This window comes from Macaca mulatta, chromosome 3, assembly GCF_049350105.2.
Source record: "Macaca mulatta isolate MMU2019108-1 chromosome 3, T2T-MMU8v2.0, whole genome shotgun sequence".
NCBI lineage: Eukaryota > Metazoa > Chordata > Mammalia > Primates > Cercopithecidae > Macaca > Macaca mulatta.
The window spans coordinates 189,180,641-189,232,335 of NC_133408.1; the positions used below are offsets into that span (position 1 = coordinate 189,180,641).

At 43.6% G+C, this 51,695-nt stretch overlaps 2 non-coding genes across 2 annotated transcripts; both read right to left on the reverse strand.

Annotated features, from left to right (window-relative positions):
* Nucleotides 1–15,803: 15,803 nt before the first annotated feature.
* On the reverse strand, nt 15,804–15,875 carry TRNAC-GCA (transfer RNA cysteine (anticodon GCA)). The gene has a single exon. It is a non-coding gene; the product is annotated as a tRNA-Cys (tRNA).
* A 1,661-nt stretch (nt 15,876–17,536) lies between these two features.
* Nucleotides 17,537–17,608, reverse strand: TRNAC-GCA (transfer RNA cysteine (anticodon GCA)). Its single transcript has one exon. It is a non-coding gene; the product is annotated as a tRNA-Cys (tRNA).
* Between the last annotated feature and the right edge of the window lie 34,087 nt (nt 17,609–51,695).

The window sequence follows — 51,695 nt, forward strand, 5'->3', positions numbered from 1 at the left end:
CTAATATAATTGGTGCAGTTTTTGTCTCAGAACTGGACCCTGAATGATACAGAAATAGCTACCTGTGGGGCACCAGGAAATATACCTTCAAGGAGGGTATTGGGATGCACTTGGTTTTGTCCTTGGTCTTTAAGGCAGTGCTGAGCACCTGGTTGGATCCTGAATTGTAGGGGATGGCCGTAGGAAGAGGGTCATAAAGCCACTGTTTCATAAGTTCATCAGCTTCCTTCTGTGAGGGGACTAGACTATGGTCTCTACTCAAGTAAAACTCTATTTTGTCAGTTCGGCTCAAGGAGGAAAATGAATTCTTTAAAGGGGACACCTGGAGTTGATCCAGGGACCTCTTGATCTGCAGTCAAATGCCCTACCACTGAGCTATAATTGAGAAGAAGTATGTAATTTGTACTTTCTTATAGTTCCACACATATGTACAGGTGCTCATTCTGACTCAACAGAGAGTGGCTGGTCCTGTTCAACTGTCAGTGGATCTCCTTATGCCATAACTATTTTCCTTTTCCAAAAAGAAACCATCATGTCTTGCCATCAGCTTGGAGGCCTGCTGGAGGGTCTGTGTGAGACCACAAAGTCTGTGCCTGGCTTGGTATACAGGCAGACGGTGAAGCCCAGAGGGAAGGCGCTGCTTACTGAGCAAGGATTCGAACTTTCTTTGCCAGCTTTTCAGTTGAGATTCACTTTCTAATAACCCCCAGTGTGGGACCAAGACGACCTCCCTGAATTCTCCTTCAAATTCCACATTTGTTTAAGGCAGCTGAACTTTAAAACAATATTTTAGTTTTTTTGCCTCATATATCGTGCCCCTTACAAAGCAGGTTCACTGTGCACTGGTTACCACTTCAGCCCACTGCGTCGCAGGCTGCACTGTTACAGAATCCTTGGGGTGTCGTTTTGCCAGCCAGAAACCTCTGTGGCCAGTGGTGCCTTTGCCTGAGTTTTGCTCTAGCCTTCTGGGCTTGTTCTACCCACTCAGCCTGTTAAGCTGCACCCAGCTCACACTACTGGCCTGGCTCCCATACTTGCCAAGGGCAAGCCAGGCACGAAGTGGCAAGGGGTCTGTGAGTGAGAGTGGGGTCTGGCCACTGTCCACAGCTAGACACACAGGCTGTGGTGGGGCGGACAGTTCACAGCACTGGCATGGATGCCAGCTCCCTGCAAGGCTGCAGCTGGACCAGGCATACCATAAGCAGCTTCCACAGCTCACACCAGAAAATGCAGTGGTGCCTGGAAGCTTGGAGATGCCAGGAACCACAGAGCCCTAAAGAGGGTGTCACAGCCCTGGCTCAGGGAGCTCCTAGGTCTGAGGCTACAGCTCTTCTCTCCTTCTCTCTTCTCTTCTTCTTGTCACCCACAACGTGGTGAGCAAGGGGCATGTTTCAGCCCTGCTTGTGTTACAGCTCTTTCAGCACCCCCATTTGGTGGGTAGTGAGCTCTTGTCCTGCGTCCAGGAAGAATGAGATACACAGACAAGTGGAGGGTGAGCAAGACGAAGAGGAGCTTTATTGAACAATAGAATGGCTCAGAGGAGACCTAGAATTGGTAGCTCCTCTCCATAGCCACGGTGTCCGGATGAGTGTTCAGCTTTCAGCAGAGACGTTAGCTCCTCTCTGCCGGCAGGTTGTCCCATCATCTCTTGAGCTCTCAGCGGAGAGGGTAGCTCCTTTCTGGTTGTCCCAGGGTAGTCCAGCTGGTTGTCCCATCATCTCTTCTGGTCTGGCTGAGTCCAGGGCTTTTTATGGGCCTTAGAGGGGAGAAAGTACATGCTGATGGGTCCATGGGTGGCCATGGGCAGGCCCAGAAAAAGCACCAGAAGTACCCACTGTGGTCCATGGGACTGGCAGCTTGGTCCCAGGCTTCAGGCCCTCCCCAGCTTGAAGGTGGGACTTCACTGGGGACCTGCCCCTTTCTGCCCAGGAGCCTGTCTGCCTCTTGCCACTGTTTGTGGTGCCCAGGCTGTTTATGCTGAAGGGCACCTGCAGGCCAGCTCCGAGCTGCCCTCAGCTCCCCCTCAACCTCCTTCCAGTGCTTGTTGGTGCCCAAAGTCCAGAGGGGGCCAAGTGGGCAGGGGGCTGGTGTGTCACCACTGTCCTGAGTGTGCACATACCCAGCCAGGTTATGACAGTGCTTGGGCTGGACCTCAACTTTGCTGTGTGATTGGAGTGGCTGTTGACAGTGGAGAGAAGCCAGACCATGGGATCAGACACTTCCAAGCCCACAGGAGACGGGGGGTCCTTCCTGGGTCTCTGAGAGTGCAGAGATGCCTTGGTCTGCAGCTGCAGCTTGGGCGGCTGCAGCTGTGCCCAGGAGGGTGGGACTGTTGCCTGCTTCTGGCCCCCAAGAGCTTAGGGATGCCCAGTTCTGCAGCCATGGCTTGGGTGGCTGCATTTGCCCCTGGGGAGCTCCTGCCAGCTCTGTGAAGTGCAGCACCACCCCAGGCCCCACTCCACCTCAGGGACCGTCTCTGCCCACCCCTCTGTTCCTGGTTGCACTACTCTCCCGCTGACGGGTGACTCAGCCTGGCCCCATTGTGGCAGCTCCCAGGGCAGCAGGCTGTGGGGGGCTCCCAGGGGTGGGCTTTGGGGACTGCTCACCTCCTCTCTGCGTTTTCCCCTCTCTGCGTTTTCCCTGCAGTGATGATAGATGAGGTGCCGGTGACACGGCAGCCACGGCCAACCTCACATGAATAAACTCCATGCTTTTGGGGCTGGTCCCACGAGTCCTGGCTGCACCTTTGGCTGGGTGTTTGCAGGCTCCCAAGATGCAGCAGAGAGTGAGGTTGAGGCTACAGTGGAGGCTCTGGGCCTGGGAGCAGGTCTTTCCCGGCCATATGGGGACGGGGGTGGTACAGTCGGCTGCCTCAGGAACACAGGGTACAGGGGTCCCACCGCCACCACTGCTGCTCCCGCAGCCTCCTGCCACCACTGCCTACACCTCCCCACTGCAGCCAGCATGATGCAAGTGGCCACTCTGCATGGCTTGCCGCTGCCATCACTCTACTTGCCCAACTCCAATGACACAGAACACTCCCACACACATGAGCTCCATAAAATGGGTTTATTACTTACACATAGGCAGCAAGGAATAGCAGAAGCTAGGCCTCTTGCACCAGTTAGCGAAGCTGTGAATGCAAAGGAAAAGTTCTTGAAGGAAATTAAAAGTGATACTTGAGTGAACACACAAATGTTAAGAAAGCAAAACAGCCATATTGCTGATATGGAGAAAGTTTGAGTGGTCTGGATAGAAGATCAAACCAGCCATAAGATCCTCTTAAGCCAAAGTTTAATCCAGAGCAACGCCCTAACTCTCTTCAATTCTATGAAGGCTGAGAGCAGTGAGGAAGCTTCAGAAGAAAAGCTTGAGGCTAGTGCAAGTTTGTTCATGAGGTTTAAGGAACATAGGAAGACAAAGTGAAGCAGCAAGTGCTGATGGAGAAGCTGCAGCAAGTTATCCAGAAGATCTAACTGAGATCACTGATGAAGATGGCTATATAAACAACAGATTTTCAATGTAGATGAAACATTCTTTTATTAGAAGAAGATGCTATCTAGGACTTTCATAGCTAGAGAGGAGAAGTCAATGCCTGGCTTAAAAGCTTCAAATGACAACCTGACTCTCTTGTTAGGGGCTGATGCAGTTGGTGATTTAAGTTGAAGCCAATGCTCATTTACCATTCTGAAAATCCTAGAGCTCTTAAGAATTATGCTAAATATACTCTGCCTGTGCTCTAGAAATTGAATAACAAAGCCTAGATAAGAGTACATCTGTTTACAGTATGGCTTATTGAATATTTAAAGCCCACTGTGAGACCTACTGCTCAGATAGATTCTTTTTAAAATATTACTGCTTATTGACAATGTGTCTGGTTACCCATGAGCTCTGATGGAGATGAACAAGAAGATGAATGTTATTTTCATGTATGCAAAGACAACATCCATTCTGCAGCCCACGGATCAAGAAATAATTTTGACTTTGAAGTCTTATTATTTAAGAAACACATTTTATAAGACTATAGCTGTGATAAATAATGTGGTCCCTCTGATAGATCTGGACTAACTAAATTGGAAACCTTCTGGAAAGGATTCATTTTAGGTGCCATTAAGACCATTCATGATTCTTGGGAGGAGGTAAAAATGGCAACAATAACAGTAGTTTGGAATTTGATTCCAACCCTCATGGATGACTTTTAGGGGCTCAAGACTTCAGTAAAGGGAGTCACTACAGATGTGGTAGAAATAGCAGAAGAACTAGAATTAGGAGGGGACCCTGAAGATGTGACTGAATTGCTACAATCTCATGATCAAACTTGAATAGATGAAAAGTTGCTTCTTACGGATGAGCAAAGAAAGTGATTGCTTGAGATGGAATCTGCTCCTGGTGACAATGCTGTGAACACTGTTGAAATGACAACAACAGATATAGAATATTTCTCAAACTTAGTTGATAAAGCAGCAGCAAGGCTTGAGAGAATTGATTCCAATTTTGAAAGAAGTTCTACCATTGGTCAAACTCTATCAAACAGTATCACATGTTACAGAGGAGTCTTTCACAAAAGGAAGAGGAAATTGATGTGGCAAACTTCATTGTTTTATTTTAAGAAATTGTCATGGCCACTCCAAACTTCAGCAACCATCATGTTGATCAGTCAGCAGCCATCAATATCAAGGCAAGACCCTCCACCAGTAAAAAAGATTACAACTGAAAGCTCAGATGATCATTAGCATTTTTAACAATAAAGTACTTTTAAATTAAGGTATGTACATTGCTTTTTTAGACATATTGTTATTGCATACTTAATAGACTACAGTATAAACATAACTTTTGTATGCACTAGGTAATAAGAAATTCCATGTGACTCACTCTATTGCAATATTCACTTTATTGTGGTAGTCTGGAACTGAACCTGCAGTATCTCTGAGGTACGCCTATACTTATATATTGCTGCATAACAAAATAACCCCAAACTTAGCAGCTTAAAACAAAAAAACATTTATTGTTTTATACAATGCAGTCTTGAAGGTTCAGAAATCTGGGAACGACTGAGCTGTGTGGCTCTGATTCAGGGTCTCCTATTAGATTGCAGTTAAGATGTCAGCTGGGGCTGCAGTCATCCGAAAGTTTGACTGGGGCTAGAGGAACCACTCTAAGCTGACTCACTCACATGGCTATTAGAAAGAGGACTCAGTTCCATGCCGGGCGCGGTGGCTCAAGCCTGTAATCCCAGCACTTTGGGAGGCCGAGACGGGCAGATCACGAGGTCAGGAGATCGAGACCATCCTGGCTAACACAGTGAAACCCCATCTCTACTAAAAAATACAAAAAATAGCCGGGTGAAGTGGCAGGCGCCTGTAGTCCCAGCTACTCGGGAGGCTGAGGCAGGAGAATGGCGCAAACCCAGGAGGTGGAGCTTGCAGTGAGCTGAGATCCGGCCACTGCACTCTAGCCTGGGCGACAGTGCGAGACTCCGTCTCAAAAAAAAAAAAAAAAAAAAAGAGGACTCAGTTCCTTAACGGATATTGGCAGGAGGCCTCAATTCCTTGCCATGTGAGCCTCTTACAGGGCTGTTTGATGTGTCCTTGTGACATGACAACTGGCTTCCCCGAGTTTGTTATCCAAGAGAGAGAAAGATAGAGCCACAGTGTATTTTATGACTTTATTTCAGAAGTGATACATTGTCATTTCCACCACATTCTATTCATTACAAGTGTGTTACTAAACTCAGTAACACTAAACTTAGTGTCTTACTAAGCACATGGAAGATAATTGAGCTTCACATCTCCAAGGGAGAAATGTCAACATACTTTAAAACTACCAAAGTCAGCTCAAAGTAGAAGGAATATAAAGTTGTATCAGGCTGAATATATTTAAATAGGCCCACTGAGCTGAGATTTCCCAGATTTAGTGTGTTAGCTCCAGGGACTGGGAATGACTCTGAAAGGATACCTTCAAAGGGGACATCTGGATTTGAACCAGAGACCTCTTTAATTTGCAGTCAAATGCAGACTATATCCACATTGTGCTAGTGTGGCTGAATGAAAAACAGGTCCAAAGGTAGCCTACACCAAATGAACTTGAAATGCCAGAGCTTCCTTGGTATGTTGTAGTGGAAGATGTGGTAGCTAGAACTGTAAGACGGCCCCCATGATTCCTGTACCCTAATATCCATACGTTTGTGTAGTTGCTTCCCCATGAGTGTGGATTGGATGTGTAACTTTTTTCTAATCAACAACATATAGCAGGCTGGGCACGGTGTCTCATGCCTGTAATCCCAGCTCTTTGGGAGGCCGAGGCGGGTAGATTATCTGAGGTCAGGAGTTGGAGACCAGCCTGACCAACATGGAGAAACCCCGTCTCTACTAAAAATACAAAACTAGCCGGGCATGGTAGCACTTGCCTGCAATCCCAGCTACTCAGGAAGGCTGAGGCAGGAGAATAGCTTGAATCTGGGAGGCGGAGGTTTCAGTGAGCCGAGATTGCGCCATCGCACTTCAGCCTGGGCAACAGGAGCGAAACTCCATCTCAAAAAAAATAAAAAATAAACAAACAAATAAAATAAAATAAATAAATATAGCAAAGGTGATGAGATGTTGTTTCAGCAATTATGTTACTTATCTGGCAAAGATGAAGGGATTTTGCAAATGGAATAAACCTAATCAGCCAACTATAAATTAATCTAAAGGGAGATTATCCTGGATGTGCCTGACTCAATTGTAAGAGGATTTAAGCCTTCCTTGAGAGAGAGAGACCTCAAACAGCCACTAGGTCTGAAATTCCTCTATTCTGTTTACATCCTCCTGCCTTTTGCCTGTGAACAACAAGCTTAAGCTTATGTCTATAGGGTTCCAAAGATCCAAGCTTGTCATTTTCCTCCTGAAAGAGGTCAAGTGAACTCAGAAGAATCAATCCCATATTATAGGTCTTACAGCCATCATTGAAACAGTAGCCAGTTGGGCTCCCAAGACATCTGCTTCATTTAACACTTAGCACCATCAACCACAGTGATAGCTTGATTGGTTGTGATGCCAATGTATGCCATGGACTACTAGCATCCCATTATTTCTCATTGGCAAGGGGCTCCACATTGCACTCAAGCCAAGAATACAAACAAACCAATTTCCCAAACCCATGGTGTGAAACTATCTACTGATTGTTACCACCTCACTTCTGGTATCAATTCTGTACCAATCAGGATCCAATAGGAAGACAGAAACCACATGGTAACTTAAATAGGAAAAAGTATACAGAAATAGTAATTCTAGTGGAGGATTGGAATAATGAGGGACATTGATTAGTAAGGGGCAAAGAGAACTCTAAAGAATATAGGAAGAGCAGATATAGGGAGTAAACCCTACCTCAGGGCTGAGAAAGGGCACCCAAACAAGGAACGGATCTGGAAAAACCCCACCTCCACTGCAGGCTAAGATTTAAGCTCTATTGAAAAGGCTGTGGTTGTGGCTTACTGTGTGGAGAAATTCACTCAGATGACACAGCAGAGTTCAAGGGGAATCCACCCCTTAGGGTGCTGGGGGCAACGATCCACGGGGAAATGTGCACCTGCAGCAGTCACTGGGAAACTGCTTTCTGGAGTTCTTGGGGAAACCAACCATGAGAAAGTTCTGCCCTCAGAACTCGCTGCAAAGCTGCCTGAAAGGTGCTGAGGAAGTCATTCACAAGGAGGTGCCATGCAGCAATGCTCCAGAGAAAGCAGTCAGATGCTGCTGGCTCAGTGTACTGTGGGAGCCCAGAGCTGCAGACAGTGCACACACTGTAGGAGCCGCCAGGCAGAGTGCACCACAACCAGGAATACAAACCCTTTCCTTCCCCAGCATCCCTCTTGAGCCTTCTATTGACAAAGCATAACATTGTGCCATTGACTAGGGAGAAATAGTTACAGGGTACCACTCCATTGTCACAGAGCAGGCAATGAGGGATGCATTTGGAGTCAAGAGACATTACTTTGATAACTGGCACAGGAGACATACTAACAGAGATTTTCAGTCCTCATCCTAGGGCAGGGCAACAGTTCTACCTGTCCCAGGGCCCCAACTGAGGAGGTTAGCCCAGCTGGAGTTGCTGGGGCTGGACACTAAGTCTAGGTTCCCCAGAAACAAAGCTTGAACCAACAAGGGCCTCTGTGTTGGGACCAGAGACCCCTCCTCTGCAGGTCAATCCCAGGCCCTGAATGGGCAACTTTCCCTGAGGCAGGCCCACCTGCAGAGTGTCTGCTCCACCTGCAGTGTATCTGCTCGCTGGCCCTTCTGTGTGTCTGTGCTTCCCACCTGGATATCCATCAGGCTACCAAAGCTACTCCCTCACCTTTCAAAAATATTTTTTATTTTATGGAAAACTACATAGAATAATTTAAGAATCACCAATATACTTAACACCCAGAAGTGGTAACTGCTATCATGTTAGAATTGGCTCATGATTTTAAGGTAGTGAAACATCACCAACACAGCCACGTCCTCTGCAACATCCTCCTTCCCCAGTCCACTCCCATTTCTCCCCTCCCTAAAGACAACTATTATCATGAATTTAGGCTGCATCCTTCCACTTTCCACTCTTTTTTTTTTTTTTAACTTTTTGAGATAACTGAAGATTCCCATGTAGTTGTAAGAAATAGAGGGATCCTGTGTGCTTTTCAGCTAATTTTCTCCAATAATATAATTTTGAATAACTAGTGTACAATAGCACCACCAGGAAACTGACATTGATACAAGCCCCACCAATCTTATTCACATGTCATTAGGTTTACATGCACCTGTGTGTGTGTGTTTAGTTCTTTGCAATGTTATAACCAGTGTAGACTTGTGTGGCCACCACCACAGTCAACCTATAGAACAGTTTTCTCACAAGGGTCCGTCATGGCATACAATATGTAACCTTCTGAGATTGGCTTTTTTTCTACTCAGCATAAATCCCTAGAGATCAATCCAAGTTGTTGTGTGTATCAATGGTCTACTCCTTTTTATGGCTGAGTAGTGTTTCATCATATAGATAAACAATAGTTTGCTAAACTTCATTCATCTATTGAAGGATGTTTGGGTTGTTTCCAGCTTTTGGCCATGATGAATAAAACTTCTGTGAATACTTGGGTACAGATTTTTCTGAGAAAAAAAATTTGTGCTTCTTTGGCATAATGCCCAAGACTGCAATTATTGGGTCCTACAGTAAGCATATGTTTGGCTTGGTCAGAACCTGCCAAACTGTTTTGTAGAGCGGCAGTACCATTTTACATTCCTACTAGTAATGTATGAGTAATTCAGTTTTTCTGCGTCCTCAACAGCATTTGATAATATCACTTTTCTATTTTAGTTATGCTAATAGGTGAGTAGTGATATCCCACTGTAGCTTTATTAGCATTTTCCTAATGGCCAGTGATGTTGACATCTTTTCATGTGCTTATTTGCCAACTGAACATCCTCTTCAGCGAAATGTCTTTGAAATATTTTGCCCATTTTTGAAATGGACTTTTTTGTTAAATTTTGACAACTTTATATATTCTCGATACAAGTCCCATTTAAAAAATATTTTTACATTTATATATGGGTATACAGAAACAATATTCCACATTTTCTGTGTATGTTTAAACAACCCAGATGGGATAATGCTAAACATATAGTTCTGTATCTTAAATTATTTGCACATGACACCGTCTTTTTGAGAGCTATCTGGTCACTTTTGCAGCTGTTGAACGTGGAGCACTCATGAGGTGATAATAAAAGCAACTTCATTTTTGCTCCTCACTGCTGCTTTTAAACTTTCTCAGTGAAATGGCGTTTTCTTGTCAAAGACACTTTAATGATCACTCCTATGTAGCAAAAAGTCCCATGGCTGCAGTCTTAACTCAGTCATTAAAATGTTCAGTCCTGTGGAATAACTGATACTCTGAAATCGATTGGAGCGTCTATCTTCCACTAGAAGTGGAAGAGTTGAGTCATGGTCCTTCCTCTCCCTGTTCCCATCTAGCATTCATCCCTAGCATCTAGGGTGGGGAGAGGGGGAAGTGGGGAGGAGAGGAAAAGGAGAACGAGAAAGTTCTTACTTGATTGGCACTGTAATAAGATAGCTTTGTTTTTGCTGGGCTTGGCAAGTGTTTCAAATGACTCCCTGGTCATTTCCATGGGATTCTTCAGAGGGCTCCATTGGGAACATCTGACTGCTTTTATGACCTGGCAGCACATCTCTCTTGGACTGACATTTCTACCTGCACCTCTGGCTTTCTGGGTTCCATGTCACACAGATTCTCTCTGTTGGGGTCCATAACTCATCCTTTTGGGCAGAGTTTAAATAGCTCCTGAGTAGCTCCCTCTCTTGTGTGGCCTACAGGAAACACTCCTGTGCCTTCGGTCCCCAGCCCATGCTGGTGATGCAGGCCCATTTCCAAGAGACGCATCACTCTCCACCTGCAGGGCAGCCACCTCTGCTCAGTTTTGTGTCCTCCTTTGTGCTGGACTCTGCTCCATCGCAAACCCTGACTCCAGGGCACGTGGACCAAGTTCTGTGAGCTGAGACTCCTTGAAGCTCCTTCACTAGGCTTGAGTTAGGGGAAAACACTCCCCCCCAACTCTTTCCCCTTGAGAAGAGCAGGAAAATGTATTCCTCACCAACACTCTAATCTCTAACAAACTGACCCTCTTCTACGTCCTGGTAGGAAGCCATTTGGTTATCAGACATGATTGAAATTTCCACATGGTGCTGTCTCATGCCTGCTTTTGGTATCTGATACCTATTTTATCTTGGACCCTCAGCTTAAATTTTCTTTTAACTGCATAATTTAAAAAATTACATTTTAAGAGTCCAGAAAGTGTTATTCATCTATTCCACTATAAATGGACATACTCAGGACATTTCTTTTTTGTTTGTTTGTTTTCAAATTAACAATAGTACTGCAAAGAACATTTGTGCACATCTCCTGATAAACTTATGCTAGAGTTTCTTAGATGTACCAAGAAGTGAAATTCCTGAATTTTATGCATACTTTTAAGTATACTCTTATAGGTCTATATGATTTATATATTTATTTTGCTGTTTTATTGCCAAAATTTTCTCCATAGTGAGTGTACCAATTTACCAATTTTACACTATCAGATATATAAATCTTAAACACAAACCCCAAATCTGTGCCCATCTGTACACTTCCTTATAAAGTCCAGTTTTAGCCAAGAGTTCTGCTAAGCCAGTTTAGCAAGAACCCCCCACACTCTTGATATCTGAGCACTCTCAATAGCTGGTCAAGTTCCTCCTCCTCCATCATCTTCCAGGTGATGATGTCTGATTTCCCTGGCCTGTCTTCAGCAAGAATCCTGTTAGGCCAGTTTGTCCAGAATTCCCCTTACTCCTGATGTTACTTCTTAGTAATTTTCCATCCACTGACCCCTCACCCTGCTCCTTGGCTATAAATACCTACTTACCCATGCTGTATTCAAAGTTGAGCCCAGTCTGTCTCCCCCACTGCAAGACTTGGTTGCAGTGGTCTCTATACGTATTGCAATGGCTTCCTCACTGTGCTTGAACAAGATCACTGAATAGCTTTTTCTTTAACAGTATGTATGTATACGTGTGTGTGTGTGTGTGTGTGTGTGTGTATTCTGTATATTCTATCAGAAGTTTGAGTTCATATTTAGGTCTTTAATTCATCTGTTTTTTTTTTTTTTTTTTTTTTTGAGACGCAGTTTCACTCTTGTTGACCAGGCTGGAGTGCAGTGGTGCAATCCTGGCTCACTGCAACCTCCTCCTCCTGGGTTCAATCAATTCTCCTGCCTCAGTCTCTGAGTAGCTGGGATTACAGGCATCTGCCACCACACCTGGCTAATTTTTTTGCATTTTTAGTAGAGATGGGGTTTCATCATGTTGGCCAGGCTGGTCTAGAGCTCCTGACCTCAGGTGATCCATTTACCTCAGTCTCCCAAAGTGCTTGGATTACAGGCGTGAGCCACCGTACCTGACCTCATCTGTATTTTTTTTAATGGAGTGAGGTAGGGATCACATTGTGATTTTGTTTAGAAGACAATTATTCCAGCACCATTTATTGTATAGTCCACCCTTTCCCCACTGATTGGTGACACAATCCTGGTCTTATATTCTGAGGCCACACTTCATCTAGAGCAACACTGTCCAATAGAAATATAATGCAAGCTGCAAATGTGAGCCATATATGTAATTTCATAGTTTCTAGTAAACACATTAATAAATAAAAACAAATTATTGAAATCTATTTTAATGCAATATTCCATTTAACCCACATATCTAAAGTATTATTATTGCAACATGTAATTAATAAAAAAGTTAATAAGATATTTTACATTCTTTTTGTATTGTATTCAAAAATCTGATATGGTTGTGAGGGACATTTTCATGTTTTCTGACTGTGCAGAATCTTTGAGTGCACTCGCTGTATATGGGGAATGTCTTCTTTACAAGAACAGCATCCTCAAAATAGAAGCCAGAAAACTTGTTCTCCAGGCCCCTTTGAGTTTATGGAATGGGACTGGGCTCCAGTGATGGGATGTACCCTTTAAGGCCTGAAGAGGGAAGAGGGAGGGGCAGGGTCCATTTGGCTTGCAAGGGTGGTGGTGGTGTCTTCCAGTTTTGAGGGCTTGAGTTTCTGGTAGAGAAGTGGTAGGAGTTGTGGTGTCTGGAATGTAGACTCTGTCATCTGGTGCAAGGTGGCACCTGCATTATTGTTTCTTCAGCAGGCCAGTTCTGCAGTGGTTTGGGGCATTTTTTCTGAAAGGTTAGACTGAAGACTAATTTTCCACAACTCTACCTTGTGAGAGAGAGGCTTTTAATAAACGTTTACTGCTCAGTCTAGGTTCTGTTGCTGGTCCTTAAGGGCCCTGATGAACACAGTGAGTGAAATCTTGAAGTGCCAGCTGCTCCACACTAAAGAGTTCTGAGAAATGAATCTCCAGGAGGGGTGAATTAAAGCCATGCTTTTCAGTCTATCTGTGGTGAAAATCCAGCTTTATTTTTATTTTCTTAAAATCTGTCATGAATCAACACTGGTCCATCAGACTTGCAGACATTGAGACCTGCCGCACCACCAGAGCTGGCCAATGGCAGATCGTTATAGACTTTTTCAGCATTTACTCTCGATTTCTGAATTTCTCCCATCACAGACCCGTAACAAAGAGTTCATGGACTGGCCTCAGTTCATGGACCACACTGAGTAGCACTGAGCTGAAAGACATGCTAACCATGAATTCCTCTGGCATCCAGGGATGACTTTACCACTCAGTTAAGTTAGTTGTGCAAGCCCTTTGTAGAACTGCCTTTTCCAAACCAGTGGAAGAATCATGCACCAGCAGTTAGGAGCTGCATTCAGCTGCTAGTAACCAACTGGAAATGAGAGTAACTACTGTGCTAAGGGGTACAGGCTCACTCATGACAGCATACCTTGCATTTCTAACACAGACAAGAAGTTCCTGGGGGACTTGTAGGCAGAGGAGCAGCAAAAGTGTATGGTTCCCTGAGCTCTCCTTATCCTGTAGAGATGTGGACTCAGGCCAGGCAGAGCTGGGTGCACCATGGGATGCGGAACAGTAGAAGGACTTTCCTCCTACATTACTCTGTATCATTAGAGGGAAGCTGAGAAAGCTGTGGGAACACTTAGTTGACTCTGTAACGATGAAAGTTTCCTGGTCAACTGTCAACAATGAGAGTTTCTTCCTGGTCAACTGTCAACAATGAGAGTTTCTACCAAGGAAATGGCCTTGGTAGAAAAACCTTTTTCATGACTAACTCAGACCTATGAAGGTAGGTGCTTGGTAGGCTGTTGATGGAGAAAGGGGATGAACTTTCTGAATCATCTGGATTTTTCTGTCCCTGGAGGTTTGAACAAGATAGCAATTTATGTATTTTTCATAAAGGATGTATGGAGGTGTATTAGTCTGTTCTCACACTGCTATAAAGACATACTCTGAGGCCAGGTAATTTATGAAGAAAAGAGGTTTAATTGCCTCACAGTTCCACAGGTTGTATAGAAATTATGGCTGAGGAGGCCTCAGGAAACTTACAATCACGGCAGAAGGTGAAGAGGAAGCAGGCACATCTTCACATGACCAGAGCACAAGGAAGAGGGTGAAGAGGGAAGTGCTACATATTTGTAAACAACCATTCAACAAGTCTCTAGGAAGTTCCAAACTTTCCCTCTTCTTCCTATCTTCTTCTGAGCCCTCAAACTGTTCCAACCTCTGCCCATTATACAATTCTGAAGTCGCCTCCACATTTTCAGGTATCTTTACAGCAATGCCCTACTTCTCTGGTACCAATTTACTGTAATGGTCTGTTTTCACACTGCTATAAAGACATACCTGAGACTGGGTAATTTATGAAGAAAAGAGGTTTAGTTGACTCACAGTTCCACAGACTGTACAGGAAACGTGGCTGGGGAGGCCTCAGAAAACTTACAATCATGGCAGAAGTTGAAGGGGGAAGCAGGCACGTCTTCACACTGCCAGAAGAGGAGGAAGAGAGAGGGAAGAAGTGCTACACACTTTTAAACAACCAGATCTCATGAGATCTCACTCACTATCACGAGAACAACAGGGGGAAGTCTGCCCCCATGATCCAATCACTTCCCAGCAGGCCCCTTCTCCAACATTGGGGATTACAATTTGACATGAGATTTGGGTGGTGGCATAGAGCCAAACCATATCAGGAGGTGAGCAGACCAGGGCTGGCATGGTAACCCGAGGATGTCTTTAGAGACACAGGCTCCTTTTGTCTCCCTGGTCAGCCTTCCTTAAAATGTGGATCCCATCCTCAAAGTTGACTCATGGTCCAAGTTGATAGCTTGTGCTCCAACCATCACATCTATGTTATAAGTAGGAAGCAGAAGTAAAGGCAAAGGGAGCACATGACATGTTTGTCCTTCTCTTATATTTTCCCAGAAGTCTTCACTGTTTCTTATCCCTCGTGTGTATGCTACCCCTAGCCAAAGACGGCCCAGGAATGTGGTCTCTTAGCTGAGAACATACTGCTCAGTATGAAATCTGGGTTCTATTACTACAGAAGAGAAGAGAATGAATATTGGGTACTTAACTAGTAGCCTCCTTTGAGACACACACACACATATACACACACACACGTAGCACTGTTTCTGCAATTTTTAAAAAATGGATAAAACACAGCAAATATTCAGGGTCCCTGTGTTGCATCATTCCAGGGTACCGTGTAATTGGTAAAGTTATATAATGTGCAACCTGTGTGTCTGCACATGGTTGCCCTGGCAGTCACCATCATCTGTCCACTGTTCCATCTATTAAGACCTATCATATTAATGCTTGCTGTTCTTCAGAGCTAATAAAATATTTTTATCCACTGGTGAATTGGTCTGTTTTCCCTCTGCATGATTACCGGGAGCTATGAGATGTTTTGAATTCCACAGTAAGAGCTTCTCCTAACCTAGGCTCTTGGGAATAATTATTTACCACCTCTCCTAGACGTTTGGCGCCAGTCTTTTAATACTTGTTTTACCAGTTAGAGTTTTATTGTGTCTTTCATTGTAAGTTGCCTTGGATCCTTTTTTTAAAGCAAGCTTGGTGTAAGCAAATAAAATCTCAATGATAATAATTAGGTACAAGGGAAACAGAAAAAACCTAGGGCAGCCTTCCTCTGCCCCTCTAGGAAATAATTACGGCTGAGGAGGTAAAAATGAAATATGTGAAAATGTCACAAGAGAAACACTTCAGTCTTTGCCATTGGTGGGAAAGGTGGTTCCTTGAGGTTGGCCTACCAGATAACAAGGAGCTATACTATAATTGCCCAATGTAAAATGGTAGTGACAAAGGGGGCACCTGGATTTGAACCAGGGACCTCTTGATCTGCAGTCAAATGCTCTACCCCTGAGCTATACCCCCGAGGTACTCATCTCCTTTAAATAAAGATATATTAATAATCACAGTCATTCACAAGCTACACTCTGGCCACCCTGTCTCCTGTAGCTCCCCAGTAGCTACAGGTGTGGAGTTATGTAATGCACAACAGAGCAGCTCTTCTGTACAACCCCCTCCATACCTGCCCGCACCTGGCCAATTAAGCTGCAGCCTTAGCTTTTAGGGAAAAGGAGAGTGGTGGGGTTAAATCCAGATGTAGACATAGCTTGAGGGCCTGGGTTTGGGCCCTGGGCCTGATTGTTCTGGAATGCAAAGAGCCCCTACTTGATAGTAATAGATGTTCCAATATTGAGCCATCAGTGCATTTCTGTTTTAAGTCCTTCTTGGTTATGTGGGATTGTACTATCGGATAAGATTTTCTACTATTTTGTCTAGATTATTCTGAAATGAGATTGGACTATGGCTTTCTTTGTGGTATATGCTCTTGTAATTTATGTTTTATATCAGGATTATATGAATTTCCTAGAATGATTTGGAGAGATGTAAAGCGTTCTATATGCTGGAACATTCTATATAACATAGAATTACATATTTTTAACTAAAGATTAGCAGGAACTTGCCTGTAAGCCTCTGGGTGGGGTGCCTTTTGTGAGGAAGAGCTCCTTAATTATCTTTTAGTGAATTCTGTCATTATTGGTCTATTTAAGTGCTCTGCTTCATCTTAGGTCATTTTTAGAATTCATTTTCACTTAGAAAATGTAATAAAGTTGTACAAAGTATTCGCTCTTTCTTTCTCTCTCTTTCTTTCTTTAGACGGAGTTTTGCTCTTGTTGCCCAGGCTGGAGTGCAATCTTGCCTCACTGCAACCTCCACTTCCCGGGTTCAAGCGATTCTTCTGCCTCAGCCCCCTGAGTAGCTGGGATTACAGGCACCATGCCCGGCTAATTTTTGAATTTTTAGTAGAGATAGCGTTTTGCCATGTTGGTCAGGCTGGTCTTGAACTCCTGACGTCAGGTGATCCGCCCGCCTTGGCCTCCCAAACTGCTGAGATTACAGGTGTGAGCCACTGCGCCTGGCCCATAGTATTCTCTTATAATCTGAAATTTTATTTAGGTATGTTCTATTTTTTTTCATTATGTTGTTCATTTGTCTTTTTTTGGCTTAGACAACATGAAGATCCATTTATTTTTTGAGGTAAAAATTCAGATCCAACTTCAGTTACCCAAAGTTGATCAGTTGATCTCAGTAGTTGTTGCCTCTTGTATTTTGAAACTCTGTTAATAGATGCATACACATTTAAGACTGTTATGTTCTCTTGATGAATTGATCTTTTTATCATTATGAAATATTCTTCTTCAATGCATTAATTTTCCTTGTTCTGGTCTATTTAGTCTGTTATAAAATAGACTTTTCATCTTTCTTTTGGTTAGTGTTTGTTTGGCATATACTTTTTCACTTTCTTAAACTATTCATCTTGTTATATTTAAAGTGGCATTCTTATGGATAGCTTATAGATTTCTTTGTTTAAGTGATTCTGCTGTGTCAGCCTCCCAAGTAGCTAGGACTACAGGTGTGAGTCACCATGTCCAGCTAATTTTTTAAAAAATTATTTTTCGTGGAGACAGAGCCCACCAGGTAACAAGGAGTTATTCTATAATTGCCCACTGTAAAACTGGTAATAACAAAGGGGGCACCTGGATTTGAACCAGGGACCTCTTGATCTGCAGTCAAATGCTCTACCCCTGAGCTATACCCCCGAGGTACTCATCTTTTTAAAATAAATATATCTTAATAATCACAGTCATTCACAAGCTATGCTCTGGCCACCCTGTCTCCTGTAGCTCCCCAGGAGCAACAGGTGTGAAGTTATGTAATGCACAACAGAGCAGCTCTTCTGTACAACCCCCTCCACACCTGCCCGCACCCAGCCAATTAAGCTGCAGGGTTAGCTTTTTGGGAAAAGGAGAGTGGTGGGGTTAAATCCAGATGTAGACGTAGCTTGAGGGCCTGGGTTTGGGCCCTGGGCCTGATTGTTCTGGAATGCAAGGAGCCCCTACTAGCCTCGAACTCCTGGCTTCAGTTGTTCCTGTGGCCTCAGCCTCCCAAAGTGCTGAGCAACACTCCCAAAGTGCTGAGCCAGTATGCCCAGCCACATTTGGTTTTATTTGTTCCAAATAGTAGATTTTGTTCTTGTTTTCCTGACTTCATTGGGACTGCATTTTTTTTTTTGTACGATCTCATTTTGTCTCCACCATGAGCTTATTAGCTATTCCTCTTTGTTTTATATTGTTTAGGGTTCCTCTAGAGATAGCAGTATCATCTTTAACTTATCACATTTTACCTTCAGATAATGTTTTACTACTTCTCTGATAGTGTAAGAATCTTACAACAGATTTCCATTTCCCTCGTTTTGTCCGTTGTGTTATTATTGTCATAGATTTTACTTCAATGTATATTATAAACCCAATACATTTATATTATTTTTGCATTACTTATTTTTATTTTTTCTTTTTGTTTTTAATTTTTTAATTTTAAAACGAGACAGGATCTCATTATGTTGCCCAGGCTGGTCTTGAACTCCTGGCCTCAAGTGATAGTCCTGCCTTGACCTCCCAAAATCCTGGGATTACAGGTGTGAGCCACTGTGCCCAGCTACATTAATTATCCTTTAAAGAGTTTTTAAAATGAGACAAAATTATATTATTCTACATATGTACCATTTCTGACACTTTTTATTACTTTGTGCAAATCCGGATTTTCATCTGGTATCATTTTTCTCTTTCCCTGAAGAAGCCTAGTCTACTTCCTATAAAGTAAGTCTATGGGTAACAAATTCTTTCAGCTTTTTGTTGGCCTGAAAAAATGTTTACCTTCATTGATGAAAGATATTTTCACTGGGTGTAGAACTCATTGAATATAGAATTAGTAGTATTTTTAAAAAGATGTTCCTTTTTCCCTTTCTAGACTGCATAATTTCTGATAAGAAGTCTGCTTTCATTCCTTTGTGTTGGCTGTCTTTAATATTTATCATTAGCTTTCAGCAACTTTATCATGATGTGCTTTGGTTTTGTTTTCTTTTTTTTTTTTTTTTGAGACGGAGTCTCGCTCTGTAGCCCAGGCTGGAGTGCAGTGGCCGGATCTCAGCTCACTGCAAGCTCCGCCTCCCGGGTTCACGCCATTCTCCTGCCTCAGCCTCCCGAGTAGCTGGGACTACAGGCGCTGCCACCTCGCCCGGCTATTTTTTGTATTTCTTAGTAGAGACGAGGTTTCACCGTGTTAGCCAGGATGGTCTCGATCTCCTGACCTCGTGATCCGCCCATCTCGGCCTCCCAAAGTGCTGGGATTACAGGCTTGAGCCACCGCGCCCGGCTGGTTTTGTTTTCTTTATGATACTCACGCTTGGGATTTGTTGAGGTGATCTGTGGATTTCTAATTTTCATCAAATTTGAAAACTTTTGGACCATTTATTAAATTTTTTTTTCTGTATTTCTCTCTGTTCTTTTCTTCAGAGACCAGACACACACACACACACCCGCACACCACACCACACCACATTTTTTGTTTTTTTTAAAGACAGGTCTTGCTCTATCACTCATGCTGGAATGCAGTGGCATGATCATAGCTCACTGTTGCCTCAAACTCCTGGGCTCAAGCAATCCTCTCACCTCAACCTCCTGAGTAGCTGGGACTATAGGCACACACCACCACACCTGGCTAATTAAAAATTTTTTTTGTAGACACAGGGTTTTGCTTATTACATAGGCTGGTCTTGAAATTCTGGCTTCAAACAATCCTCCCACCTTGGCCCCCCAAAGTGTTGGAATTACAGGCATGAGCCACCATGCCTGACCAAATATATATGTATTAAACTGCTTGATATTGTCTCACAGCTTACTAAATCTATGCTTATTTTTTTGTGTCTTCTTCCTCCGTGTACTTCATTTTGGTAGCTTATATTGCTATGTCTTTAAGTTTAAAAATCGTTCCTTCTAAAAGATCTAATCCAGTTACTTTTCAGATATTATATTTTTATCTATAGAAGTTATATTTGGGCCTTTTTAATATTTTTTATTTCTTTTCTCATTATGTCCTTGTCTTCCTTTGCATATTTGAGCACATTTACAGGATTTATAATAGCTGTTTTAAAGTGATTTTCTGCTAACTTCATCATCTCGCTCCTTTCTGCGTTTGTTTTTCCTCTGATTATGGCTCATATTTTTCTTTGTATTTTTGTTTGTATGTGGGACGTTGTGAATTTTGTGTTGTGAATGTAAAATTGGATGCTACATTTGGTTATATTCCTTTACAGAGTGCTGAATACTAGATTTAGTTGTATTCCTTTAAAGAGTATTGAATTTTGTTTTGGGATGAAATTAAGTAACTTGGCTGTCAACCTACTCCATTTGAGGCTTGCTTTTACATTTTGTTAGAGTGAGTCCAGAGTAGCCTTTATTCTGTAAATTAGTCCCCCTTTATCTATAGTTTCACTTTTCAAGGTTTCAGTTACCTGTGGTCAACCTTGGTCTGAAAATAGGTGATATAGCACTGAAGGGGTGGCCTGCCCCTCCACACCTGTGGGTGTTTCTCGTTAGGTGGAGCAAGGGACTTGAGAAAAGAAATGAGACATAGAGACAAAGTATAGAGAAAGAGAAAGTGGGCCCAGGGGACCGGTGCTCAGCTTACAGAGGACCCACGCCGGCACCGGTCTCTGAGTTCCCTTAGTATTTATTGATAATTATCTTTACCATCTTAAAGATAAGGGAGTGGCAGGACAATAGGATCATTGTAGGGAGGAAATCGGCAGTAAGACATATGAACAAAAAACCTCTGTGACATGAATAAGTGTAAAGGAAAATGCTGTGCCTTGAGATGCATATGTAAACATCTCCATAAACCTTTTAGCATTGTTTCAGCCTATCACATGGGGAGAAACCTTGGACAATACCTAGCTTTCCTAGGCAGAGGTCCCTGCGACCTTTGGCCATGTACGTGTCCCTGGGTAGTTGAAATTAAGAGAATGGTGATGACTTTTAACCAGCAAGCTGCCTTCAGGCACTTGTTTAACAAAGACACATCCTGCACAGCCCAAAATCCATTAAACCTTGAGTCACCGCAGCATATGTCTCTTGCAAGGACAAGGTTGGGGGTAGGGTCACAGATTAACAGCATCTCAAATACAGAACAAAATGGAGTCTCTTATGTCTACTTCTTTCTATACAGACACAGTAACAGGCTGATCTTTCTTTCTTTTCCCCACATAGCACAATAAAATATTTTGAGAGACAGTGATAGAGAGGGAGACCACATTCATATAACTTTTGTTAAAGTATACAGTTATTATTTTTCTATTTTATTATTGATTATCGTTGTTAATCTCTTATTGTGCCACACTTATAAATTAAATTATTATTATTATTATAGGCATGTATGTATAAGAAAAAAAAGTATAATTAAGATTTGATATTATCTGTGGTTTCAGGCATCTACTAGGGATTTTGGGATATACCCCAGCTAAGAGAAACTACAATATAATTTACCTTCACTTCTATGGCAAGAACCTTCTGATAACTTTGCTCAATGACTTAGGTATTATGAGATCTCTCCACTCTCTTTGATTGGAACATGAATTCTTTCTGGTCTTGTGTGAACTCTAGGAGTTGTTTGCTTTGCTGCCTACTGGTGTATTTTTGGTGTTTTTTTTTTTTTTTTTTTTTTTTTGTTTCCTTTTGGACTTAAGGATTTTCCTGTTGTCTAGACAGAATTTTAAGGTACCTCCCAGCTCCCACCAAAATTCCTACCCCCTGGGATATATGCACCATATAACCCTCTTCCTTTCCTTGTGCGTAAAACTTATGAACATGATGGGATTTCACTCTCATGATTAGGTTACACTGTATCATAAAGGTAAAGTCTCTAATAAGTTGACTTTGATTAATCAAAAGGGAAGTTATCCTAGGTAGGTATGATCTAATCAGAGGAGCCCTTTAAAAGAAGGTCCTGGTCTTTCTTGAAGAAAGAGATCCTCCTTCTAGCTTTGAAACGGTGGGTTGCCATTTTCTGGAAGGACCATGTGGCTAGGACCTGAGGGCAATCCCTAGGTGCCTGGCCAACAGCCAGCAGGCAATAGGGACCTCAATCATATGGCCACAGAGAAATGAAATCTGCCCAAACCAGTGAACCTGGAAAAGAGCCCTGAGCCTGAGCCTGGCTGCATCTAGATTTCAGCCTTACAAGGCTCTGAGGAGATGACCAGCTAAGATATTTCTGAACCCCTAACTGTCTCACTTGCACCTATGAGATTTTAATTTATGGAGGAGAACTGGAGAGACAACACAGATACCAATGCCATTGAAAGAAGATGTTTATTACTTATATTATCCAACAGAAGGAGGCATGCCCCATCATGCAGAGCCACATGGGTGAAGCACCAGTTTTGGTCAGAAGACAGAAGTGACAGGAAAGCATAGGCCAGAACCTTTATTGGGGTTACCATGGGAAAAGTAAGGCGAAGCAGGCCCACCAGTTTAGGACTGGCTGGTTTGAATAATCCTGGTGAATCCTAGGGCCATAGAGCCTGTCCCTAATTGTCTTGATACCTGGCCCTGGAGTAATTTAGAGTAGGGGAATATTGCCATGGTATGTTAGAGTTTGATAAGGATGGTTTGGAGGATGGGCTCTGGGTTGGTTAGTTTGCATATAGAAGGTGTGCTCCCAGGTGAGCCCTTTGCTGTCTCTAAGAATTGGCTAACCCTGAGAGGGGCAGTCTCTGCCCAGTCAGTGAAACCACAAATGCCAGAGCATCAAGAATACAGACATAAGAAAATACAGTTAACATAATTGACCCTGTAATGAATGGAGGCCAAGCGACAAAGAGTCTAAGAAAGCACAGAACACCAACCCACAGAAACTGTGAGATAATAAGTTTGTGCTGTTGGGGCCTCTAAGGCTGTTTGTCATGAACCAATAGAAAATGAGAACAGTCTTCCAGGCACACTCATCCTCATCATGGGACCTCTCCACAGTTTCCCAGAACTTTTCATGCAGCTTCCTCCTCTTTGGTACTTTCACCTACAAACTCTAGCTTCCCTGACCTCCTTGAAGTCTTATTTTTGTCTCTTCAACTCAATGAGACCCCTGGGGACTGTGTTGATTCCCTGTCCCTTCACTGCAGACCACAGGCAGTAAGCTGGGGTATTGCAGGGCTTAGTCATTGTAGGGCCATTGTTTTCCCTCTCACTGCTCTCCTCTGCTTATTGTTTAGTGTCTGAAAACCATTGTTTTATTTATTTTGCCCAGTTATCTCATTGCTTATGGCAAGGAGGCAATTCCCATAGTAGTTAGCTTTTTCATGGGTGGATGCAGAAACCTATGAACCCAAAAACTATTTAACAGTCAAGTTCGCTACTCCTGAGCCATATAGACAAGGGCAGCCAGAGAGAAATGTCGGGTTACTCACAAAGTGAAGCCCATCAGACTAACAGCAGATCTCTCAGCAGAAACTCTACAAGCCGGAAGAGAGTGGGGGCCAATATTCAACATTCTTAAAGAAAAGGATTTTCAACCCAGAATTTCATATGCAGCCAAACTATGTTTCATAAGTGAAGGAGAAATAAAATCCTTTACAGATAAGCAAATGCTTAGAGATTTTGTCACCACCAGGCCTGCCTTACAAAAGACCCTGAAGGAAGCACTAAACATGGAAAGGAACAACTGGAGCCAGCCATTGCAAAAACATGCCAAAATGTAAAGACCATCGATGCTAGGAAGAGACTGCATCAACTAACGAGCAAAATAACCAGTTAATATCATCATGACAGGATCAAGTTCACACATAACAATATTAACCTTAAATGTAAATGGACTAAATGGTCCAATTAAAAGACACAGACTGGCAAACTGGATAAAGAGTCAAGACCCATCAGTTTGCTGTATTCAGGAGACCCATCTCACATGCACAGACACACATAGGCTCAAAATAAAGGGATGGAGGAAGATCTACCAAGCAAATGGAGAACAAAAAGAAGCAGGGGTTGCAATACTAGTCTCTGCTGTTTTTTTCATCCATCCTTGGGTTGCCCTGCTCAAGATTGCGGGTCCCTAAGGAAAGTGTTTGGCCTAACATGGGACAACTGTCTGACCTGTGCTGGGATAAGGGGGTGTACCTTGCTTTACAATCCCACCAAAAAGACACCCAAAGGGAAAGAGCAGGTTCCCCCAAAAGAAGCTTAGGTTCCTATAGGAAGTGGGAAAGGATGCTGGATGGCCATGAAGAGACAAATGCCACTGGAGCCTTGAGGACGCACAGCTGCCAATGATGTCTGACATTCTGCACATTCCAAGGAGCTGGCAAACTTCCTCCCCTGCAAATTGCTTCCCTTCTTGCCAGGATCCCCTCCTCACCATCTGGCCCCTGGATGCCCCACAACCATCTGGCTGCCCTTTCCAAGTCTGTGGCTAAAAATGTTGACTCCTACAACAAGAAAGGACTTCAGGATGACCTTTTCTGTGCCCTTCTGAGTTGGAGACAGCTGATCAATAACACAGTCAGACAGTGCCATATGGGGCCTAGGGGCTGCATGTCTTGTCCTCAGACATGGCCAGTCACACCCAGTGTGTAGTGGGCACTGATGACAGGCCAGACTCTGAGCTGGACACTGTCCACGCATCCCTTTTACAACCCACCCAGCCACCGTAAGTGGTAATTTCTCTTTTTGTTGCTTACAGATGAAGATGCTGGGGTTTGGAGAGGTTAGAGAACTTGTTCAAGGCTGCCAGCTAATAAATGGAGAGTCTGCCTTGGAGCCTTGGGCCCTGCAAAGTCAAGGCCAGTGATCTTAACCACGAAGTTATACTGCGCTGAATACAGAGGCCATTTTCCCCTCTTTGCTTCGTACAAATGAGGACACAGGAGGGGTGGCCCCAGAGTCTGAGGAAATGGTGACCACCCTCCCAAAGAGGGAGCAGTGGAGATTCACCATCATCTGTCTAGCATATGCTTTTGTAAAGGTGTTCATCCTGGGAGAAAGTTTGCGTGTGTGCTGTTGACAGGAGAGTTGAATGTGGTTGAAAGACCCCCACTGCAGGGAACGGGCCTGCCTCCACCCCTCAGTGGTTTGTGCCTCAACAAAGCTACAGGATATTCCCAAGTCTTGGCTTTCTCATCTGAAAAATGAGAGAAGGAAAGACCTTCTTATCCCCTGTATGAGTTCCCTTCCACGTGTTACAGGGAGTCTGTCCTACTTGCGAAAATTGTCTGTGTTCGTGAGGAGGGGTGAAAGTGGGGCCAGGTGTAAGCTCATGTGTGGGGGTTGAAGATGAGGGTAGGGGCTTGGTAGTAAACTTCTGTGTGAAGAAGTGATGAAGACAGGGTGGGATGAGGTAATAACCCCTAACTACACTTCCCAGCACTGACCAGGGCACGTGTGCACATCTGGGGCCCCTTGTGCTGTGGCGTCCAGAGAGGCAGACTCCACAGTGAGGCTTGGAGCTCTCCAGGTCACCCCACAGTCCCATAAATGACCCCCAAGACCATCCAGCTCCTTTGGTCCAATCCTGAATTTGGCTTTGCTAAGCCACTCCCAGATTCTCTCAACACGAACCCTGCTCCCTGCCTCATAGTTCACAGAGACTCTAGAAGCTGTATCTTTGACTTTCCCAACTTCCCACTCTTCCCAGGGTCACTCTGTCCTCACCTATCCAAACCCTGAGCTCTCCATGACCCATTGTATCAATTATCCTCTTCTTGGAGTGTGTCCAGTCAATGGTGAAAATATGCTGAAGCACCCCTTCTGCAATGACTGACAGATAAATGCACAATGTCTCGGAACTTTCTTTTGATTCTCCCAAATCTAGACAGACATCCATGGCTTCTTCTCTTTCTTCTAATTCCTAAATGATATACACACAAAAATTCTTAAAAATTGTTTTTGTATCAAAACAATGTATATGACTTAAAAAGTTTGCATAATACATGCATATGTGGGATATTACTCAGCCTTAAAAAGGAAAGACAGTCTGACACATGCTACAACATGGATGAACCTTAAGAGCATTATGCTAAGTGGAATAAGCCAAATACTGGATGATTCCACTCATGTGACGTGCCCAGTCAAATTCACAGAGACCAAACGTAGAATGGAGGTTGCCAGGGGCGTGGGGGGAGGTTAAAATGGGGAGTTAGTGTTTAATACAGACAGTTTCTGTTTGGGAAAATGAAAAGGTTCTGGAGATGGATGGTGGTGTTGGTTGCATGACAGTGTGAATGTGCTTAATACAACTGAACCATACATTTAAAAATAGTTAAAATAATCAATTTTATGTTATGTATATTTCACCACAGTAACAAAAGAAAAAGGCTTATAAAGCTTATAACAAAAAACAAAAAACTGGCAGCCCCATGTCACCTGTCTGCATAAAATCCCTGCTCCCCAAAGGCAACCGGTTTAAACTCTTTGCGTTCCTCCATGGTACTTCCATTGACCTGAAGAATAGGCTTATACTGTTATTTCTTCATTTTTTCAGTTTTAAATTTTATCTAACTTCCTCTGATAGAAGACAAGAATTTAGTTCTTGTATAAGCCTCTTTCTGCCCCACAATCTACACACACACCCACAGACACACACAAACACATGCGTGCACACACGCACACACACATTTTCTCTCCCTCTAGTCTCTCAACTCAATATTCAGTATTTATATTATTATGATCATGCAAGTATTTTTTTTAACAGCTGGGTTTTATAGCGTCCTCTGATTAGATTTTCTCTCATACAGCTCTTTGTTTTCCTGGGAATTTATGGTGACCTTTTTGCTAAGTTTTCTGCAAACTTCATTAATCATCCCGATATCTCTGAAAGAGGAATGAATCTCTATTTACTGGTGGAGTGTTTTTTTTTTTTTTTTTTTTCTCGGAGACATACTTCCCTAATCGCTCTGAATTGTTCCATGCACTCCGGGCCTGCTGCCAGCTACTACTTGGGATCCTCTCTTCCCCACCAGCCTGGGAAGTCACCAGCCCTCCCTGCCTTTGATGGTCTGTTGCATTCGTTTGATGAAGTGCATCCTCCAGCTGCTTTCTGGGACTTTAGGTCTCTGAAAGCACCTTCTTCTAACATCATACTCAGTTGATCGTTAGTCTGGAAATTTCATACGCAGAGTTGGTGATAATTTTTCTGCACAATATTCAAAAGCTTTGCCCCCTTGTTTCCTAACTTTTTTTTTTTTTTGAGACAGAGTCTCGCTCTGTCGCCCAGGGTGGAGTGCAGTGGCGCAATCTCGGCTCACTGCAAGCTCCGCCTCCCGGGTTCACGCCATTCTCCTGCCTCTGCCTCCGGAGCAGCTGGGACTACAGGTGCCCGCCACCACGCCCGGTTAATTTTTTTGTACTTTTAGTAGAGACAGGGTTTCACCGTGTTAGCCAGGATGGTCTCGATCTCCTGACCTCGTGATCTGCCCGCCTCCACCTCCCAAAGTGCTGGAATTACAGGCGTGAGCCACTGCGCCCGGCCACCCGCTCCCCAACTTTCAATGTTACTATTGAGAATTCCAAAGTGATTTTAATTCCCTGTGCTTCGATTCTGTCCTTCCCTCCCCCCACCCCAGCTCCCCACAGGAAGCCGTTAAAAGCCTGCGGTTTCACAATGTAGTCCCTTGGCGAGAGTCTTGGTTTTGGGTGCTGGATGGGCCCTCTCTGTCTATAAACTCACTGTTTCTGCTCTGGGAAATTTTCTCCTCTCTGTCTTCTGAATTCTTCTGTCTTGGACATTGAAAGTTGGACTCTCTAAATCGATCCTCTAACAGCTTTTAAAATCTGTTTTCTCCTATTGTCTTTGTCACTATCTTTTTTTTTTTTTTTTTTTTGAGACGGAGTCTGGCTCTGTCGCCCAGGCTGGAGTGCAGTGGCCGGATCTCAGCTCACTGCAAGCTCCGCCTCCCGGGTTTGCGCCATTCTCCTGCCTCAGCCTCCCTAGTAGCTGAGACTACAGGCGCCCGCCACCTCGCCCGGCTATTTTTTTGTATTTTTTTTTTTAGTAGAGACGGGGTTTCACTGTGTTAGCCAGGATGGTCTCGATCTTCTGACCTCGTGATCCGCCCGTGTCGGCCTCCCAAAGTGCTGGGATTACAGACTTGAGCCACCGCGCCCGGCCCCATCTTTTTTATTCTACTGTCTGGATGAGTTTTCTTTCAATCCTTCTACTGAATTTTTAATTTCTTGGGTCATATTTTGAGTATTCAGGCCCTTTTTCTTATTCTTTGAAGTTCTTTTTGGTTTTATACTGTGTTCCCTTTTCATGCATGCAAAATCTGTCCTTATCTCCCTGAGGATAGCAATGAGACACACATACAGTTTTCGTTTTTTTTTTTTTTTTTTTTTTTTTGAGATGGAGTCTTGCTCTGTTGCCCAGGCTGTAGTGCAGTGGCGTGATCTTGGCTCACTGCAATCTCTGCCTCCCGGGTTCAAGCGATTCTCCTGCCTCAGCCTCCTAAGTAGCTGGGATTACAGGTACGCACCACCACACCCAGCTAATTTTTGTATTTTTAATAGAGAGGAGGTTTCACCATGTTGGTCAGGCTGGTCTCAAACTCCTGACCTCATGAACTGCCCGCCTAGGCCTCCCAAAGTCTTAAGTTTTCTTCTGCTCCTAGTATTGCCTCCTTTTCTTTTTCTGTTTGCTTTCATCTATGTTTTTTATGTGAGAGATGTTGCCTCCAAAGTCTGTGGATCTTTAATTACTCTTTTGTGAATCAAGAGTGAGGTGACTGGCCAGGCACAGTGGCTCAAGCCTGTAATCCCAGTCCTTTGGGAGGCTGAGACGGGCGGATCACGAGGTCAGGAGATCGAGACCATCCTGGCGAACACAGTGAAACCCCGTCTCTACTAAAAAATACAAAAAACTAGCCGGGCAAGGTGGCGGGCGCCTGTAGTCCCAGCTACTCGGGAGGCTGAGGCAGGAGAATGGCATAAACCCAGGAGGCGGAGCTTGCAGTGAGCTGATATCCAGCCACTGCACCCCAGCCTGGGCGACAGAGCGAGACTCCGTCTCAAAAAAAAAAAAAAAAAAAAAAAGGGGGTGAGGTGACTGACGCTGATTGGGTTCCCTCTGAGTATGGATGGCACTTGTTGGCTGATGGCTTCATAGTAGGGAGATCCAGAAAAGCTTGATTTTGCAGATCACATGCAAAGGGTAAGGACTCCAAATGGTATCGCCTGGCTCCAGCCAGAAAGTGTAATGTGGCTGCTCATGAGCTGGGGTCACAGAATAGGGGAAAGGGATGGAGAAAGTCTCACAGTTTAGCATGCAGGCTTCCCCTCAGTCCTCTCTAGAATGGGCAGGGACTTCCTCTTGTCTGGCACTGTAGCCGTGTTACCGTGCCACGTGCACTGTATCCATTCAACAAATGCTTTCTGAATGGATGAGTGAATTCCACTATTTCTAGTTGAGCAACCATCACAGCTACTCTGAAGTCTGGACTTCCTCTGGATCAGCCTTTCAAGTGGGAAACCTCTCTTGCATCTGGATTACTCCATGGCAGAAAGGATTGGGGTCTTTCTGCTTTGGAAATAGAATTTCAACCAGGGCTTCTGTTTCTAGCTGCATGACAAAGGTCTGCGCTTTGGGCTCTAGTGCCTCCAATTCCTGAGCCCTTCTGGGGTTAGGGTCACCTTGGGAGTCAGTTTGCTTCTCTGGGTTCTGTCACTGAAGATATTTAGCTTTCAGCATCATCAGGTCTGTGAAATCAGTCATCCCTCCCAAACTGAGATGACATTTTCTGTTAATTTAATTCCGATTCTCTTTGTCCTTTCAGTGAAAATCTCCTCTAACACAGTAAAACACATCAGTTAATCTTCTGATTTTGTTTTTCTTGAAGATAGACCTCTTGGAATAGCCTGTATAACTGCTCTGAAAATGACATAAAGATTTTTTTGAGCAAAGAAAAACACAGTATTTATCAGCTAACCTCCCTAAAGAAAATATTGGAGTATTCTTCAGGCAGAAAAGATGTATGGAATGTTGGATATGCAAGGGAAGAAAAACAATAACGAGAATAAACAGATGTGTTAGCCAGATGCAGTAGCTCACGCCTGTAATCCCACTACTTTGGGAGGCCAAGGTGGGTAGATCACTTGAGGTCAGGAGTTTGAGACCAGCCTGGCCAACATGGTGAAACTCTGTCTCTACTAAAAATACAAAAATTAGCCGAGCATGGTGGTGGGCGCCTGTAATCTCAACTACTTGGAAGACTGAGGTATGAGAATCACTTGAACCCAGGAGACGGAGGTTGCAGTGAGCTGAGATCGCACCACTGCATCCCAGCCTGGGCGATACAGTGAGACTCATTCTAAAAAAAAAAAAAAAAAAAAAGAATAAATAGGTGTGTCATGTAAATAAATATTGATAGTATAACACAATGATAATGTCTAACATAGTTTAAAATATATAGATAATTACAACACACAGCAACATTACGTAAGATGAGAATAAATGGACTTAAAGTGTTTTAAGGTTCTTGCGATTTCATGGAGAGAGGGTCAAGGTACCATCGGTATTAAATTTTGACATGCTCAGCATGCATGCTATGCCCTCTAGGATAATTATAAAAAAAGAAGAGTAACAAAAATGAACTGGGAAGCAAAGTACAATAGAGGAGATCAATGAAGACAAAAGTCGGTTCCCTGAAAGGATTCATAAAGGCCAGAAATCTCTGGCAAGACTTTTAAGACAAAAAAAAAAGAATACGAAAATACCTACTACTAGGAATTTAAAAGGGAACATTACTAGAGGTAACACAGATTAGATGGAAATTCAAAGTTAAAATATGATAAACAACTTTAAAAAATTGAACATGTAGATAAAATGGTAAATTATAGAAAACACAAATTTACAAAACTTACATATGCAGAAATAGAAAGCTGGAATGCTCCTATGACTATTAAAGGAATTAAATCCATCATTTAAAACCTTTCCCAAAGAAAACTCTAGACTCAGATGGCTTCACCGATGAATCTAACCAAACATTTTAGAAGAAACAATGCCTCTGTTATACATAGCCTTCCAAAGAACACGAATAAAGGGAGAATTTCTCGACTTAGTTTATGAGGCCAAAATAACCTTAATAACCTAAATCTGACCAGGACATTGTAAAAAAGGATAATTGCAGGCCAATATCACTTATGAATGTAGATGAGAAAATTCTCAAAAAGTACTAGCAATTCAGCAAATCATAAACAAGATAATACGTTCTGATCAGTTGAGTTTACTCCAGAAATGTTGACTTAACATTTGTAAATCAATCAAGGTAATGTTAATATCACCACATTAACAGAGTAAAGAAAAAAATCATATGATAATTTCAATAGATACAGAGAAAAGCCCTGATAATATTCAACATCTATGATTTTAAAAATCATTATAATAAAATAACAATAAAAATCTCAATTTAAAAATAGAAAGGAGCTGGGCACAGTGACTCACACCTGTAATCCCAGCACTTTGGGAGGCTAAGATGGACAGATCAACTGAGGTCAGGAGTTCAAGACCAGCCTGGCCAACATGGTGAAACCCTGTTCCTGTCTCTACTAAAAATACAAAAAAAATTAGCCAGGTATGTTGGCACACGCCTGTAATCCCAGCTACTTGGGAGGCTGAGGCAGGAGAATCACTGGAACCCGGGAGGCGGAGGTTGCAGTGAGCTGAGATCGTGCCACTGCACCCCAGCCTCAATGACAGAGTGAGACACCGTCTCAAAAAAAAAAAAAAAAAAGGAATTTTCTTAAATTAATAAAGGATGTCTAATAAATGTCAACTAATTGATGAAATATAAAAATATTTCTCAACTGGACATGGTGGCTCAATGAACCTGTAAAACTCAGCACTTTGGAGGCTGAGGTAGGAGCCCAGCCTGGGCAACACAGTGAGATTTTAATTTTAGCAACAACAAAAAATTAGCCAGGTGAGGTGGTGCACAACTGTAGTTTCAGCTACTTAGGAAGCTGAGGTGGGAGGATCACTTGAGCCCAGGAGTTGAGCTGCAGTAAGTATGATGGTGTCACTGTACTCCAGCCCAGATGGTAGCAAGACCCTGCCTCAAAAAATAAAAAAAAACTTTCTCTCTGAGATTGAGAATAGGCAAGCATGATTCCTATCAACACTTCTATTCACATTTTTATGAAGTTCATGATACCTGAAATAAGGCAAGCAAAATAAGTAAAAGTATATGTATTATAAAGTCAGAAATTAATCTGTTCTTATTCACAGAAGGTGGCCAGAGTTCCTAGACAATCCAAAAGGATATACAGATAAATCATTAGAATTGATATATGAGTTTAGCAAGTTTGTGACTTATAAGTAGTGGGAAAATGAAGTCTTAAAAGTATAACAGCATCAAAAATACCAAATACCTAGGGATAAATCTAATGAATGTATTTACAGAGAAAATGATAATCTCTCTACACAGAAAGTGATAAAATATTACAGAGATAAAGATATTTCTGAGAGAAATAAATAAATGAAGGAATAGATCATCTTCATGGACTAGAACACACACAGCATAAAGATATTAATGTTTATATACATTCAACTCAATCTAAATCAAAATTACTGCAGTTTTTCATGGAGGAAAGAGATTAACAAGCTGATTCTAAAATTTACATTGAAAATGCAAAAGGCCAGGAATAACCAAGCTAATGTTCAAGAACAAAATAAGAGGAATTGCTCTTACATATAAAAATATTATTTTAAAATATTGTTAGCAAGTTATCATGATTAAGATGGTATATTTGCACAAGGAAGAACAAGCAAACCAAAGGAATTGAAATCCAAAGGAATCCAGAAATCGACTCACACACTTATGGATTCTTGATTTATGACAGAAGCGGCAGTGGTGTTCCTGAGCAGTTCAGAAAGGATGGCTTTGTCAATAAAGCGTCTGAGCCCATTAGACATCAATATAGAAAAAAATGAAACTTGGACCCCTGTCTTGCACCAACACAAAATCAATTCTGGGTGAATTACAGATCCAAAGAGGAAAGGTGAAACAACTAGCTTTCTAGTGGGCAACAGAGGCGACTCTCTTCTGCTCTCAAAGAAAGTGAAGATTTTTTAAGCAGACCTTAAGAAGAACCACAAAAGAAAAAGACTAAATTAAAATTAGAAATGCTTGTTTATGAAAAGTTGTCATTAAAAGGTTGAAAGGGGTCAGGTGTGGTGGCTCATGCCTATAATCCCAGGACTTTGAGAGGCTGAGGCATGAGGATTGCTTAAATCCAGGCATTGCAGACCAGCCTGGGCAACACGGCAAGACCTCATCTCTACAAAAAAATTTAAAAATTAGCTGGGCACGGTGGCATGCACCTGTGTTACTTGAGATGCTGACATGGAAGGTTCACTTGAGCCCAGGAGGTGTAGGCTGCAGTGAGCCATGATCACACCGCTGCATTCCAGCCTGGGCAACAGAGTGACATGCTCTCTTAAAAAACAAACAAACAAACAAAAAGTTGAAAGGCAAATTATAGAGAAGGAGAAGATATTTGCACACATATAACTAACAAAAGACTTTATTCAGAATATATAAAGAAATCCTATGAACCCAGTACAAAAATGAGCAATAGACCTCAACAAGAAAGTTATCCAAAGAAAAAGTTATCTGAAGAAAGGTTATCAACCAACACATGACAAATGGTCCAATCTAGTCATAATTAGTGAAACGCAAAATAAAATCACAAGATACCCTACACACCCACTGGGATGCCTAAATTAAAACAGAAAAATACTAACAATAATTGTGTTGGTAACCAGATGGTGTAATGGAAAAACATATTGCTGATGTGAGCATAAACTTGCACAACAACTTTATCCACTAAAGTTGACATTATCCACTAGAGTTGAAGATACAGACACCGTATAAATGAGAAAATCCTCCCCTAGGTATATGCTCAAAAGAAATGTGCACTGAAAGACACATATATGAATATTCATAGTAGCTTCATTCATAATAGATTCAAATAAAAAATAACCCAAATGTTCATAAAGAATAGAATGGATAAATACATTGTACCATTAGCCCAAGAGAATCTTATGCAGCATTAAAATGAATGTGCTATAGCTTCATGCAATAACATGAATGAATCTCACTCTCTTAATCCATTCCAGCACCTATAACAAAATACCATAAACTGGAGAGCTTATAAACAGTAGAAATTTATTTCTCACAGCTCTGGAGGCTGGGAAGTCCAAGATCAAGGCAGATGCAGTAAGTGGTGAGAGCTCCATATCTGGCTCATAGATGGTGCATTCTTACTGTATGCTCACAGGTGGAAGGGGTGAGGGGTCTCTCTCCAGCCACTTTTATAAGGACACTAATTCCATTCATAAGGGCTTCACCGCCGGGCACGGTGGCTCACACCTGTAATCCCAGCACTTTGGGAGGCCAAGGCAGGCGGATACGAGGTTAGGAGATTGAGACCATCCTGGCTAACACAGTGAAACCCTGTCTCTACTAAAAATACAAAAAAAAAAAAAAAACAACAAATTAGCCGGTGTGGTAGCGGGCGCCTGTAGTCTCAGCTACTTGGGCGGCTGAGGCAGGAGAATGGCCTGAAACCAGGAGGCGGAGCTTGCAATGAGCCGAGATCGCGCCACTGTACTCCAGCCTGCGCAACAGAGCGAGACTCAGTCTCAAAAAAAAAAAAAAAAAAAAAAAAAAAAGGCTTCACCTTCACAACCTAATCATTTTCCAAAGGCCTCACCTTCTAATACCATCACTGTGGGGATTAGAATTTGGGGGAACACAGACATTTACACCATAGCACTCACAAATAGAATATAGACAGAAAAAAGCTAGACAAAAAGGAATATATATTTTATGGTTCCATTTAAACAAAGTTCATAAACAGGCAAAATTAATGCGTGGCAAGAGAAGTCAGAATAGTTTGATTCTTTTGGGGAGGAGAGGCCAGTGCCTAGGAGGGTCCTGCAGGTGGTTTCTGAGTTTCTGCTGTGTTCTTTTCTCAGCTGGTGCAGTGGTTAGTTACCAGGCATGTTCGCTTTGTTTTAATTCATTGAGCTGTACATGAGTCTTTGTGTACTTTTCTCTGTGTTATGCTTTAGTTTTCCAAAGTAAAAGGAAAAAACTAGCTATGAAAAGAAACCATCGGGGTCAGAGACTGTAGCAATGACTGTGACCTCATCAGCTGAATCGTCCTGCTCTGGGCCTGTGTTGGTGGCAGGTACTGCCCAGGTGCTACCCAGGTGCCACCAGGTCCTGCCCAGGTGCTGCCAGATCCCATCAGGTGCTGCCCAGGTGTTGCCCAGGTTCTGCTCAGGTATTGCCCAGGTGCCACCAGATCCTGCCCAGGTGCTGCCCAGGTGCTGCCAGGTCCTGCCCAGGTGCTCATAGATCCTGTCCAGTTCTCATAGATCCTGTCCAGGTTCTTCCAGGTCCTGCTCAGGCACCACAACAGCAGCACAGGAGCTTGGGGGCCACAGTATCCCTGAGGCTGCTCCTAGGACCCCACCTCTCTGGAAGGCAGTATTCCCACGGCTACATCTTTTACTTTCAGTTAAAACAAATAAAACAGTTTATAAGGAAAAAAGTTAAAACCCCACCCCCAACCTCACAACAGCAGCAACAGCAGCCTCAGAAATACACAAACATTAGTATGTTGCCCTTGTCTCCCCCTTCCTCCCACATAGCCTCTGCCTGCTGACACCATCTGCCTGCAAAACAAATATGAACCTGCGGTTCCTTTGCTTCAAATCCTCAGTAAACTCCAAAATGTCTAAAATGTCAAAGCTTCCAAGCAGTCGATATATAAGGGTCCCTATAACCTGTATCAATCTACTCTTCCATCGTGGTCACCTCTCTCTCCCACCCCTCCCTGTTCCTCTCACTCCCTGTCCTCACCCTCCTTACCACCACCTCACAGACCCTTACAGGCACACATGCGCCCTCCAGCCACCGTGTGCTCTTCATGGTCTAGCATGCCTTCTAATGTGCCATCCAACGCACTTCCTAACCCCACTGTATGGACACACATTCATCTCTTGCAGTAGAGGTGACCTATCAGCTGGGTTTTTTGGTTTGTTTGTTTTTGTTTTAGTTTTTGAGATGAAGTCTTGCTCTGTCACCCAGGCTGGAGTGCAGTGGCACGATCTCAGCTCATTGCAACTTCCACCTCCTGGGTTTAAGTGACTCTTGTACCTCAGCCTCCTGAGTAGCTGGGATTACAGGCACACACCACCATGCCCAGCTAATCTGTGTATGTTTAGTAGAGCTGGGATTTCACCATATTGGCCAGGCTGGTCTTGAACTCCTGGTCTCAAGTGATCTGCCCACCTCAGCTTCCCAAAGTGCTGGGATTACAGGCATGAGCCACCAAACTGGGTATGTTTTTTGAAGACTTTTCTCCCTTTCACTGGCCCTGGGTTGAGTTGCTTTTTCTCTTTTCTGTTTTATTTTCCCCTTAATTTAAGATTTTGTTTGCAACTGTAGCACATATTATGTTGTCATTATGCTCTGAGCATGTCTTAGGCAGGAGAAGTGTTCAAATATTCCTCATCTGCATATGTCTGAAGCCTTGGCACTCAGTAGATGCTCAAACAAACAAAAAAAAAGTCAGTTGAGTTTAACCAAGGAGGGTTGATTGGCCTTTCCATTCTTAAATTTCAACAAGGCTATTCATGAATGTTTTGCCTTGGAACTGAGAAAGCATAGGCTGAAACACTGTGAAGACAAGAAAGGGATGGTTCATGGCAGTAAGTAAGACCACTATTTAAAATTGGTGTTGCCAGCTCCTGAAAGCAAGCTTGAAGTCCTGGGCATGTCCTCACAAATGAAAGGTGGCAGTTGTGAAGTCACAGCAGGTCAAAAGGATGGCCCAGAAGTAAAGCATTTGACTGAAGGTCAGAAAGCACTTGGTATAAAGAGAGGAACAAAAGACCATGGAAGTGACAGTGTGCGACTTTTGAAGCTAGACAATAAAAGCATGGCAGCTTCCACCTTGGTCTTTTAGATTTATTACTCCTGGGGGAAGCCAGCCTCCATGCTGTGAGGATGCTCAAGCAACCCTGTGGAGGCTGATGTGGAGAGGAACTGAGGCCCTCAGCTCATAGTCAACATCAGCTTGCCAGCCATGGGAGACAGCCACCTTGAAAGTAGGCCCTCCAGCCCCAGTCAAGTCTTCAGATGCCACAGCTCCAGCTGACATACGACTACAACTGCAGGAGAGATCTCTAAATGAGAACTGCTCAGCTGAGCCCATCTTGAATTTCTGGCCAATAGAAACTATGGAAGTAAGACATGTTCAGTGTTGTTTGAAGCTCTAAGATTTGCTGTGATTTGTTTTGCAGCATTAACTAATCAAAATACCAGGTGAAGAAGACAAGTAGGAAAGGGCATTTGGGGTAGAGGATGCAGTATAAACAAAGGCTGGGCAAGGAATCACGTGTGTCGGGGAGCAGTGAGAAGGGTGATGTGGGCCATGGAGGCACTGAGGGCACGATGGCTGGAGAAGGCAGCAAAGTCTAAATTGCTATGGGCCATGAGTTCCATGGGATGAAGTTTACATTTTGTCCTGTGAACACTGAGGATCCACAAATGGTTTTATTCAGGAGATGAAAATAATCTGCTCAGATTGTTCAGGAATCTCATGGTGGTGATCACATTGGAAAGGAGAGTCCAGTGGAAGCAGTTACAGGGATGTGACTTTAGAGTCACAATGATTCAGGCAAGAGTACATGAAGCCGTGGCAGTTGGGGTGGAGACAGTGGACAAAAATTTGTAATAAAAATCTATAAGATTTGGGCTGGGTGCAGTGGCTCATGCCTGCAATCCCAGCACTTTGGGAGGTCAAAGTGGAAGGATCACTTGAGCCTCGGAGTTCAAGACCAGCCTGGAGCATTGTAGTGAGACCCCATCTCCACAGAAAATTTAAAAATTAGCCTGGCGTTGTGGTACACACCTGTAGTCCCAGCTACTCAGGAGGCAGGGTTGGAAGTATTGCTTGAACCCAAGAGTTTGAGGCTGCAATGAGCTATAATCAGGCCTGTGCATTCCACTCTGGGCAACAGAGTGGATGGATTTGATAACTCTTTGGACTGAAAGGTGAGGTGAGATGGAAGCAGGGAGGTGAAATACACAGAGGACCCCAGCTTGGAAGCCTTGAGGGCTTGCAATGTTCTCACTATTAATAGTTTTTATTTTTATTTTTAAAATTTATTTTTAGAAATAAATTATTTCATGATTATTATTCTTTTTTTATCTTCTTTCTTTCTTTCTTTATTTTTTTGAGACGGATCTGCCTCCCGGATTCAAGCCATTCTCCTGCCTCAGCCTCCCAAGTAGCTGGGACTACAGGCACCCGCCACCATGCCCGGCTAATTTTTTGTATTTTTAGTAGAGACAGGGTTTCACGGTGTTAGCCAGGATGGTCTGGATCTCCTGACCTCGTGATCCGTCCGCCTCGGCCTCCCAAAGTGCTGGGATTACAGGCGTGAGCCACCGCGCCCGGCCTCATGATTATTATTTTATGTAGTCAGTCTTCTCCCCACCAAAGACAAAAAGTTAGGTATGCCTGGAAGTTATAAGTTTAAATAGATCCCAGCTGCAGATGAAATTGGGATCAGAAAATAAGGGGAATGGGAGGAAAAGAAATATGACTTTGCACCAGAGATGATTTTGTACCAGTGATTGCCCTAAGCAGTTTGCACTGATATCTGGAGGAAGGCTTTTGCTAGTAGAGTGGGACCATCTCTCCGTGATGCACCAATTTGCCTCCACTCGTGTACATGTGGCATAAAAAGTTCCAGACCCCCATCCTCTCTCTTCCCCTCCCTCTGGAGGCTGCTGGAGGAGGCGTGGTGAGGGTGGGCTGCACAGAGTATGGGAAAGGATGCGGGAGTCTCTGGCCAGTCACCGCAGGGGCCGGGAGTCTGGGTTGGGTATTTGTTCCCCTTAGGTCATTGTGTCCGGCGGAAGGGAGGTTTTCTGGAAATAATGTGTTTAGTTTGTATCAGGGGCGGTAAGAGCCGCATTTCCACACTGGGACGTTTCCTGGATGCACTGCTCTCTGTCCACAAGCAGAAATGGAAGTAGCCACGGCAGGGGAGTGGGGCCCAGGCAGCAACCAGAGCATCAAGTGAGAGGCCAGAGGGAGCGGATGGAGCAAGTCCCGATTATAAGGAGGGTGGAGTCCTCGGCGATGTCGCAGCGCAAACCGGCGGAAGTTGAGCTCCTGGGCATAACATACACGTTTGTCCACACGTGGTCTCCTCGCGAGGACCCCAGTTGTCCTGGTTGTGAGGATTCTGAGACTCAGTGACTTGCTAACAATGACATAGATGGCAGGAGGCAGAATCAGGATTCAAACCTACTCAAACGTACCACAGGGTTTCTGCAGAAACAGAGAGAACTTGCTAGAAAAGTCATCGTGAGGCTAGCAAAGCTTGTCTGCTGCATTCTGTTTCTTTGTCACAGACAAATAAGACATTACAGTCCTAGAGGCTGGCTTTTGGGGGGTGGGAGAGGAAGAAAACTCTTACTGGATAAAAACATAAACCATAGGTGACACCTGGATTTGAAGCAGGGACCTCTTGACGTGTAGTCAGATGCTCTTCCACCAAGATATATCCTCTACACTGGCAAGGTCATCTCATTAGCGCCTTTCAAGGCTGCAGTCCCCTGCCTTTTCTAATCTCTGGCTGTTCCTGGGCTCTCACCTTCAGGGAACTGGTGCTGGCAACATGGTTTCTCGCCCCCGCCGCCAGGACTCACTCACGGATTCACTCCTACGCGGCACCAGCATCATCCTCCTGCCCAGGTGCCACTCCCTTTATGTAGTCTCTCTCCGGGTCCACCTCCCTCCAGCTTCTGCTTTGCTGTCCCTGGGGCGAGGGCTGTGAGAGCAAGGCCTGGAGAGCTCCCCTAACCATAGCTCTTACCTTGCCTCAGGCCCAGGACGCTGGCCAGGGAGCTTAAGGCTTCGCCCTGCCTCCTCTGGGATCGAGTAGGACTGCAAGAAGAACCTGTCCGGGTAGCTCCTTCTCCTCCCTTCCTTCATCGGCCTGACCCTCTTCGCTCTGCGGTTGCTGTTGTCCTGCTGTTTGCACTCCCTGCCCCTCCTCTATGCAGATTCTTATTCCCTGATTCCCTTACCGAAAGTCGTGGGACTTGTTAGCCTCCGTCATGTCATGAATCAACTCTTTAAAATTAATCTCCATCTAGAGAGATAGATGATAGACAGACAGATAATAGATGATAGAGCTCTCTTTTTCTGTCTACCTATCCAGATCTATCTATCGGTATCAATCTATCAATATCTATCTATCTATCTATCTATCTATCTATCTATCTATCTATCTATCCATCCATCCATCCATCCATCTATCCACCCACATCCTATTAGTCCTGTTTCTCTGAAGAACCCTGACTACCATACCAGCTAAACCCCTGTTCAATAATAATGAAAAGATAAGAACCTTTCATTGATAAAAACTGAGAGAATTTGCCATCAGCAAACTCTCACTAAAGTAAATTTTATTGTATTTTGAGACAGGATCTCATTCTGTTGCTCAGGCTAGAGTGCAGTGGCATGACTGTGGCTCACTGCAGCCTTGACCTCCCAGTGGGGAGGTCCTTAAGTGAGCCTCCCACCTCAGCCTCTTGAGTAGCTGGGACTACAAGGGTGTCTCATCAAACCCAGCTAATTTTTTTTTTTTTTTTGGTATTTTTTGTAGAGACAGTTTCACCATGTTGCCCAAACTGGTCTCAAACTCTGGGCTCAAGTGATCCTCCTGCCTCAGTATACCAATGTGCTAGGATTATATGCGTGAGCCACTGTGCCTGATCTAAAGTAAGTTTTAAAGGATATTTTTTCAGGCAGAAGACAACTGTATACAGAAGTAATGAATGATAGGAAATAGGAGAGTTAGAAAAGAAATTTAAGAATCTGGCTAATCTAAAAACATTAATTGAGCAGAAGACTAATAATACAATAATTATTAATTTATTTTTAAATTAATAATCATGCAGGTATTTGGTGAAGCGAAAACAAGGTGAAGCGAAATACTTGCTTGAACAGTAAATTGACCAGGTGCAGTGGCTCACGCCTGTAATCGCAGCACTTTGGGAGGCCAGCTGGGAGGATCCTTTGAGCCCAGGAGTTCCAGACCAGCCTGGACAACATAACAAGACTCCAGCTCTACCAAAAAATTTAAAAATTAGCTCGGCATGGTGGTGTGCCCCTGTAGTCCTAGCTACTTGGGAGGTTGAGACGTAGGAATCACTTGAGTCCAGGAGGCTGAGGCTGCAGCGAGCCATGATTGTGCCACTATACTACAGCCTGGGTGACAGAGCAAGACCTTGTCTAAAAATAAATAAATAACTCATACAGAGAGATTTTAACATAGCTTTCTCAGTAATTGATAAGGAGACAAAAATGAGGATTTTAAAGATTTGAATAATGTAAATTATAACCTTAATTTAATAGATACATATATTATATACATTATATATGTAAAACATTGCACTCAATAATAATGAGGCTGGGAGTGGTGGCTCACGCCTGTAATCCCAGCACTTTGGGAGGCCAAGACGGGCAGATCACTTGAGGTCAGGAGTTCGAGACCAGCCTGGCCACTATGGCGAAACCCTGCCTCTATTAAAAATACAAAATTAGATGGGTGTGGTGGCGGGCACCTGTAATCTCAGCTACTCGGAAGGCTGAGGCATGAGAATCACTTGAACCTGGGAGGCAGAGGTTGCAGTGAGCTGAGATTGCACCATTGCACTCCAGCCTGGACAAAAAAAGCAAAACTGCATCTCAAAAAAACAAAAATAATGAATGCACATTTTTTTCAAGCACAAATAGAACATTTATAGAAATTGACCATATTACAAGTCTAATTTTAGCACCTTATAAAGAATTAGCATAATACAAACCTCATTCTCCGACAAAATGTAGTAAAGGCAGAAATTTGTAACAAATAACTTCTAAATAATCCTGTATGCTTTAAAAAAAATTGAAAGACTTCTAAATCACTCATGGGTCAAAGAAAAAATAACCATGAAAAGTGGAAATACCTGGAAGTAAACAATAATAAATATTATCATCAAAACTTGTGAAATGGCTTCAGAGAGGGACGTCCCCAGGATTGACTCCTAAAAGTGAAAATATCAGAGTCCCGGAGCGCAGCAGAGTGGCTCACAACGGTGATTCTCAACAGTAACTCCATCTCCAGTGCTTCCGATAGGCTCTCTCCCTCTCCTTCCCCACTGAGGTACTTGCTGGGTTACAGCAGTCAATCTGCTCCTTACTGGAGTGCTAATAATTGGCTTCAGAAAGGCGTCCAGAAATCCTGGACTGGCAGAACCTCAACGTGGTTGAAGGTATGGAGCTCGGGCCTCAGATTTGCAGCACCAGACCCCTGAACTTGTAGATGCAAGCTAATTTGACCAGGCTCTCAAAGTGGCCTTAATTAGACCCTCAAAGACTGATACATAATAAGCCAGAATGTTCTTCAGGTCACCTGAGAAACTAAGAGCCATCAGAAGGTTGCTTAGTGAGGCTGCAATCACAGCAAATGGAATTGAAGGCTCTTGAGGGGATTTTCTCAGGTCATAGAAAATTATTATGACTGATTCTTCTTCCAAAGTATTGTCCCCTCTCTAGAGGCCAAAATCTCACATCCACGGAACTGAGACCCTCAGTGACTCCTTGCTCGTCCTCGGCAGGTCACTGAGTCCTGCCATTCAGTCCCCTGGACCTAGACACCCATCATCACTGCTAGTGTCTTGGCTCTGTGATCCGCTATGTGTGTGTCCAAATCTCAGTCCACAAATTGAGGAGTAGACGATCTATGCCTTGTTACAGAACAACTTGATTTATATTTTGTGTCCTGTCCTGCTGGGTGACAGAAATTTAATGACTCAACTATAAATCCCCCCAATATTTCCCCCATGTTGCCCCTAAATTCGGCAGTGGCTTTAGGAGTGCCACAGCCCGGAGGTGGGGATAAGGGTTTACTTCTTCACATCATCTTGACCACGTGTGACTGTGGGACATTCTGGTTTCCTGCTGCCTCAGGGTCCTTGCTGGTCCCCACTGTGCCTCCTCCTGCCAGCCCTGCCCATATGGCTCTCCCATGCGGGGACAGTGCTACCTCCATGCCAATCTTTATTGCCAGAGTCTCCCAGCACCCAGACTGCTGAAATTAAAAGATGAGCACCGACAATTTGCATTATACGGCGACATTCCTTCCCTGTGGTGTGAAAGGTACAAGGCCTACCTGTCCGGATAAGAGAGCAGGCGGCAACAGCAGCCACAAGGGGCAGAAACCTTGCTTTTTTTGTTTTTTTAGATGAAGTTTTGCTCTTGTCACCCAGGCTGGAGTACAATGGCATGTGGTCTCAGCTCACTGCAACCTCCGCCTCCTGGGTTCAAACGATTGTCCTGCATCAGCCTCCCAAGTAGCTGGGCTAACAGGCACCTGCCACCACACCCAGCTAATTTTTGTATTTTTAGTTGAGATGGGGTTTCACCACATTGGCCAGGCTGGTCTTGAACTCCTGACCTCAGGTGATCCACCCACCTCGGCCTCCCAAAGTGCTGGGATTACAGGCATAAGCCACCGCGCCCGGCCTGAAACCTCGCTTCTTATCTCCCATTATGAAGACCCAGCTTTTCAAATGTTCTCTGTCTACCCTCCACCTCCCCATGACTCTCCATCCTTCCCAGAACAGGTCTTACAGGGGCTTTCATATGACCGGCCGCTACATGCTTTCCATTAATTGCCTCCTTTTGTCTTCACAATGGGGTAGGTACTGTTGTTATCCCCAATTTACAAACGAAGAAACCAAAACTTAGAGACATTCAGTAACCTAGACAGTCTAACTTCAGAACCACAGTTCATGATCATATTACAAGAATTCTTTCGAAAACAAGGTCACAAAAGGTCTTTGCCTACATGGCATTGTGAGATAAAACATCTGCCAGTTCCTTATTGTCTGATTTGCCTTTTTAGATATTTGGGAAATAACAGCTCACCACCCATGACTTTAGGCTGTGAGGTTATGAAGCAGTTAATTAGACTGCCATTTCATTTCATTTACTTTATTTTATGTATTTTTTCTTGGATGTGGGCAAATCTCATTTTAATTGCAAAAGACTTCATTTACATCACATTCAATAATGAACCAACAGGAGAACTGCTGACTTTGGAACATATGAATATATAAAAATTCAGGTAGTCAAGATCATAAGTGCATGCAAGGAAAGCAATCCTCCTCATTTTTCTGAAAACTGTTTTACATTTTTAAAGATGACTAGGCATACTTAGAAGTTCAAAGCAGTAGGATGCACCGTGCAGGGAGAGAAAGAGGAAAGCCCTTTCCATGTTGTTAGGCAAATATATATCAAATATATCCCACTTCTACTTAATAGTCAGTTGGATGAGCTCTTTGAACCAGGCTAGGGCAGAATACTTAGTAAAACTGGGCGCTGGGTGGGGATGCGAACCAGGAGAAGAGGAGCACCAGATCCCATCGGTTCCCCTCTCTAACACAGACGAGGCATGCTGCCCCATGTCCCTGGACATGGGATACACCAGCACAGTCATCAGATGGTTACTGCACCCACTGCCTGGTGCTGTCCAATGGTCTTAATTTAGGCCATGGAGAAAATCCCTTACCACCAAACGCAAACTTTCATTGAACTTAAGTCATAAAGGATGTTATGGGGGAAATTCTTGTTTGAAGAAGAATTTCTTCTTCAGTTTGAAGAAGTCACTTTGGTTGTTCCTTCACATGAACACTTCTCTCTGTGTCACTTCTGCTGACTCCAGTCCCACCCAGTGCATGCCGATTTTAGCTTCACATTCATGGGCTGATGTTATATTCAAGTGACTTTATCTTCAGGTTCCAGGAGTATCACCATCCCAAAACAAAAGTGGGAGGGTCATTGGAGAAACTGGAGGTAGGCACTTTTCTGTTTTAAAAATCTCTGGGCAAGATGAACCATGCAGCCCATCCCTGAGGCAGGAACCTACCTGCAGAGCAGCTAAGGTTTCTAAGGACATTTGTCACCTAGCCCTGTGTTGCCAGTGACGCTATTGAACCAGAAACCATGGTGACTGGTTCTCAGTGTGCCTTCTTTTTTTGTTTCTCCTTTTTTTTCAGCAAAGTTCCTATTGAAAATGTCAGCCTGTCTCCATGGTGCTAAGAAAAGTAAGGAAAGAAAGTTTTCTCCAGACACACCAACATGAACTCCATTAATGTGAGACAGAAAACTAAATCAGAACCTCAAAATCAGACCCTCATTATGGAAAATTTCAAATATATGCAAAAACAGTAGAGTCTTCCATCTAAATCCAGTCCTAGTGGATGAGACCTAATTTAATTACATTTGCTTTAAATTTTAAAATGTATATTTTAGGCTGGGCACAGTGGCTCATGCCTGTAATCTCAGAACTTTGGGAGGCTGAGGTGGGAGGATGACTTGAAGCCGGGAGTTTCAGACCAGCCCAGGCAAGAAAACAAGACCCCAGTCTCTACAAAAAAAAAAAAAAAAAAAAAAAAAAAAAAAAAAAAAAAAAAAAAATTAGCTGGGCGTGGTGGCAATAGCTGTAGTCCCAGATACTGGACAAGCTGAGGCAGAGGGTCCCTTGAGCCCAGGACTTCGAGGTGGCAATGAGCCCCGATCGCACTGTCACAGGATCCTTCGCAGTGAGCCCCGATCTTGCTGTCACAGGATCCTTCATAGTGAGCCCCGATCTTGCTGTCACAGGATCCTTCGCAGTGAGCCCCGATCGCGCTGTCACAGGATCCTTCGTAGTGAGCCCCGATCGCGCTGTCACAGGATCCTTCGTAGTGAGCCCCGATCGCGCTGTCACAGGATCCTTCGTAGTGAGCCCCGATCGTGCTGTCACAGGATCCTTCGTAGTGAGCTCCGATCGCGCTGTCACAGGATCCTTCACAGTGAGCCCCTATCTTGCTGTCAGAGGATCCTTTGTAGTGAGCTCTGATCGCGCTGTCACAGGATCCTTCGCAGGGAGCCCCAATCGTGCTGTCACAGGATCCTTCGCAGGGAGCCCCAATCGTGCTGTCACAGGATCCTTCGCAGTGAGCCCTGACCTCACGGTCACAGGATCCTTCGCAGTGAGCCCCGATCGCACTGTCACTGGATCCTTCGCAGTGAACCCTGACCTCACTGTCACTGGATCCTTTGTAGTGAGCCCTCATCACACTGTCACGGAATCCTTCAGTGTTGACTTTGGTATCACTTCGCCAGTGGGAAATTTCTGTGGCCAGTGGCACCTCTGATTGAGTTTTGCTCCTGGCTGCTGAGCTCGTTCCACCTACTTGGGCTGGCAGGCTGTGCTCAGCTCAGGCTACCAGCCCAGATCCCCCGCCTGCCAGGAGCAAGCCAAGTGCGGAGCAGTGAGGGGTGTGTGAGTGTGCGGGTGGGGAGGTCTGGCCACTGCACATAGCCAGGCACATTAGCTGCTATGGTGGGGTGGGCAGTTCCAGGCATGGGCACAGGTGCCAGCTCTGTGTGAAGCTGCAGCTGGACCTTCCACCACAGGTACCAGCAACTGGAGGAGGGGAATGCATTGGTGCCCAAAAGCTTGGAGATGCCAGGAACCACAGAGCCCCAAAGGGTGTTACAGCATGTCACAGTCCTGGCTTGGGGAGGCCCACAGCTCTTCACTCCTTCTCATCACTCACAGTGTGGCAAGTGGGGTTGGCGGTGTCTTGGGGGAGTATTTCAGCTGGTTTGTGTCACAGCTCTTTTGGTCCCACCGCCTAGCTCTGGCCTGGAGCTCCTGGGCTGGTCTGGCCCTGCCTCCTGCCACTGCTGACAGAGGGCGGGAGGGCTATAGTGTTACGGCTCTGGCTTGGGGAATCCCAAGGTCTGGGCCTCAGAAAGGTTGTCACTCTTAACTCCCACAGTCCAGAAGCCTATCACTGCCCACAGCCTGGTGAGCCGGCCAGCAAAGTGTTACAGCTCCTTTTGCTCCCACCGTGTGGTGGGTCCCAAATTCTTGTCCTGTGTCCAGGAAGAATGAGGCTACTCAGACAACTGGAGGGTGAGCAAGGCAGAGAAGAGCTTTATTGCATGACTGAACAGTTCTCAGCAGAGAGGAGACCGAAAGTGGGTAGCTCCTATTCACAGGCAGGTAATCCCAGAGTGTGTAAGTCTGGCTGAGTCCAGGGTTTTTATGGGCTCAGAATGGAGGAAGTGCATGCTAATTGGTCCATGGTGGGCCTGGAAGGAGCACCACTTGATTGGCTAAAAGGCATCAAGGAAGTTTTTTCACTCCTGGTAGCAGACTTCACTGGGAACTAGCAGCCTGGTCCCCAGGCTTCAGCCCATCCTTGGCTTGAAGGTGGGGTTTCATCTGGGACCCGCCCTTTCCTGTCTAGAAACCTGTCTGCGTCCTGCCACCAGCAGCATTATTGCACACCAGCCTGGGCAACAGAGTGGAGGCCTCATCTCTTTATAAAAAAAAAAAATGAATAAAATAAAAACAAATAAAAAATGTGTATTTTAAAAATAAACACTGAATTCACAGAATTCACACAATACAATATTCTAAAGGAACGAAAAAGTAGGCAGTGAAATTCTCCCTCTTGTTTATCTACCAAGACTCCACTCACTGGGGGGGAAGCCTATGTTTCATGTTTCTTACATATTCTTCCATAATTTGTACGTGTGAGGAGTTATTAGTGCATATTTTCTCCTACCTTTTCTATAAACACAAATGATAGCACAGCATATGCATCTTGGTTTTCTTCTACCTAATTTAGTTTTATAGTCTCCAGATACCTTTAATGGTGTCATAGTGGTAAGTTTTCATTAATGGGAGGGGGAACATTACCATAAAACCCGATAGGGAAAGGGAAGGAAACTTGGGAATAGAGGGCACCCAGATTTGAACCAGGGACCATTCGAACTGCAGCCAAACGATCTACCCCTAAGCTATACCCCCTTGCCTGAGGGACATTCCTTCTTAGCACATTTCACCTGTGTAGCCACACCCATTTGCTATAATACCTAATGTTTTTGTGCAATTATATTGTTCTAAATAAATTGTAAGAGTTTCATATATATAATTTTAAAAATTATTTGTGGTAGTACTATCACCACTACCACCATCATCATTGATGACAATGACATATGGAATTGAAGCAACTTGCCCCAAATCAGTGTTAAGTGACAGAATCAAGAGCTAAAGGCAGGGTGTGGTGAATCATGCCTGTAATCCCAGCACTTTGGGAGGCTGAGGTGGGTGGACTGCTTGAGCGCAGGAATTCGAAACCAGCCTGGGCAGCATGGCGAAAACCCATCTCTACAAAAATAAAATAAAAATAATAATAATAATAAATATATATATATATGATAGCTGGGCGTGGTGGTGCACACCTGTAGTCCCAGCTACTCAGGAGGCTGAGGCAGGAGGACTGCTTGAGCCCAGAAAGTCAAGGCTGTGGTGAGCCATGATGCATTCCAGCCTGGGTGACAGTGCAAGACCTTAAAAACAATAAAAAAAAATAAATAAATAAATAAATAAATAAACAGCCACTACATGATCCAGCCTCCACTAGGCTGCTCATTACTTTGGGTGGGGTCTGCAGGGCTCTGCTGCCTCCCAGCTGACCCCACTCCCTGCTCTGTTACAACCTCATCCCCTGCCTCCTCCCTGCCAGCCCTCCCTGTTTTTATATAATGGGGTTGCCCAGAGAAGGCCATTTAATCCAAGTGCCCTGAGAGGGCCCAACAGTGGCTTCTGGAAGTCAGAACATTTATTGATTTATTTTTGCCAGTGGTAATTAATTTTATTGCAAGCTGTATACATTCACAATTTGCTAAAATTCTTGTCATTCTTACAAATTGCCAATAAATGTTCTCAATTTCATTGAAGAAAACCAAGTTAACAAATTAGAATTATTTCCGGTCAAAATACGTTCAGAAAGGAATTGCTGAGGAGGCTACACACCATAGAAACAGTGACATTTGTCAGATTATTTAACAATTATGATAAACTACTTCCAGACCTCTTATGTAACAGAATATTTTTAATAAAAGTTTAGATTTTCATATCAGCTAAATGGAGACATAATAACCTTTTTAAAAATGAGCTATAATTTATGCATCATATACTCCACCTTTAAAAAGTATATAATTCCGTGGTTTTTAGTATATTCGCAGATTGTGTAACTATCACCACTATCAAATTTCAGGACATTTTCATCACCCCAGAAAGATACCCCAAACCCATCAGCAGACATCACTCCATTCCCACCTCCCCCAGCCCCTGGCAATGAGACATGTTAGCCTTGGAGTACAGCTGGTTATTTGCAAAATCAGAGGGGTGGGGGAAGCCTCAAGAAATCATCTAGTTCATTTTCTACCCTTAAGAGCCTCTGAAGGGAGATCCACAACCTTCTGTGGAAGCTACTGTGTACTCTAAAAATGAATATAAGGGAAGCAGACAAATGATATCTATATTATCCTAGGTAAAATGGTTTCTATATTCAGAAGAGCTTGCTTATTTTACAGCTATATTTTCAATCTAGGATCAAACCTTAATAGTATTAGATATGAATACATCAGAAATTACTTGCAGATTCACCACATAATTTGATAATGTTTCTACCATTTGATTGCTTTACTTTTAACGTGAGCATCAGGTTTCCTTTTTTTTTTCTTAAATCCCTACAGACAGACAGCATTAGGTTGTCTGTTGTGCCCCCTGAATCTTACTGTACACAAAAGTAAGTTGAGCCACTTTAAGGAAGTCAACATGCCTTTGGCTGTTACTTTGCTGTCACTGATTTTATTGGAAAAAGACAGTGGCACCTAGATGTCTCATCCAGATGTATAATGCAGTTCAAAAGCAGACCCTAGCTTTTTTTTCCCCCCCTCAAAAATAGATCTGAAGAGTCTCAGAGAAACAGAATGATTCTGTAAATACAAATGTAAGCTACAAATTGTCTAGAGTAATAAAAGAAAAATCTTTCCCTGCCTCCAAATCTGGTAACCATTTTTTTTTAGAATTTTTTTATTTCCATAGGTTATTGGGGAACAGGTGGTGTTTGGTTACATAAGTAGGTTCTTTGGTGGTGATTTGTGAGATTTTGGTGCACCCATCACCCGAGCAGTAAACACTGCACCCAATTAGTGGCCTTTTATCCCTCAGCCCCTTCCCACCCTTTCCCCCTGAGTCCCCAAAGTCCATTGTGTCATTCTTGTGCCTTTGCATCCTCATAGCTTAGCTCCCACTTATGAATGAGAACATACGATGTTTGGTTTTCCATTCCTGAGTTACTTCACTTAGAATAATAGTGTCCAGTCTCATGCAGGTTGCTGTGAATGCCATTAATTCATTCCTTTTTATGGCTGAGTAGTATTCCATTGTATATGTATACCACAGTCTATTTATCCACTCATTGATTCATGGGCATTTAGGTTGGTTCCACATGTTTGGAATTGCCAGTTGTGCTGCTATAAACATGCATGTGCAAGTATCTTTTTCATATAATGACTTCTTTTCCTCTGAGCACATACCCAGTAGTGGGATTACTGGGTCAAATTATAGTTCTATTTTTAGTTATTTAAGGAATCTCCACACTGTTTTCCGTAGTGGTTGTACTAGTTTACATTCCCTCCAGCAGTGTAGAAGTGTTTCCTTTTCACCGCATCAACACCGACATCTATTATTTTTGATTTTTTTGATTATGGCCATTCTTGCAGGAGTAAGGTGGTATCGCACTGTGGTTTTGATTTGCATTTCCCTGATCATTAATGATGTTGAGCATTTTTTCATATGTTTGGTGCCCATTTGTATATTTTCTTTTGAGACTTGTCTATTCATGACCTTAGCCCAATTTTTGACGGGATTGTTTATTTTTTTTCTTGCTAATTTGTTTGAGTTCCTCATAGATTTTGGACATTAGTAATGTTCGTATAGATTACAAAGATTTTCTCCCACTCTGTGGGTTGTCTGTTTACTCTGCTGTTTTGCTGTGCAAAAGCTCTTTAGTTTAATTAAGCCCCAGCTATTTATCTTTGTTTTTATTGCATTTGCTTTTGGGAAAGTCAGAACATTTAGAGGTTTTCTAAATGTGCAAATTAGTTAGTTTTTGTATGAGTAACGCTTTCACATGGCTCAGAATTTGAAATGTACAAGATGGCATACAGAGAAAAATTAAGACTCCATTCCATCCTTGTCACCTGGCCAGCATGTAACCTCTTTACTGGTTTCTTGTACACCTTTAAAAGAGAAACATTTCTCTTAGAGCCCCAGAGTTAACTTTATTTTAGTTTATTTCTTAGTTTATTTAGTTTAGTTCTTAGATCTTTATACACATGTGTACAGAAAACTAGATATAACTGCCCTGTACTTACAGATTTATATGACTATAAAGACAAAATAATTTTAGAAATCAGGCCACAGGTGGTGGCTCAGGCCTGTAATCCCAGCACTTTGGGAGGCCGAGGCAGGTGGATCACCTGAGGTCAGGAGTTTGAGACCAGCCTGGCCAACATGGTGAAACGCCATCTCTACTAAAATTACAAAACTTAGCTGGGCATGGTCATGTGTGCCTGTAGTCCCAGGCACTCGGGAGGCTGAGGCAGGAGAATCACTTGAACCCAGGAGGAGGAGGTTGCAGTGAGCCGAGATCACACCACTGCACTTCAACTAGGGCAACAGAGCAAGACTCTGTCTCTCAAAAAAAAAAAAAAAATTTTTTTTTTTTTTAGAAATTATTACAAATGAAATCATAAATCAAATAACACTCAAATTGTTAGCTATTCAGAAGAAACTGACTTGCTAGAACTAATAGGC